Below are 63,683 nucleotides of genomic sequence, written 5' to 3'. Positions count from 1 at the left end.
GCAGGTTTGACTCAGATTGTCGCCATTGCTATACAATTACAGCACGCTACTCCTTGCAAATATTCTTCCCTTCCCTTTCTCCTGACAGTTTAGTTTGAAGTACTGAGTGAACCTAGCGTATTCAAGTGTTAATGACAAATTTTGTTGTCACCTTATTCAGGGGTGGGGAGTTAATTATAACAATAGAGGGCCAAGGATGACTGGATTTTCTGCCCTGATTCATGGGAGGGTTGTTTTGGGTCAGAAGGACCTAACCCAGTTCCATTCAAATTGGAGATTTTTTTTACATTCTGACAATGTATACAATTATGATTATAACATTTACTACTGTAGTGCTTGTCTTATAGGAGGCATTTAAAATATTCTTAAAATGTAAATTTAGTAAAAATAGTTATCTTTTAAAAAATTAAGAAGAGTGCTTAAATAAAGTAATAGGGTGGTGTGGCTTTTGGCATCAACTCACACAGGATTTCTTGAACGATGAAGTTTAGACACAAGCACCACTTACTGAAGGAGCAGCAGAAGACAAATCTAGGCACAGGGAATATTCTGAGCTAAAATTCAAATGCAGGATATGTGACCCATGTAACACAACCACTATATAATACCCAGGGCCAGCATTTTACAACTTCAAAGAAGATGTCATAAATATTGATGATTTGGCAGCAAGAGCAGCCTCACATGGACTCTTCAAGGTCTCTGTAACCTCAGATCTCCCTTATTTGTCACTTTCTGCCTCACACATCCAATTTATAGGCAACAATAAGTCATTCCTCACCCTTTCCCAACCCTAAGTAAGTAGCCTTATGACCTTCCTAGAGTGAAAATCTAAATCAGAGGGATGAATACCAAAAATATATATATCAGAATTAAATGCATTTTTAGTTAACTGTCAGGTTGATAGCTTTATGCTATTTAAATACATTTATAGTCTTGCAAATAGGTCATGGCAATTGCCCCCACATAAAAGATCTCATGAAAGACTCAAGAAATTCTATTCTTTAGCATAAAATAAAAACAAAATAGATTTTATGACTGTACATGCAATAAAAATACATGATTTGATCATTCTACAATTGGCATTGACATAAGACCTTCTTTAATATATGGATATGGAATTCAATGAAGAGAATCATAAAATGAAGACTAAAATCAGTGTGGAGTTCAATGCGAGATGTATGTCTTTGTCACTGGGAAATTCTGTAGTCACCTTTAGAACTGAAATTAGGAATTGGGGACATTTTTCGAACAAACAGAATTTCTTTTTCCTTTCTAAAGTTAGTACAACAAGCTCTTAGTGCCCAACTCAATGATGCAATCTGCTCTGCCTCTGAGATCAGCCTCTGTACAACCTGTGTCCTTCCTTCTGCCAGTGGCAGTGCTGTGGATAAAAAGACTTAGTCCACAAAAGGCAGCCAGGTTGTTTAAAATATTCCCTCTTTCAAAAAGGACACATACAAAGACTGTTTCATACTCTTTTATAAACAGCAGGATATTTAAGCCTGACCTATTTTTCTAATATAATGAATTTTTAGGAATAGCAATACTATTAGAGACAGTTAATTTTATTACTTGTTTAAGAAAAAATCAGCTGGCCACTGCCACCTCCAGGTCCAACTCAGTGATGGCTTCTCTCTAAAGTCTTTTTGGTGAGTCTTTTTGGTGACTTTTGTTCAAAATGAAGGTGTAGGTAAACACTCTATGACTCCTCATGCAACCACAGAAAGAATTACAGCTGGACCTCAAAACAAATACCAGAACTGCCAGAAAATTGAGCTGTATGTAAAACCAACAACCAAGGATTTAAAGAAGCTACTTTCATCCAGATGGGTAGGAGGGGCAGAGATTCAGAGACAGGTGGAGAGGTGTGGAGACTTGGTGTGGTGTAAAGGGGTGGTGGCAGCAGAATGGACTGTCCCGTACTCACATGGGGTAGGTAAAAATAGGGAGGGATATTTTGGGAGGGAGTGATCCCAGCCCCAGACCAGACCACACAACTCATGGTTGCAGAGCCAGGAAGATAAATTCCCATAACTTTTGGCTATAAAAACAGGAATACTATGCAACAGAAAGAAAGAAGGAGCTACTACCCTTCACAACAGCATGGATGGAACTGGAGAGCATTATGGTAAGTGAAATAAGCCAGGCAGTAACAGAGATCATACCATATGATCTCTCCTGTAAGTGGAACCTAATCAACAATACAAACAAGAAAGCAAAATATAAACAGAGACATTGAAATAAAGAACAAACTGACAGTAACCAGAGAAGATGGGGGAGAGGGATAATAGGGGATAATAAGGGAAGGGCCATCAAGGAACATGTATAAAGGACACATGGACAAAGCCAAAGGGGTAGGTTCAATGGTGAGAGTCAGGAAAGGGTGGGGTGGGGCTGTGGTGGGGTGAAATTGGAGACAACTGTACTTGAACAACAATAAAAAAAGTAGATTTTAGGGTAGTGGAAGAAACTGACAGATTTTCAGGTAACTCTGCTTAAAGGGCCTACATGGACTTAAAACATACACAGACCCAGGGCACCAATGGAAGAGTACTAGTCTCACAAGGTGAGAGCCAGACAAACCTCCAGAAGCCAGGCAGCAGCATTGACCCCTCTCTGAGTCCTCCCCCAACAAAGAGCCACGAAGCAGTGAAGCAGATTGCCCTGTCCTGGCGATTACCTAAGGCTCCACCCCACATAATTTACTGATGCCTTTTCTATAACTGGCCATGGTACTAAGACAAGGAATAAAAGCAGCTCTACCTAATACACAGAAACAAACACAAGGAGGTGGCCAAATTTAAGAGACAAAGAAATATGGCCCAAATGAAAGAACAGAACAAAACACCAGAAAGATAACTAAATGAAATGGACATAACCAATATATCAGATGCAGACTTCAGAACACTGGTGATCAGGATGCTCAAAAAACTCACTGAGTGTAGCAACAAAATAAAAAAGGCCCAGGAAGAAATGAAGATTACACTAAGTGAAATAATGAAAAACCTACAGGGAACCAATAGCAGAGGAGATTCAAATAATGATTTGGAACATAAAAGTAAAATAAGCACTCAATCAGAACAGTAAGCAGGAAAAAGAATTCAAAAAACATGAGGATAGGCTTAGGAACCTTTGGGGTATTTCCAAGCATATCAATATCCAAATCATAGGGATGCCAAAAGGAGAAGATGAAGAACGAGAAATTAAAAACTTATATAAAAAAATGATGCAGGAAAATTTCTCTAATTTGGTGAAGGAAATAGACATACAAGTCCAAGAAGCACAGAGAGTCCCATACAAGTTGAACCCAAAAAGGACTACACAAAGACACATCATAATTAAAATGCCAAAGGTTAAAGATAAAGAATCTTAAAATCTAAAAGAGAAAGGCAGAGAGTTACCTACAGAGGAGCTTCCATAAGACTGTCAGCTGATTTCTTAAAATAAACTTTGGGTGCAAGGAGGGACTAGCAAGAAGTATTCAAAGTGATGAAACACAAGGACATACAACCAAGATTACTCTATCCAGCAAGGTATCATTTAGAAGGGAAGGGCAGATAAAGTGCTTCCCAGACAAGATAAAGCTAAAGGAGTTTATCTTCACCAAGCTTTTATTGCATGAAATGTTAAAGGGTCTTATTTAAGGAAAATGAAAATCAAAACTATGAACATTAAAATGGCAACAAACTCACACTACCAATGAATGAATCTAAAAAAAACAAACTAAGCAAACAACCAGAACAGGGAATAGAATCACAGATATGGAGATCATTTGGAGGGTTATCAGCTGGCAGGTGGGAGGGAGAAAATGGAGGAAAAGGTGAAGGGATTAAAAAGTATGATTGGTAGGTAAAAAATAGACAGGGGGATATTAAGAATAGTATAGGGGGTGGAGAAGCCAGAGGCCGTATATACTTGACCGATGGACATGAACTAAGGGGAGTGGGGACTACTGAAGGGAATGGGGGTGTGAGGCAGATGGAGGCAAAGGGGAAAATATTGGGACAACCATAATAGTATAATCAATATATATTTTTAAATGTCTGTTTTAGATCAAAAAAGGAAAAAAACTAACGATTTGATTTTTTGCTTTCTGTTTGAATTTCAACAGCTCTAAGAGTCCACAGGTTGGCAGTGTATTATTCTGTTACACAAAATTGGACATATAAAATATATATGTACTGACCTGTTTTTGAAGTCAGATTTATATTGGCTCTGAAGTGCACAAGTTTTCTATATCCTTAAAGGAAAGAAGGGAGAACTGTGATTATAGCAAGAAGAGCATTCAATTCAGTTTCATAATACCTGAACTTAGAACCTTAGAATGGTGTTACCCAAACCCCATATTTTACAGGTAAAGAAACTGAAAATCCAGAGAGATTCAAGAAGAGAAATGGAAGTAAAGCACTGACTTAAGAGTCAGTGCTTCTATCCATGAAGAACTGTATTTCCAGGCCCATCTGTTACTTCTCTTTGACACCTAGCTATAAACAGAGGTGTAGGGAAACTAGATTCAGATAGTCGAAGGGGCAAAGACACAGCAGTTTGGATCTTATGCAATATACAAGGCTATATGAGAAAATGAGGAGAAATGTTCAATTTAAAGGAAACTGAATTAAAATTAAAGCAACACCAATATCAACAATACATCTATGTGTTGACATTCTTCCAAATTTGTCCCCTCTACCCAGTGAGCATCTGCAAGTCATACCTCCTCCTGGAGACACAGTGCCTCAGCTAGATTTCCCAAAGTGCCTTCCAGATCTACACATATGGCTGCATGAAAAATAGCCAATAATGAAAAATTTCCAGTTATGATAAATTCTAAGATGCTATCCTATAAAAACACCTCTTACTGGTTTACATTGTCCTGTATCATTCTTTTGTGCTTCCCATCTTTTTCTTTGGAAAGTAACAGATAAACAAAAGAGCAGAAAATTCATTATTACACTGTTAAAAGTGAAAACTAAATAAACCAAGCCTTTACTGACCTTTTATTCAATGCCAGATATTGTGTAAAACATGTTTTGCACATATGGTCTCAATAAATTCTCACAGCAGCTGTGTTAAATTGGCTCTTTATGTTGTTTAATAGATGAGAAACTAAATCTCAGAATGGTGGAGTAACTTCCTAAAATTCACCTACCTCAAAAATGAAAAGGTTCCGTTTCAAACCCAGGTCTTCCGGGTTGCGAGCGCGCGTGCGCGCGTGTGTGTGTGTGTGTGTGTGTGTGTGTGTGTGTGTGTTAGCTCAGTGCTTTCACACTAAACCATAATAAATTTTTCTACCAAGAGCAGATGAATAATACACCTACAGAAACTCATTCCATACAGTAAAGTGCATTGTCTACTTTTGTTGCTTCCACAATGCTGGACATAAGTCTAAAACTTCAATTGAGAGATCAAAAGTACCAGTATTTGTAAATTTTTCATTATGCCATGCTGAATAATACTGAATAATTCAGCATTATATTACCTGGTAAAAGTTTTCTGAACTTGTACATAATTGCTTTTGTAATATATTAAGAAATATTCTTTTATGAGTGATTTTTGTAATTCTGTTTCTTCCTAATTGTCAACATGAGGGATTTCGACTAGGGAATTTGGGAAGACTTCTCTCAGGGAGTGGAGTTTCCATTGGGATGTAAAGAAAACACAATTGTTTGTGTTATCCCATTGATTACACTAAGGTTTCTGACCCCTCCTGTAGGTAAAGCTCTGTAAATCAGAATTTTACACATGCACACACTGAAAAAGAAAAAAAGTACTTTTTCTGTTGTTGTTGTTGTTGTTATTCTAGTTTCTGAGGTCTAGAGTCAGATTGTTGACTTGAGTTGTTTTATTTTTTTTTCTTTTTTTTTTAAAGAGTTTTTTTTTAAGATTTTATTTATTTATTTTTAGGGAGGGTGGGGGGGGGGAGAGAGAGAGAGAGAGAGAGAGAGAGAGAGAGAAACATCAATGTGCGGTTGCTGGGGGTTATGGCCTGCAACCCAGGAATGTACCCTGGCTGGGAATCGAACCTGGGACACTTTGGTTCCCAGCCCGCGCTCAATCCACTGAGCTATGCCAGCCAGGGCTAAAAAGTACTTTTAGTGGAATCAAATACTATGTTGTTTGAAATATAAATGTTTTAAATATATATTTTTTTATTTGAAGTATTTTTTCTCATTTTCCATCCTGAAAATACGAATACTTGCATGTTTTTCTTAAGAAAGTGGGTCACATCTGTATTATTGGAGACTGTATAAGAAATGAGACAGAGTTATCAAAACTATACATCAACTTTGAAGGTAGCCTCCTTGTAATTAGTTGAATATTTATCTACTTCTTTTTTTAATTTTAATTGCTATTCAAGTACAGTTTTCTACCTTTTACCCTCATCCCAGTCCACCCCCTAGCCCTCCACACCTGCCTCTCATTTCCACCCCCCCCCTTGTTATTGTCCATGTGTCCTTTGTACTTGTTCCTGCAAACCCTTTTCCCCTGAAATTCCCTCCCCTCTCCCCATGGTAACTGTTCACCTGTTCTCAATTTCAGTGTCTTTGGTTATATTTTGCTCATTTGTTTGTTTTGTTGATTAGGTTCCTGTTAAAAATGAGATCATATGGTATTTGTCTTTCACCACCTGGCTTATTTCGTTTAGCATAATACTCTCCAGGTTCAACCATTGGTGGGATTGCAGACTGGTACAACCACTATGGAAAACAGTGTGGAATTTCCTCAAAAAAACTAAAAATGGAACTGCCTTTTGACTTGGCAATTCCACTGCTGAGATTATAGCCTAAGAACCCTAGAACATCAGTTCAGAAGAACCTATGCACCCCAGTGTCCATAGTAGCACAATTTATAATAGCCAAGTGCTGGAAGCAACCTAAGTGCCCATCAGTAAATGAGTGGATCGAAAAACTATGGTATATTTACACAAAGGAATTCTATGCAGCAGAAAGAAAGAAGGAGCTCCTACCCTTTGTGACAGCATGGATGGAACTGGAAAGCATTATTTATCTATTTCTTTGTTTATTTGTCCTCAAATCATAGCTTAATTGGATCCTAAATAAAAGCTGGTCTGGGCACATGGATTGTAGCCTGCAAAAAATAAAATGAAATAAAAAATAAATAAAATAAAATAAAATAATAAAATAAAATAAAATAATAAAGTAAAGTTAAATTAAATTAAATTAAATTGATAAAATAAAATAAAAAATAAAAAATAAAATAAAATAAAAGTTAAAGTGAACAGGGAAGACAATGTTAGATTCCACCAACTTTAAAGCCCTTAAGAAGTTCTTCCCTGTTGATCATCTGGTTCTCCTGTTCATCCTGTTTTAATAAGAGCTGAACCAATTTACACTTGGATCACAGGCTTATGTTAATTTTCTTTCTATCCTTTCACTCCCAGATCTATCTGTCTTGATGTCTCTGAACCCAGGATAGTAGTAACCTGATTCTGACTCCTGGTTACATCCATTACATGACAATTGGGTTTGAGGAATTTTAACCTTGACCTGTGCCTAGACTCATTAACTCAATTCCAGTGATTCATCAGAAAAGATTTTTCTCATTCCCTGATTGCTCCAATTCAGTTCATTATCATCATTCTAATCCTAGAAGCAGTTAAGCTTTTCACATTTTCTGTGCTGGCTGAAATGTATACTTATGCTCAGTAATGAATATTATCTAAAGCAGGATAGATATTCAATAGAACTGATTAGACATTCTTCTCAGAAAATTAGTGTTTGATTATTATGTAATAACCATTATGGTCAGCATGATTATTATTTTGAAATTCAATTAAATTATTACCTAAACATGTTTATTTAATAACACCTGGGGGGCATTTTTTAAGTTTTCCATTAAACATCAAAGAGAAGGGTAGATTGAGATATAAAGCAAATGGGACATGAACTCCTAACTTTACAAAGTTTAGAGTTTGATGAAGGTAATAGTTGTGAGAACAAATCAATTACAGTTTGAAATTAAATTAAAAAGGATAAAAGAAGTGGAATCAGAGTGTTATGTGTAGGGAGATGAAAAGCATAGTTAAACTTAAGGGTTTATGGAATTTTTGATTAAGGAAGTGGTATTTGAGTTCAAACTGATGGAATGAAAATCATTTAACTGCAAGGCATGAAGATGTTGAAATACACTGTGTATCAGATCTGGTCAGAAATCGCTGGGACTAGAGCAGAGGGCTTTGAGCACAGTAGCAAGAACTGTGTCAAAACTAAATGTCACCTCTGTACTGATTCTTGCAGACACAAAGCCACCAGGATGAATGTCTTGTTTTGTGGGGTGTATAGCACACCAGGGAGTATCCATTACATTGAACCAAGCTCCGTCCTTTTTCTGGCACATCATAAACTGCAAGCAGCTGTAGATTAGGGTTGTAACCCAGGACCTCCTTTGGGATCTCTTGCTTCTTTTCAAAAGCACAGGCTTTCCTAAATGACAAGGTAATCAGAAGTTTGTTCTCAGTTTTTGGGTTAGGATATCTCTGGAACATCTTTGTCAGAGTGGTAGGTTCCCCTGTGTGTGCTGTCTCCCTTGAGGTTACTCCCCAGCATGGTCTATCCACCCCTATCTTGAGCCATGGTGTGTTTCCTAACCAAATCCGCAGCCCACCCCTTGAACAGAAGAAATGCAGGAAGGAAGGATTCCTCTAATCACCATATCCATTTGTTCTTCATTAGATTACTACTCCAGCCTGCACAGTCATGTACAAGTATCTTTCCTTGTAGGGTAAAGGAATTTTAGAAAGAAATTTAACATAAGGACAGATAAGACAAAAGTTCTAGTTGCTGCACACTTTCCCTCAAATCTCACATTCTAGACAATTCTGAATAATGGCAAACAGTGAAAAGGCCACAAGAGAACTCTTTGGAAAGCCTGGAAAATGTGTTTACAAACTGAGAGAACTGTATCTTACTCCTTTGCTGAATGGCAGCCTCTAAACTTGATACCCAGAATGGCTCGTGTTTAACACCTCATCTCCTCAGTAATAATCAGCAATGAAACAATAATACTAAGCAGAAAATAAATGCAGATTTTGAAATTTTTATTGTGCTTCATATGCATAATCATGCCAGTAACAAATAAAATAAAAATAATACTATTATACAAAAAAGAAAAATATAATGAATTAACAATTTTGAATTATATTAACATATATTTTGAAAAAACATGTATGCATGTTGGTCTGTCATAGTAATGAATAACATTACTATTTCACACAATAAAATACAAAGAAAATTAATTGTAAAAAAGAATACATTTCAATTTTAAATGTATTATTAAAAGTCAGTAAAATATTTCATGTGTGAACTAAAATGTGTACTCACCAAACATAAATATTAATGTTTGCAGTTTGTAACTGCTTCATTCTTCTACATTTTAAACAAATAAAAGGACAGAGTGAAGGACAGAATGAAGTAACTTGCTCTGTTTCTTTGCCATTAGGCTCATTGTGCTATCATTATTTATTTTTGAATCTACTACTTAAATGCAGTAGTAGACATTTGCAGTAGTAGTAGAATGCAGTAGTAGTAGAATGCCACAAGGGCTGGAGACACAAACCACACTTGAAGTGAGGTCAGAGTTCTCCCAACTAGTATGAAGTTGCTCTCAAAATGAGACAATATAACTGAATCTGCATCTGACAGAGGACAATTGTACAAATGGGAATTCACCAAATTAATGTCCATGCAGAATATAATGTTTGCTAAAGGATAAGTAATAATGATGTGTTAATTTTTAGTCTACCTCTCTATTATTAATAGTCAAAATGAAAGGCAGCAATTATTTAAGAACTTAGACCAGCAAAATATTTTTTCCATGAGGAATATTTTATCACTGACACTGTTTAGAATTGTCAGAGCCTGCTGATAATTAAAAATAGACTGACTTTTGGTCAGTTATATTATTGTTTTAAAGTTTCCTACATGAAGTGCTCTTCCTTATCATCCACACAGGGCATTCAGCCCTAATAGCCACAATCTCAGCTGAATGGCCACTGCACTACAAAAATATGAATGTTCTGAGCCACTTAGAATGGGGTACAGGGGATATTGGGAGAACTTGAGACATGTACCCAGGAATAATAAGACCATACATAGATAGATGATAGATAGATAGATAGATAGATAGATAGATAGATAGATAGATAGATAGAAAGATAGACTGAGGCCTGCTTTTCATGTGGGGTACATGAGTTTTCTGGGGATCAAGTGGATACCACAGTGACTCCACCTAGGAAAATGTTTTGTGGGGAAGAGAGGACCACAGGAGAAAAAAATCAAGAAGTGCTGCTAGAGGCAAGAGATCAGGCAGTCTGTGATTACCCACACTGGAGGAGAATGCCATGTGGAGGTTCCCCAGAGGGGCTCCCTGGAGAGATGCCCTATGGAAGAGCCCATATTTATTTACTTGCCATGACTGGCCAGTACCCAAGGAAAAACCAGAACCTGCACTGGCTAAATTAAAAAACAAAACAAAACAAAACAAAACCCTCCAATCCTTTTTCTCATCTTTCCTGGACCTCTACCCTCAGACTTAAAGAAGTCAGAGGAGAAGCATAGTTCACCGGAGAGAAAGAAGTGAAGGGGGAAATTGTAACCCACCCCATGCCCCCTCCTTGTTACACTTCCCCAGCCCAAAGATCAAGCTTGGGTGCTAAGAAGGGAATAATCTTAAAACGAACTTACACTGGGCTGAATTTTACCAAAAACTGATCTGTTTTTCAGACCTGAAAGTGACCTGAAATGACAGCATCAGCCAAGTGCCCAGAAATCCAATAGGAGCTGTTTCAATGCAACAGTATAGAAAAATGAAGAGTGTGCTGTTGAGCTCAGCCTGTCAATAACTGGTTAAGGCTACACCTGTGTGTTGATGATACAGAAGGCTGAGAAGGATTTTTGCTACCCCAAGAACATTGTGCATCTTTGACCTTATTCATAACGATATCTACTTCTTTTTTGCTTCAAGCCCCTTGACCTCTGGTCCACCAACACAACCTCTTATCTCTGTATTTGAGGTTTAACTTCCAGCCTTCATACAGTGAGATTTGGGAGGCAGAAAGCACTGCAGTCTCCTAGCTCTGTGCTCCCTCCTCAACGGCTGTGAGAACCCCAGTCCCCTGCCTTCTTAGAGGGAAAGGGAGACACATTTCTTTTCCCTCTTCTCTCTCTTCCTGTTGTGTTCTCCTTTTCCAACCCACCCTACTCCTGTCTTCTTGTGGGGGAGACAGTCACTTCACGTTCCCTTTAAGACCAGTTCTCCCCAGGAGTCCACAGCTTCTTTAGGGTCTTTGGCTCTGTCCCAGGCTCAGCTTCATGAGGCATTGCTACTGCAGCTAAGCGGTCAGCCCTCTTTTCCCTCCTTGCTTACTCATGCTTTGCTGAAGCTCCTCTTACCAATTCCCTTTTCTATCTTTGTGACACCTGGAGCGTTTTCAATTATCTCAAGGAGTATCATGTAATTCTCAAAAAATTCTCTAGACCAAATCAAATTTTAAATCACTTTAATTTAAATAACAAATCTATGCTTTACAACATTTTAATGAGGGTAATATATTGCCAAAACAGTTTGAGGGGTATTATGACATACGTGTGGGTACTGATGTGTTTGGTTTATTCCTTCCAAATTAGAAGGGAAATAAACCTCAAATTATTTGATGAGGATGTTCAAGTGTTGCAAAAAGGGGTCTAGAGGATGTTCTCAGTGCTGCAGAGATGAGGGATCAGCATAATAAGGATAGATGCAGCCAAAAAGGAGAAGAGGGGGATTAACAGGACCATTGTGAAATCACAGGAACTGTGTTTCAAGTTTAGAGTAATTTTATTAAAGTTTAGTATGTCTTCACACTTGTGAAGCGTTGTTCTAAGGACTGTGTGTACATTATTTTATTTAATAGGTATGACAGCCTTGTAATGCTTCCTCAGTTGTCCTTACATTAAAGATGAGAAACAAATTCAGAATGCTCATCAGAAAACAGGTTTCAGGATGCAGACAACTCTGTATCCTCCTCCTCCACACCGAGAACTTGCCTGGAAATCTTTCTATAATATGCCATGCTCTTTTTTTTAACAAGGTAAAAATATTTCTTGTGAGCTTACCTTTCCTTATGGGGAGAGTGCATAGTGTATTGCCACTTTTTATTTAGTACTTTCTCTGTCAGCAAGTTGACCTATGTAATTTCCAAGCACCTAAGCTGCTGTGTGGTTAAGCACAATTGTCCTGGAGCCAGCTCGTATCAGCTCATGAGAATCGATTGTTAACTTTTCAGGACAACTTTTTGAGCCAGTTAATAAATATTATCATTATTAAAACAAAATATATAAACATTAAAATGAATTGTAATAAAAATAAAGGTAATATATACTTAAAACCCATGACTCCCTAATCACTTTAATACATTTTGCTATAAATTATACTCTTGAGGTCACTTACATGTCTTCTGTCTGTATAGTGGAAACACTCCAAAGATGTGCTACTGTGCTTCTCTCCCCAGCTCCACATTTAGTGACATCACATCAGGAACCTCAAACCAGCCATGGTGGCAGAACTGACACTATGAAAATCAGCCAACCCTCCAAATCAGGCTTGATGTACTATGTGTTGATTGTTTAGATCAAGGACAGTGATGACGTTAACGTAGATTAGATGCAAAAGTGTTCAAAGTACTGCTAGGTTATCCTTCATCTATTCTTCATAAAATAGGGTACAGCCAACCATTTCTTGCTTCTATATATATTTTGAAATTGACCTGGGCATTTTGGGCTCTTGTATTTTTAAGTCCACAGCTCTGTCTCCTTTCTGCTGCTATAGGCTCCCTTTAACCTAATTGTAACTGAAGCAAGCTCCCGCAGCCTATTCACTACAGCCACTGCTTAGCAGTGGCCAGCCTTTGATTGTTATTCCAAAGTCTCTATGTGACTTCCCTATTATTTCTTCACCCAGTGTTTCAAAAGGAAAAAAAATTGAAAAACATCACAGAATATGTTAACCTATTTTCAATCTGTGATAACTTTTAAAACATAAGGATTCTATACTTCAAGAATCTCATTAAAGTTGTATGTATGTAAAATATGGCAAGCATTAAAAAAGTATGAAAATTCTATATGTATAGTTTAAAAGAACAAACACCTATATCTACTGTTTTGGACTTTATATCTACGGTTTTCAGCCAAGATGGAGGAAAGAAACCAGATTTGTACCACAAAAGAGAAGGACAAAAAAGTTTTTTGGAAGTTACAAAGATCTAAGTTCTTCTTTTTTTTAAAGATTTTATTTATTTATTTTTAGAGAGGGAAGGGAGGGAGAAAAAGAGAAAAACATCAATGTGCGGTTGCTGGGGGCCGTGGCCTGCAACCCAGGCATGTGCCCTGACTGGGAATTGAACCTGCAATGCTTTGGTTCTCAGCCTGCACTCAATCCACTGAGCTACGCCAGCCAGGGCCTAGGACAAAATATTTTTAAAGACTGGACAAAAGCTAGACATAAAAAAAAATGAAGGATTGTGATCTCTAAGAGACAAAGGAATAAATAAGGTAAGCCTTAAACTTGTCCTAGTTTACTATGTTGAGAAAGGCAGAAGTCAAAATAACCTCCCAAAATTCTCTGGGGTGGGGGAATGGAGGCGAATGAATGTCTGGGGAGATGAAGGTGGCCGGGATTTGCAGAAAAGGGCACCAGAGCATACCACAAACAAATAAACAAATAGCTACAAGATTTTAAAAATGATTTCATTTATAATGGAATTAATAACATGAAATAACTATAAATAAATCTAAAGAAAATATGTACTTACTTTAAACAAATAAGTAGTATTGAGAAAATGTAAAGAATACCCAAATAAATGAACAGATACAACATATTAATCAATTGGCAGGCTCACTATTGTTAAGATGTCAAGACCACATCACTGTCACCAGAATGATTGAAAATTAAAAAAAAAACAACACTTTCAAATGCTGGTGAGACTGTGAAACAAGGAAAACTCATGCATCACTGGTGAGATATAAATTATTAGACAACTTTGGAAAAATGCTTGGCAATATCTACCAAAGCTGACCATGCAATGCCTATTACCCAGCAATTATACTCTTAGATATTTATTCAACTAAAATGCATACATATGTTCACCAGAGATGTGTGATGAAATGTTCTAAGAACTATTCATAAGAGCCCAAAACTCAAAACTACACAAAACTATCAATAGTAGAACATGCAAATAATTTGGAGTGTACTTCCACAATGAAATACTATACAGCAGCAAATGTGAATAATCTAAACCTACATGCAAAAATGTAGATGAAACATAAACATGTAAGAGTGAGAGACATCTGCATGACATAAGAGAAAATACAGTATATAATTTCACTTCTTTAAATATGTATAAATGAAATTAGTCTGTGCAGTTTCCTTGTGTGTAAGTGTCTAGGCGGGAACATAAAAGAAGTCTTCTGGGTGCTGAGGATGTTTGTTTCCTGATCTGAGTGAAAGTTACATGGGTGCTTTCAGTTTGTGAAAATTCAGGGAGCTGAACACTTTCAATTGTGTGCATTTCTGTGCATGTGCTATAGTTTAATAAAAAGTTTAAAAATATTTGGTACCCAAAGTATCAGCTTCATACCACTGTAGAAAACGCTACATCTCTTAAACTCTAAAATTAGAAAAACGTTTCATAACCAGAGAACAAAAATAAATGAAGCCTGCATACTCTTCAAATAGCATATTTTAAGTTATCTGCTATGATGGCTGATATATTGACAAATACAAATTCACAAACCTACTTTGGTTTTTTGACATCCTGTTTTCTCTTTTCAAAATTGTTTCTTTTCTAATTATAAACTAATAAAATACTTTAGATCATTCTAAAAAGTATAGAGAGGTAAAGGGAAGATTATATATATAGTATGTACTAAATACAATATTTCAGTATACACTGTTTAAATATCTCTATATAATTGCCTATGTTTATAAATATATATATAGTTCTGTTTTCTTCTCAAAATGTTAGATGCATGGCCTATATTCTATTTTATATGCTGCCTTTTCATGCACATGCCAATTGTGGTGTGAATAATTAAATGTAATTTTAAAACTTTTTAAAATACAGTTTTAATGGGCATATAATAATCTATATGAATACAGTGAATTTTAGTTACCCATTTTATTATTTAGGAGAGTTCATTCCTTCCAGATGTTTTGTTATTATAAAGAACATTGCAGTGAACATCTTTGCATATAAATCTTTAATACTGTTTACTTAGAATAAATCTATCAAAGACAAGTTACCATGTTAAAATATGTGATTTTTCTAAGATTCTTTACTAAATATATATTGTAAAATTATTTCCAAGGCTTTGGGTCAGTACAGATTCTCTGCAACTGTGCATAAGTAAGGCAGTTTCCCTGAACCCTTCCCAAAATTAGCAATTTTGCTTTTGATTCTTTTGATAGTTGCAAAATAACTATTTCATCAGTAAAACAGTAATTCATTGTTTGAATTTCTCTTTTTGATTAGTGAAAATGAATATATTTTACATGAGTATTGACCACCTGTGTTTCTTCTTCTAAGCATTGTGTACTAAGATGGGTGAAAATTGTATAGCAAGCTAAGTGGTTATCATGTAAAGACTAAAATAAACACAGGCTTACTTGGCACCCTTCCATCAGGTGGGAAGTTGGCAGGTAGACATCCCTCACACAGTGATTGAGAGACCCAGGCCCCTTTTCTCTCATGGCTCCACCACTCCCTAATGCCTCACTGTGGAGGCTGGGTCATGTGCACAGGTTCAGCAGGCACAGTGGGGAGGAGAGGGAGGAGTGGGGAGCAGGCACACTCACTCTCTGAAAAGCTCTGGCCTTGAAGCGGCACATCATTTCTGCTCCAATTCCATGGGCAGGAGCTTAGATATGTGGTCATAAGGGAGGCTGGAAATGAGTTTACCCATGTACCGGAATACAGTTCTGTCACCACTGAAGAGATGGTGAATTTTGTTAGATAGCTGGCAGTCTCTGTCATGATGTCCTTTGCTTACCTTAACTGGGTGATTGAGTTTTGCACATTAAACCTTTATATATGAACTATAAAAAATGTTGCTGTATGTGTTAAAACATGCCTTTGAATTTTAATAATGAACCTTTTATTTCTGATAATAAAAATATAAATTTATTTCCTTTGAGTGTTCTTGCATTGCTTTCATATGTAGAATTTAACTTCCCACCTCCATATTAGTAATCTTCCAAAATGTCTTACTTTTTTTCTAATAGTTTCATTTCTTCCATTTAGGTTTTTAATACCTCTGGAATTCTTTTTGATGAAGAAGCACTGGTGAGGTGGGATAATTTGACAATATACATATTTTCCCAGCATGGCTTATTGAATAATCCTCCCAAATCCTTCTTCATGATGCTGTGCCTATCATACACTGAACTCCTGTGTGTGCCTTGTCTGTTTACCAGCAACCTAGTCTGCTCTCTTTGAGATGCTAATTCCTCTCTCGGAAACATGTTTCTAATTCATGCAGCCTTTTATTTTTATATCTAATAGGACACTTCCCACTTGTAACAATTTTCCCTAAAGTTTCTTGCCTGTTTTTATCGGAATAAACTTGAATTCACCTTCTAAGTTTCCAAAACATATCGATACCTCTATCTGCCATCTGTTTTGTCATTGAGATTCTTACTAAATTGCATTCTTACTTAATTGCATCAAGAATAACATTAAAATATTCAAAATTGCCATATTCATAATATGCCAGAAACATATTATCGTAAGGTTTTTCCACCGAGGAAGAAAATCGAATCAGCCACAAAGGGGGTAAAACAGGATTTTATTGCGGTTGCGCTTCTGGGCGAGGTTCTCTGGTCCAGAGTAAGGGGGCCAGAGAAGTCGCGCCCCAGGAAGAGCAGCGGTATTTTTTATACATCGGGGTAGGGTAAGGCTTGTTGGGTTTTATTCTGATTGGGCGCTGTAGTTTCGTGGCAGACTGAGAATGGCTGACCACTTAGGCACTTGTTTCGGTAAGATTTGGCGGTAAGATTTGGCGGTTGCTTAGCTTGCAGTTTTCTTTGTTTGGCGCCTGCCGTGGGCGTTAACCCTTTCATATCCTGTCCAACCCAACAATTGTCTTTCATTTATTTAAGATTTTAGGATTTTTTCTTCTTTAATATCCCTTGGTAGAGAATTGCTGTTTTTTTCTTTAACTTTGTATGGAAGAGGGTCACTTGCTTGCACTAAGAGTTAATAGCCATAAATACCAGATTAAAACAATAAATATAAATTAAGTACCTGTGATGTTTCTGGCACTGAGCTAGTTACTGATATTGTGAAAACTCCCTTCCCCCTCTCTAAAATAAATAACTACGTGCATACATACATAAATGCATACATACATAAAATCCTAAGAAAGAAGGTGTATTTAGAAAAGTTTTTGCAGAGTGTTGCTATCAACCTTCCTTCCCACTTCTTCATGCACATGTAAACCAGCTCAGTCAGCAAGCACTTGCTGAGAGTTTACAGGACACTCAGGGCATGGCCCCATCCTTGGGTGTCAGGCAACCATCAAATGACCACAACTAAGACATCACAGCAACCTTAACTCTTTTGTAAATGGTACCAATATCTGAACTTTTAATAATTACAAATCTATCCATGACATTGGTAAATAATGAATAGTTCAAATGAAGAGAGAAGTTAAAGGTGGTAATTACGCTTCACATACACTATTTAGTCTATTTAGTTCTTAATCTCCACAGTTTTTGATTATTTTTTCTGTATCTGATAATTTTTCAAAGTTAATCATTTTTAAGTCTTCATCTTACCCAATCACCCAACCATTTCCTTATTTTTTATAAGCAAGCGCTGATTTCCCATTTTCTTAATCCTTGCCTGAGGATATGATTATCGATTTTAGAGAGAAAGAAAGAGAGATCGAAAACATCGACGTGAGAAACATCAATGGGTCACAGCCTTTTGGTGTCAGGACTGCGCTCCAGCCAACAGAGTCCCCCGAGGGCCGATTTTCACTTTCTTGAGAAACCTTGTAAACATGGTAGAGAAAATAAAAACTAGTATCTGAGGGTAGTGCGAAGCACTACTTTTTTAAAAAAGGAAAATTGGAAGCAGGAGAGTTCAGAGTCTCCCACTGCATTGCCAGCCCCCAGCTGCTGACAAAGCACTTCCTGTCATTCACCTGTGCTGAAACTTGCTCACTGGGAGAAAACTGGCGTTTCCTCTGCCGCTTGTACTGCTCCAGCTTCATATCTGAAACCACAACTGAAAAGATGGGATCAGGTAAAGTCTCAAGAAACTGAGTTGCCCCTTTTTTTGAAATGTTCTCATGATGACAGAGAATATATTGATTCTGAATCTGGAACCTACTGAGTGGGTGCTCAGTAAACATACAATCGCATTTAATTAAGCCCAGCTAGTCTCAATCTTCCAATCTATGGATTTCCCTTACGGTTTAAAGTTAACTCTAAATACCAGGAAATAAGGAAACATTTTAAACCTGGTTTCATGTAAGTACTCTAAAATTGTTAATGGTCACCCTAGAACACTAGTCTAAATTATCGTTTTTTAATTTAAAAATAATATACTATCAATCTAGTGATGCCTGTGTGATGACAAAAGGTCTGCAAATATTATATTCTCTAGAGCCTATGGCATTCACATAGTCTCTCTAACCTCTATCAGGTACATTTAGCATTTCCTCCCGGGAAAGGATGTAGATGTTTTCTGCTTCCTACTCTGCCTCCCTAAGAATGTGCCAGTGCATAATAATAATGATGTTAGTCTTTGTGATACAGCCATCAGCTCCAAAGGGATTAGTAACCAGGGAAAAGGAGTCTCTAAATAAGTTGTAATGAAGATCACAAACAATAAATTAAAATAAATGGAAGCAAACAAACAAATATTGTCTTAATAATACCCAGAGGTGGGAAAGTGTGATGAAGAAATTTTAATTAATTTTTCTCATTAAATGTTCAGACTTGGAAGAACATAATCTGAAGTGAAAAAATTATAAAGAAATGAGGGATAATGCAAGTTATATTTATACTATGCAAGCAGATCTCAGATCTCAGGCAGCTTCTTAAGATGTGAAGCAGCACGTGCCCTCAAAGCAGGTTTACAGGATGAGGGACAAGACAAAGTTCACCAGGTTTCAGTATCACAGCCTCTGCTCAGCCAGCCTTCAGCTGCTTCACCTTCATTTGCCATCACTCTTTCTCTTTTTTCTCTGAAACAAACCAAGAATACTTTACTTATTCATACTCCTCCCTGTCCAAAACATTGTTAAGGCAGCTTCCAAACCAAAATATAACATGATCAGAAATAAATTAAAACAAGAAAAATTAAGCAACATGAAAATAATGGTAGGAAAACAAGCTGGGACCAGGCATTAAATTAGCATGCAGTTTGCCTCCACCCCACCCCCACTGCCCCCTCAGCTATTCCTAGGCCTGCCCACAAGTCTGGCCTGTCACAGAGCACCCAGGAGAGGGTGGGGGGTCAACTGCCATGCTCACCAGTAAAACAGACCACGTGCCCATATCCAACTATTCCTGATGTTGATACCGGATCCTGTGGGTCCTCAAAGAAAACTACTACCTGATATAATTAACAACCCTCTGAAACCATCCTTACAGGACACATTGGCCTCAGTCGTTCTCAGCTCTGTCCTCTGCCTCTCACAACATGACATTTCCTCTTAGCTGCTCACATCAGATCCGAACTGCATCCCTTTCAACAAGACACTGCTTTTGTTATGGAATATGTATAACACTCGCCCACTCTTGGTTTCTCTTCATAGCCCTTGAATGTTTCTGGATTTGTCCTGACATGCCCCCTTGTCACTAGGGTGACACACAGATGACCCAAGCAGGATGAGGACAACATTTAAAGACTAAAGCATTTTGTATATAACCACATTGAACAAATAATCTGCTTTATTCCTTAATTTTAATTTTTTTCTTTTCTTTCTTCCTTGCTACCTTTCATTGTTGTTTAAGTACAGTTGTCTCCATGGGGGACAAGATTCACCTGCCATCCCCCCCTTGATTGCCCCCCATTCCCCCGCCCCACCCAACTCCACCTCCCACCCTCAATCCTACCCTCCTTTGGCTTTGTCCGTGTGTCCTTTAAACAAGTTTCTTGATGTGACCCTTCCCCTTCTTTCCTGTGTTATACCCTTCCCCCCACCCCTCTGGCTACTGTCTGTTCTTTGTTTCAATGTCTCTGGTTATACTTTGCTTGCTTGCTTGTATTGTTGATTAGGTTCCACTGATAGGTAAAATTACATGGTATTTGTTTTTTACCACCTGGCTTACTTCACTTAGCATAATGCTCTCCAGTTCTATCCATGCTGTCACAAAGGGTAGGGGCTCCTTCTTTCTTTCTGCTGCACAGTATTCCATTGTGTAAATGTACCATAGTTTTTTGATCCATTCATTTACTGGTGGGCACCTAGGTTGCTTCTAGCACTTGGCTATTATAAATTGTGCTACTGTGAACATCGGGATCCATAGGTTCTTCCGAATTGGTCTTCCAGGAATCTTAGGGTATAATCCCAGCAGTGGAATTGCCAAGTCAAAAGGCAATTCCATTTTTACTTTTTCAGGAAATTCCACACTGTTTTCCACAGTGTCTATACCAGTCTGCCTTCCCATCAAGGGTGCACTAGTGTTTGCTTTTCTCCACAACCTCTCCAGCACTTGTTGCTTGTTGATTTGTTTATGATGGCCATTCTGACTAGTATGAAGTGATACCTCATTATGTTTTTTTAATTTGCATCTCTCTGATGGCTAATGTATGTTGAGCATCCTTTCATATGTCTCTGGGCCCTCTATATATCTTCCTTGGAGAAGTGTCTGCTCAGGTTATTTGCCCATTTTTTTAATTGGATTGTTTGTCTTCCTGGAGTAGACTTGTGTGAGTTCTTTATATATTTTGGAGATCAAACCCTCATCCGAGGTATCATTGGCCAACATGTTATCCCATACAGTTGGTTCCCTTTCCATTTTGCTAATGTTTTCTTTAGCCACATAGAAGCTTTTTATTTTGATGAAGTCCCATTTGTTCATTCTTTCCTTTATGTCCCTTGCTCTAGGGCAGGGGTGTCCAACTCATTTTCACTGGGGGCCACATCAGCCTTTTGGTTGCTTTCAAAGGGCTGAAATAATTTTAGGGCTGTATAAATGTAACTACTCCTTAACTCTCAAGGAGTTGAAGTTATATTTGACCCTTTGAAAGCAACCATGAGGCTGATGTGGCCACCAGTGAAAATGAGTTTGATACTCTTGCTCTAGGGGACATATTGGTGAAAATATCACTGTGTGTTTCAAGATATGCTAAAGTGACTTCTTTAAGAAGATGAAGAAAAAGAATGAGAGAGAGGAACACAGGTACAAAGGGGGTAAAATGGCAATGAATAAGTACCTATCAATAATAACCTTAAATGTAAACAGAGTAAATGCTCCAATCAAAAAACATAGGGTAGCTGAATGGATAAGAAAACGACCCACACAAATGCTGCCTACAAGAGACCCACATCTGAACAAAAGACCTACACAGACTGAAAATGAAGGATTAGAAAAAATATTCCAAGCAAATGGACAGAGGAAAAAGTCGGGGTAGCAATACTCATATCAGACAAAACAGACTTCAAAACAAGGCCATAAAAAGAGACACAGAAGGACACTTCATAATACTCAAGGGAAGAATCCATCAAGAAGACACAAACATTGTAAACTTTTATGCACCCAACATAGGAGCACCCAAATATATGAGAAAAATCTTGGAGGACTTCAAGAAAGATATACACAGCAACACAATTATAGTAGGGGATTTTAACACCCCACTGTCAACAATGGATAGATCTCCCAGACAAAGTATCAACAAGGATATTGTGGAGCTGAACAACACATTAGATCAAAAGGACTTAACTTATATAGAGAGAATCTTTCATCTCAAGGAAGCAAAATATACATTATTTTCAAATGTGCATGGAACATTTTCAAAGACAGACCACATGACATGACACAAAACAAGCCTCAACAAATTCAAAAAAATTGAAATCATATCAAGCATTTTTTCTGACCACAAGGGCTTGAAAGTAGAAACCAACCTCAAGGTAAAAATTAAAAAACACTCAAGCTCATGGAAACTGAATAGAATGCTTAAACAGTGAATGAGTTAATAATGAGATCAAGGGAGAAAAGCAAAAAATCTCCGTATTTTTTTAATGTTACCTATTTTCTTTTGTATTTTAACAGGCTATCTACAAAATATCTGTAACTGAATCGTATTATAGACGAAGTAAGATTTTACCCTACATACAAGGTAACGAGGTAGCCTACCACCATTTCATGGATGCTAGCAAAAGATATGGCAGGCCTGGTCCAGAGACAGAGTACTTGATTACTCACACAGTGATAGCAGTAGCCAGAATATTAGTGCTTATGCCAGTTTCCTGAGCCCTAATTCACACAGTTTGATGTTAAAAAGACTAGGTGATGCTTGCCTGTGTAGTGGATTATGGTGCAGAGGAGAACCCAAAGCTTAGGGAAATTCAAATCTTTATAATTGAAAATAAGCCCTTTGCCCTGAAGAAAGAAAGTAATTTTATTATACTGCACAGTAAAGAAATCTGCCCATTGATCCGGAGGAAGACAATACCTGCATCCTTGTTTGTTCTCAGTGCAAACATTCTGGGGAAGATAGTCTACTGCACCTCACTTCCCAAAACAATCAGAAATATGAGACACCCATAAAAAATCGTCTAACAGTGGGGTGTCCAGAGCAAGACAGATGGGAGAGGTCTGCCTTGAAATCATTAAAGGTAGCCAGCAATTCTAAATAGTGTCAATGATAACATGTTCTTTTCTGAAATGAAACAAAATGAAATATTATTGCTCTAATTTTGCACTTGCTACAATTACAGTTGAATGTTGAGTTTAATAATATATTGTAATGTTCAAGTGAGCATATATTATTATTTATTTTTAAATAAAAATTATATATACATCAAAGTTAATTTGGGAAACTCTAGTTATATAATCAGTCTCCCAGCAGGCAGGGACTCAGTCACATGTGTTTATTTAAAGAGTAATTTTGCAACAGTTTAGAATGATTCAAGCTTATTTAGGGTGCAATTTGTATTTTCAACCTATTTCTGTTCATTTCTGTGTTTAAACAGTAAATAGCATAATGATGGTTAAAAATGAAGAAATAAAACTTGAATTACTTCAAGTCTGCCATTGTATGTAACTGTTTAGTGTTTTTAATTGTGTTTAAATTTTTTCCAGTGCTAGAATTAATCCAGGGGTAGGAGGGTGAATAGAGGATTTGAAATTTCTGGAATTTATTGTGAAATGAGATTTTAAAATCACTGTCAATGTATCCTTACATGTATGACTTTTCCTAGAGAGAGTATCTGATATACCTGAGAATTTTTTGAAATTAAAATTAATAAAAAGTATTTTTGATAAACTATAAGTGAAAATTGATTGATAGAAAATAAATATGCATTGAAAATTCTATTGTTTACAAGATCATTGACAAATTTGTAAAAGATAAGTCTTGAAACTGGAACTGATTTTATTATTTATTACTGTAACAGGCTATTATGTAGGTACAAGTTTTTCCCCATTTAAAAAATCATTATTGTAATTAAACAATATTAAAACAAACTTTTCTTTCTTGTAGTTTTACAGCTATCTTATTTTTAATAAAAATCTTATTGGCATGATTATATTCATGAAGTTAAATTAAAAAATGTTACCGCCTGCATTTCTTTTCTGGCTTTTAATATTTTCTGTGTCACTTTATAATTATTACTGGACAGTTTTACTACATAGAGGAAGAAGATTAAAGTATGTCCAGCTTCTCTGGATGTCAGATGATGTGTGGCTGTCAGCAATGAGCTAGAACGGATCATGACCAACCGCTTCTCAAAACAGACACTACTGAGTCTTAAGTCTTAAAAAACAGAATCAAAAGTGACTAAAATCATAGGATTGGGTGGGTCTGTTGTTAGGAGAGCCACTCTCAGAGGGAAAGTGGAATTTTCCAGAATGTAGATGATTTTGGAATGATAAAACTGTTTTTTACACTACTTCAACGACTCAAGGCTTTTCACTATGTAAGTTACATTCTGTTTCTCTACTCCAGCTGTCATTTAGGTATCCTAGAAATAATCTTTCTCCATAGCCTAATAATTATATCAACTACCAAGCCCATATGGTGTTGGATATATTTTATTAATACATGCCTTATTTCACTTGTCACAACAGTCTCGGGATGCAATTACTACGCCCATTTTACAGCCCAAATCATCTTATGTCACATCTTCCTCTTGAGAAGTTGAGCCAGGAGTGAAACTGTTCTAAAGAGTCTCAGGAAGATGTACCATTGCTTCTAATCACACATTTAAAAAGCCGAGGAAGGATTTGCTAAACTGTGACTAAATTTAGTAAAAATGAATAAATAAATAGTACATATACCTAGTGTGTTGTCTGCCTTCACTGGACCTACCTTTGTTGCTAGAAAAATATACATTGTAGAGGAAGTAAAATCGTACTTATTATACAGATAGGTAAGTTTTTCTTATTGTTATATTGTAGAGATTGAATTTAAAAAGCAGAAACAAGACCACACATGGACTAGATTTCTCCAGTTTTCCTAAGTATGATGTTGTTCTACAGAATCTTTAGCTTATACGTATTTTTATAATTTAGTCACATATAGATAAATGAAATATTACATATAAACAACTACATTTTTGTAAAAATGATGGATTTTAAATCCCAGTAAATAACTGTAGTAATTATTCTACCTAAAACTTACTTAAGCATTGTAATTGTCATGTCTTTATGGAAGCATGAAATTTAGTCCAACATGTTGGGGTTGAGAAGTGGGTTGATTTTTTTTGCCTCCTCATCCCTTTTTAGTTAAAATAAAGATGCAGGCCCTTACTGGTGTGGCTCAGTGGGTTGGGCATCAGGCCACAGAACAAAAGGTCACCCATTCAATTCCAAGTCAGGGTACATGACTGAATTGCAGACTGTATGTCTGGTTCAGGACATGCAAGGGACAACCAATCAGTGTTTCTCTCAAACATTGATGTTTCTCTCCCTCTTTTCCTCCCCATCTCCTCCTCTCTCTAAAAGTAAATAAATACAATATTTAAAAGAGAGAGAGAAACATATTTGTGGTCAGTCTTAGGCTAGGTATCTCCCAAAACACTTTGTAAGATTCTCAATTCTCAGGCAAAGATGTAGAAGCCAAGAGAACTAAACAGAAGAGGTGAAGTATAGCAAGTCTCTTACCCTTGTAATACTTTCCTTTTCTTTGAGGAACACACATACATATACAAACCCCAGAAAAGACTGACAATGAGGATTAAAAAGTTTGGTACTTCCACAAAAGTTCAGGCTGGAGAAAAAATGCAAGACTCAAGGCAATTTGTAGACAGTCCCAAAGCCATCTCTAAAGATCACTCAGAAAGACAATTACCTATAGAGTCTGTTATGGGTTGAATTGTGCCCCCACCCCCCGCATTCAAAAGTTGAAGTTCTCACCAACAGGTCCTCAGATGTGACTATATTTAAAAACAAGGTCTTTAAAGAGATGTTAAGTTAAAAATTAGGTCATTTGGGTGGGCCTCAATCCAACATGACTGGTGTTCTTATAAGAATAGGAGATTAAAACATAGATAGGCAGTGTAAAGTTACAGTGAGAAGACAATCTACAAGCCAAGGAGAAAGTGGTGGTAGAGATCAAAAGTTTCAACTTGACTTCTAAGATAATCCCTTCATCACAGATCAAGGAATGAGTATGGCTTTCTAGAAACTACAAAATATAGCCATTCCAATTACACATCAGGAAACCAAAGAAATGATAACTGGGTGGGTGAGTGAACAACAACCCACTGTAAGCTGGATCGGAACTGAGACTCCATTGATTCCATGATGTCCATGCACCTCCTACTCTAATAAAATTTAGGTTAGTCTCTGAGAGTAAGTGTCAACTCAGATCCAGTGTTCAAGAGTTCTCAAAATGTCTAACAGAATCTTCTAGTCAGGGTGTGGTAACTTGAATAAATGGTTGTATGTCTTTGGGCAGAAGGAAAGAAGGAATAATCACTGTATACAACCACCATGGTGTTGCAGGATCTTTTCTTCTAGAAAACTATCCTCTCCCACAGTTGTGCCTTGTAAGTCTGAGAACTGGCCCAAGTCTAGAAACTGTCAGAAAGACTGTAATATTTTATTGGAGTGACTGACTTGACCCCTTAAGTATCTACCCTTGTTTTTATTTGATTCTGTAAACTAGAGGGAAAACTCTCTGGGTTTACATCTATCTTTCTTCTGGGATTATTATATTTTTTATTAAATATCCACATAGCTTTCTGTAAGTCAGGCTTTCTTGGGTGCTACTCTGTTCTTGCTATTTATTACAATAATTGTGCTAATCTTGCTTTTGAAGAATAAGAGCCACCACCTGGACTCTAGCATTTAGGATCCTATCCTCTCCATTTCTATCCAGGAGCTCAGTTCTTCCACAGCATTTCCTATTGTCAGACCTGGTCTACCGGAAATAGCCACTCTGGAGTTGCCGATGATGCCTGTGCTTTCTCACTAATACATTCCTTAGCACTTCAGTGAACAGAGAATCATCTGATCCCTCCTGCTTTGTACAGTTAACATGAATGCTTTCAGTACATATAAGGTATTGTTCTTCTAGCATGACCACTTCGATGAGCTCTTTGATTCCCATTTCTGTCATGGCAATTCTGGTATTTCTACTTTCATTAACATATGTCCTTGCTTTCTCCAAGCTTCTAGGATTTCTATCCTGACAAACTGTTAGCATATTGAGGTTTTTCATGAGTGTTAAATCCTGTATAATAGGAGTTTGGCTTCACATCAGCAAATACTTTCTTATTTAACTTTCTGTCCTGTGTCTTTTAATATAGGTCGCTCAGATTCCAGGCACCTATATACACTTTGGATCCTTCCAGTATCTGTTGGCTAAGTCCCAGAGTTGCTTCAGGAGATCATTCCTTTTCTCTATTAGCAAACTCAGCACTTGCTCAGCTAAGTATGTGTTGGGACATAGCTATTGTTCTGGTAGCTAGTGGAGGAGGTGGGGGTGAATCTTGATAGGACACAGAGGTCCTGCAAGGCAGAGACCTTTGCATTGGGGGAATGCTATTTTTTCATAGGGAAGAGAGAACCATTCAGCAGTCCCAAACAATTCAGGAAAATTCCAAAGGTTTAGGGATTCAGTATTTTCAAGTACTTTGAGCCAAATATTTCTTTTAAAGTGTCAAATTCTCAGTTCATTCCAATCAGGGTCTTGACTTTGGTGTAATAGAGTTGTTGAAGTTGACAATTCAACATCTTTTCAATCACTAACTACACTTACAATTAAGTTCTGGACCTGATCTCTCTAAGCCTTTTTTTGCTTTCAGACTGCGTTTGATGAAAAGCTTTGCACAGATTGCCAAAGAGGCCCTTTGGCTTTCACACTTTGCATTAAGTCTGTGGTTAATCATAGTTAACTTTTTACTGTTTTTCTTCAATACATTTATTGACCACTAACAGTAGATACTTAATTCCATAGCACTTACAATTGCTCTTTTTCCTTTGTCTCTCAAACATTTGAGAGGCTACACCTGCCAATGCAGTTCTTTCCACTGGTATTTTGTCTCAGTTCAACACTGGAGAATTTGTAGCTGCCTGTGAGGGCCTATGTATATGTCATCACGAGTGATGAGATCTTCACTGTCAGTCAGGCTGCCAGTTATCCAACTCCAAAATCTGCTTCCTAGAATAACTCCTGACACCACTTGATGTTCTTCAAGTCCCAAGGGAGCTGACTCTGAGACTGAGATGTATTTATTCATGAGGAGCTTATTGTGGGTGTTCCGTGGAGCACTGTTTGGAGGGAGCAAGGGAAAAGGAATGGAGCAAGAAAAGAATTTCGGCTGTGATGAAGTTATAGTCAAGTCGATCCCACATGAATCTCTAAGATGGAACAACTATTCACAATTAACTGTCCCAGTTAAGACAAGGTAGGTGGGCTTTTTGTGCCTCCTTGTACCCCTGCACTTACCAGTCATTGGATGTGGGGTTTCTGTAGGGAGTAGATGCAACTTCAGGTGTAGCTGCTTCTGCTGAGGGAAATGTCTGAAGGAGTAGATAGCTGTGAGCCATCTGCAGCTAACATACCCAGCAGCTAGAGAAATGAGTTCCTGAGTTTAAGAAAAAAATCCAGGCAGTCAACACAACATTCACATTACTGAATTTCTCTTATTCACTATTGTATCTCTAATAAGAATAAAGGCCATTATGGTAGAAAATCCCAAGTGAAAGAAGAAATACCCCTCTCCACCAGTGAGTGTATTAAAACAAAAATATTTATATCTCTGGGTAAAGGACAGATTATTATTGCCATCATCAAAGAGCTGAACAATGCACAGGTGATGCCCACCACATTTTTATTTCAACTGCCCTGTTTTGCCCATGCAGGAGGTGGGCAGATTTTGGAGAGTGACTGTGGCTTATCATAAATGTTAATCAATTGATAACTCCAATTGCGGCTGGTGTCTCAGATGTATTTTTCTCAGAGCAAATCAACACGGGCTCTGGCATCTATTACACACATATGACCTAGAAAACATTTTCTTCCTCCAGACACATTTTAAAGAAAGACCAGAAGCTGTTCACTTTTACCTGACAAGGATAAAAGTAAGCCTTCACAGTCTTGCATCAGGACCACCCAGCTCACACACTGTGATGTAATATAGTCTGAAGAAATCCTGGCATTCCACTAGCCCCCTCCATGATGAAAACATGTCAGTTACATCCACATAGCTGATGTCACACATATTTTAAATGCCATTGAATGACATATTTGAACTAATCTGTTAGAAACAGACCACATAAAACTTTAGGCATGAATCACTTCAGTGAAGTGGTATAATATAAAAGACAAGTTACAATATCTTATACAACCTGTCTCAAAAAGGAAGCACCATGCTCAATGTGCTTTTTGGAATTTGTAAGGTAATGTATTCCATGTTCGAGTGTGCCAACTTGATACAGCTATCAAGTAAGCCATAACTCTCTCTATTTGAAGTGAAAAGCAGAGCATGAGAAACTTTGTAATGAGTCCAAAGTATGGTGCAAGCAGTGCACTTGGGCCTAATAACCCAGCAGATCCAATGATATTCAAAATATCTACAGCAAATGTGGGTGCTTTATGGGCCCTCTGGCAGGCAGCCAGAAAAGAATCAGATGTCCAGGGTTTTGGATCAAATCATAACCTTCTTCTGCAGTCGTTCTCTTTTTGCGAAACAGCTCCTAACTTACCATTTGGTTCTGGTAGAGATTGAATACCTCACGTGTCATCAGCTGACCATCATACATTGAATATTATCTGACCCATCAAGTCTAAATGTTGGCCATGTATAGCTGCAATAGATCAGCAAGTGGAAATGATATGTAAGGGATCAAGCTTGAGCGGGTCCAAAGATGTAAATATTTTACATAAACATGAGTCTCAGTATCTTTGGCACCATCTCCTGCTGCACTGAGTCCCCTTCCTCAACTCACATTTATGTCCACTTGGAGGAGTTTCTTATGACTATTTAATGGAGGAAGAAAAATAATGGGCCTGGTTTCCAGATGGTTCTGCTTGAAATGCTGGCACCACATAAGAATGGATGTCTATATTATTAAAACTCCACTTATAGATGGCCTGAGGGAGAACAGTGAAGGTAAATTTCTCAGTGGGAAGATCTTCAAGTAGTATATTTGGTTTTCCACTCTATCTGGAAATAAATGGTCAGAAATACATAGCCACATTGATTTATTGGTGGTAACTAATGATTTGGCCAGATGGTCAGGAATCTGGAAAGACTGGCATTGAGGCACAGTGATGAGGTAATCTGAGAAAGAGCCATGCAAATGGACTTCACAAGATACACACAGAATGTGAGGATTTTTATGTTCCATATGAATATTCACCACAGGGCATCTACAACAGAGAAAGCCTCCAACAATAAGATGGACAAATATCATGTTTTTTGTCAGTTTCCCCTAAACATGTAGACTTGCTCAGTGGACCCATGTATAAAGTTGACCATCACTAAGTCTGACCTGGCTACCATTGCTGCAGGGTGCTCTAGCAACCAAGAGCAGAAATGAACTCTGAGACCCTAATATGGCACCATGTCCCCAGGTACCAGGCAGCCACTGGATGGCAGGTTGATAACATTGGGAGGGAACATGGTCCTCCCTGAAATGGCTATCTATTCTAGACATGGCTCTGCCTTCCCTAGCCATCATGCAAATTTCAACACAACACTCTTAGGTTTACAGAATACCTTGCTAGCCTTGTGGCACCACACACAATATTGTGTCTAACTAAGAAGCCAGTATAACTGCCTGGTGCCTCACCGCACCCCCTATCAGAGGTCTGGGTCTCAGGTTCACAGGGTCAGTCCCTAAACTCAAAAAAGCCAGCATCAGGCAAGTGATCACTCTTGCTCAGAGGTACAAGTTAGCTTTTTGTGTCTTCCACACATTTCTAAGTTTTAATTATTCTAATTTTGCCCCTGTTCCTTTGGTCCTAGGTATGGTAGCTGCTTCCTGCAGCTGCTACTACTATGGTACTTAAAATTCTTCTTTTGTCCTTTTAAGTACCGAGTTAATGAATGGATACCTAATTAATAATTGTTGATATTAAATTCTTTCTGGTCACATAACTGAGGTGACTTTTGTCTTCTGAATGGGCTCTGGCTGATACACAAAGTAAATATTTGTTGAATAGGTCAGTAAAATGTATTCATACTGGGACTCTGCCATAAACTTTTCAGAAAAATTATGCACAGGACAGTTATGATCCGAATCCAAATTACATGTTTTGATACAGCTTAAGTGACCATAATTTCATAGTTCCACATGCTCATTGCTAGTTCTTTTTTATTGCCTCTATCTGGAAATAAAAGTATTATGTTGTCCCTTAACTATAGTTGTTCACCTCAACTAAATGGGAGTCTGTTCCATATGAAATCAGCATTCAGAGTCTAGATCCAGTAACAGAAATATACTTCTCATCCTCATGACACCATTGTTACATAGGTAAGCCACTTATAGTCTCAGAAACATTCTCTATGACAGTGTCCAAAAATATGGGATAAGTGTTATTATTTTGTGGTAATCAAATGGCCTGCTGATGAATAAATTAACTTAAAGAATTTAGTGCTTAAGATGTTCAGAATCCCCTATGCACATAAGCATTACTACTCCACCTTTGTAATCTTCCATCGAGTGTGATATTAAGAGTAATCCAAGACAAATTTTGAACATAAAAGTTAATATTATCCAACTGATTTCACTTGTGTTCAAGGAAAACAAAATGCTTCCTGACAATCTGGCAACACGTTGCTGAATTAAATGTGACATCTCCCTGGCGTATTTACCAGATTTTAAGTTACAAACCAGAACAAAACAATTTAAAGCAACACAATACAGATTAAGATAGAGCCCTACACCCTTCTGATTTTTAACCTGTAAAAAGAAATTAAATAGCTGTTGGCATTTATGTAAAGCTTAATTGAACTTTGATTTGCTTTTTAAACATCAAATGTAGCCTTGGATATGTAACACCTAATATCAGAGTTAATGCTTCCTAATCCAGTGCAAATTGTTCACAAACATACTGAGGTGACAAGTACTCTGCAGATAAAAACACGCACCTCCATCTTTGGAGGTACAGAATTTCTTCAAGATAAATGTACCTACCAGTCATCTTAAGACTTAAGACACCTTCTGTTTATCTTTTATGTGAAAGAATTTTCCTTCATCTTATAATATATTGGGCACTAATCTTGACTTAAGAATGAACTTCTCAATATCGTTGGCATTTCTTTGATCAGATCTAATGATCAATGTGAAATTGGAGATGAAGCAAATAATTAATAGGTGATTTTAAATTGGGAACCCAGCTCATAATAACATTGTTCCCTCTGAGTGCTCCACACTTGTACGATCTCCCATTTCCTAATCCCTGGTGATAATTTTGCTGCTTTTGTGAATGGTGCTCAAGTGACACAAAGAACTATTTAAAAGAGGGGGCTCACATCTAGAAACAGATGACAGGATGATGGAGAGAGAGCTCCATCATCCCACAACTTTGAGATTCATCTTATCAGACCTTTATTTTTCACATCTGTTGATTCTCTTCTTGCCCATGGATTTAATCGCCCCCTGTGGATGTGTACCACTGTTTCAGTGGCGGCACATTCATGTTTTCTGAACCGCAGCTCTGAGACTGAAGGACAATCTTGGCTCAGAGAGTAACCTCGGCCATTCACTCACAGCTGCAGTACTAATGCCATCCCACTGGTAGGTTCTAGTCTTCATATGTCTCATCCCAAGGAGAATTGCAACACTATTTCTCTTGGCTTTTCAAAATTTTCTGTAGAACGAGAGGCATGATATTGGTTAAACAGGTCACGTGAAACACATCCCTGATGAAAAAAAAATATTTTTGCAGCCCCATTTCAAAGTTAATGACACACAAAGCAAGAAATGTGTAAAAAATTACAGTGAAGTTTGGGTTCTGCTCAATAAAAACAAGTGAAATCCAAATTTAGGTTCTTGCCACGTCATTAGCCAAGCTCCAGTTGTTCCTAGGTATCGCAGCACATATGGTCTGTGAGATCACCCACTGTTTGCAGGCCCCCTATTAGATGACCAGATGGATGGACTGAAATCCTAGGGAGCAAGAAGGCTATGCAGACACTGCATTGCCCAACACTACAGAGCATCTTTGCTTCATGTATTCACCAATGTGCACCTTCCCTAATTATAGTTGTTTTTACCTATAATTGGGCATGCTATTTTAAAACATTTAATTTTCAGAACATATCTAAGCTCTTTCCCCTGACTATACCCATTGACATTTCACTGAATAGAAATAATAATAACAATATGCTATCAACTGACACTAAAATAAAGTTTTATAATTTTAATAATATTAATTTTAGATTTTTAGGCTGGATAAAATTGTAATCTTTCTCCTCATTTAAGTATTCAGTTAAATATTCTTTGGAATAATTTATTTTCAAATTATTTTGTATATATTAAAATATTCAATGAAAAAATTACTCAAATATTTTATTTTAGCCTCTATAGTTTTTAGTACCCATGAAATTACATATATTTTATAAATACCACTTGTATAAGGTATATCTATGGGAATATATATAGATATACCCATACAGATATATGTTGAACGTATAGGGGAAGAAATAAGTAAAATGATTTTAGAGTCACTATGCACCAGGCCTGTGTTTTGAACTTTTTAATATATTTTCTCATTTAATGCCTGCAAGATAGGTGAAATAAACATAAAATGAGGACTCGAAAGTTTAGCCTGTATTTCAATCTGTTAGATTTTTATTAGATCTTTCATCCTTCAATTAATATATGAGGTTACAAATAATTTATGAGGTTTTATAGTATATTAAGAATTTTGTAGTGGGTGAATTGATCTTCAAACAGACACAATTATGGGGAAAGATCCAAGAGTGAAAAGAACAGTGGCCTTTAAGTCAGATCAGACCTGACTTCTAATATTGTTGTGTAATCTTCAGCAAATTACTTAATCTTTCTCATCACTAAAATGACACACTAATATTCATTTGACAGGGTTGTCTTACAGATAGCTTCAGATCACTTCAAAATGCTTTTGACCCACAATACACACTTAACCATTGAATGTGGGCTCCTTCCTCTTATCAGCTATAATGTTTGGCAATTTTCATATACTCTTGGAGAGTCATTTTCCCTCAAGCATGGGATAATAATTTCTATCTTCAGAGTGATTGTAAAAATTAGAAGGGATTATATGAGTAAATTCATCTTAATATACAATAAATCGTTATTTCTGCTGCATTTAAGTCAGATCAGATGTAGGAAACAATATAAACAAATAAACAATATAACAGATAAACAATATAAAATGTATATAGAAAACAATAGAATGACCACTTCTAACCAAAATCCTATGTTATTGACTAAAAGTCATTATTATTGTGGACATTCTATAGTGAACTGAAAGTCATTACTTTCCTATCCTAACCCTCAAAATAAATGTTTTCAAGTCTGTTTATATTGCAACCTGGGATGGCAAATCTCAAAAGGTTTAAGCAGGGTGAGGCTTTCCTATCAGTAACATTTTTTGATGAAAGAATTCCAAGTGCATGGCTCCAAATGGCTGTTAAGAGAGACCTTGCCCTGTACTAGTACTGCCTGATCATAGACGAGTTGAAACAAAACCATTCTGCACCAGATTCTGGCAAACAACCTGTGGCTCTCATTATTGGGCTTGTGGAATTTAATTACAGTTTGGATGTGCACTCAAAGGGTAGCATTTTAATCCACATATGATTAGGTAGTTTTCAGATGTGCTCACCTATTTATTGGTTGTCAAGTTTAGTCATGCAGTCTCAGGGGGTCATGTGTCTTACTCAGCTGCTTGCTGCTCACGCTCCTTCAAGGCTGGCAGGATTCGTAACTGGTAGAATGGCTTGGTCAGGGTTGGGTGGAGCTGTCAGGCTGTTTGGATCCCTTCTCAACTTACTGCTTGAAGACTGTCGAGTCCATCCACTTTCTGAATTTAGTGTTGTGGCCTGGCCACTTACCTTTAGCCTGTTTCCACGCAGGACCTGACAGCTGGCCCTCCACAGCTGAATTCAGCATCCACGTTCCATAGGACCTCCAGGTAACCTGGAAAGGCTAAAATGATTCATGCTTTTAATTGCTCACTAAACCTTCAAGTTAATATTGCTAAGACTGAGGTTGTTTAAGGCAGGCTTTATAAAATATCGCTTTCCAGAGTCCAAAACTAAGAGCACAAGCAAGAGCCTCTTCCCACTCTACCACCTATCCTGAGACTTACTTATGGGCTTGTAGTGACCTAAACCCATAGAAAGGAAAACCTGGACATATGCAACTGATGAGCTCTCTCATCCTTTTGCCTTTTCCATTTGTGCCATAGTCCCCAAGCACGGGAAAGAACCTGGGTTTCCTCGGACTTCCCTGTGTTCAATCTTTCTCCTCGTTCCAAAGACAACTTAAATCCTTGAAATGCTAAATGGGGGCAAAAGGAATTTGGAAAATCCTTTTCCAGAAACATAGCATGGCTTGAAATGATATTGTCTTACTTTGAGTGTCTAAAACTACATATTGCCTATATTTTCTCTTTATACTCATCTTGCCTTAGTTTCTCTCTCCCATCTCCTTCCTCCAAATGATGGTTCTGGGCTAATTAGGGTGATGCTCCTAGTCATGAAAGAACAGTAAAAGAGATATATTATTAATCTCTTTTAGATGCAATCCTCTGTAAACGTAGATCTTGGCTTAATGAAGACACAGCCTGGAAATCCTTTTTCTTTATTATCACTTTAATCTGCCAAGCCTAGCAAGCTACGGTTAATAACAGAAACTACACAAAAATGTATTAACATTAGATATTAGTAGTTTTCCTAACACAAAATAGTTTTTTTTTTTTTAATTTTCTCTCTAAACACTCTCAAGTGTCCACCGTGTTCCTGGCACTGTGCTATTGTTGGTAGCAGAGATTTGCAAGACCTTGCCCTCATATTGCAGGACGGTCAAATCTAGTAGGGAGGGGAGGCGAGGCGACCCAGCTATAATAAAGACAAGTGCTCCTGTAGAATTCTTACATCCACGCCCTGGGAGGCCTGCTCAGGAAGCATACAGTACATCGTCTTCCAAAACTTTGATGTCCTCTGCTGTACTTCCTAAAGTGCTTTCAATTCAATTCTGTTGAATTCATTTGAATGCTCCCAAGTGTGACCAAGCAGAGAAAGAAAATGTATTAAAGTTGAAAAACACTAGTACGAGTAACTTCTCTCAACATTTCCAAAAGTTTGAGGTTTTATCTCAGAAATAAAGATAATATCTCTTTAGGTTTTCTCTTCATTGAATCATATTAATGAAGTATCTCTTACTCTATTTAAAACTTTCAAATAAATCACTTTCAAAAAGTAGATGGTTCTTGAATAAGTTCACGTCCACCTTCTTTTGAAAACTTTGAGACCATGATATAGCTTGTCTGCTACTGAGCAAGCTTGAAGAAAAGGGAGGTTTCAAAAAATATTTACCTTGCATGAAACTTTAACAGAATCAAATGGGTCTCAGGAAACAGAGTCACAGCAAGAAGAATCTACTTTCCAACCACGGGTGGGGAGCCTGCCCTGTGATATTAATCACACATACCCATTATGGAAGCAAACAGAAACCTATTGCTCCCCAGTTATTTTGTATTAGAAAAAGTTTGACAAAACTAAGGCACGTTCTTGAAAACTTTCAGCCCCAGAGTCACAAGACTATTCCCAAATAAGAAATTTGCTTAGGAATTCATTTGTTTTCACACTTTCCTAATTAAAAACCTGTCTATGCACTGCAGCTAAATTTAGATGACAAACACTAATCAGGGGTATTTTAAAGTTGTAATTTTCAGCTTGAAGCTTTTAAGTTTTGGCCCTGATATAGGAGGAAGGGTTTTTTGGGGGGCTGGGTGCTTCACAACACACAATTTTAGAACTTTCTTTCTTATACCAGGAAATATAAAAACAATAGGCAGCAGCAGGTTTGTGTGCAGTAGCAAGTTATTGTTGCAAATCTTTTTACTCTAAAATCTTCTGGTACAGAGATTTCATAAGGAATAAAAATGAATCAAAATTGGCAGAACATAAAGTACATAATCATGGAACCTAGGCAGCTCCAGAGGCACATGGCACTTTATGAACAAATATAATGAGAGTTTTGGCATTTCACACAGTTGCTCCTCTGAAAAGAAAAATTAATGGGCTCAAAGGATTCAATTGAAGCTGAAACTAGGTGGCAAACCTTTACACCTGAAGATATGTAAGTGTAAACAAATATGCTCTTCCCTAAGCTATTAAGTAAAATTGGAACCCGGTAACTGCCAGTTTAAAGCAACAAAAAATAATTAACTTATTACTGGATGGGATTCACTTTCCTAGGTTTTTTTTTTATCTCTGCACCACAGACTCTGTAGTGAATTTTAATAATTCACTTTTTCAAACTTCTAGTCTACCTCTTATATGTAAATATAAGAGTTCATATTAAATGCCCTTTTAATATTTTATTGAATTCTTTTGATCATTAGGTGTGGTTAAGTATGGTTGAATATGTCCATAATTATTCTCACATAGAAATTTTTTTAAAGATTTCATTTTTTGTAATTTCCCAATATAGTCCTTTTAGAAGGGGCAAGATGGCAGCCAACTAAGTGGGAACTCAGCCCACTTGTTTGTGCCCCCAGAGCCGATTTTCAACTGATCTTCCAACAAGTGACCTGAACAATCAACAGAATCTTAGCTGATATGAATTTTTGAAGCCGAGGAGTGCAGGGGAGGCTGTGTACCATCCAGTATAAGATTTTACAAGTTGCAGGGGAAATACCCTGAATAAGGTGCCCGAAGCCAGAGAGAGCAGAGGAGAGAAAGCACAGCTTGGTGGCTCCTGCCCATCACAGAGTGGGCTGGTAGGAGGAGGGCTGTCCTACACACAGAGGCCCTAGTAGTCCCAATCAGAGAGACTGGGGAGGGTATACCGAGTCTGGGACATTTGGGCTCCACATACACAGCAAGCAGCACATCCATAGCTACAATGCCAACTAGGAGAGTCCAAGAGAGTAGCAATATTTACATCAGACAAAATATACTTTATAACAAAGGCCATAACAAGTGACAAAGAAGGTCACTATGTAATACTTAAGGAGCTTGTCCAATAAGAGGATATAATCCTTGTAAACATATATGTACCCACCCTAGAAGCACCTGATACATAAGGGAAATCTTGGAAGACCTTAAGAAGGAGAGTGACAGAAATACAGTCACAGTAGGGGTTTTTTACGCCCCACTGTCAAAAATGGATGAATCGTCCAAACAAAAAATCAGCGAGGATATTGTGGCATTGAATGACACTCTCAATCAAATAGACTTAATTGATATTCACAGAACATTTTACCCCAAAGAAGCAAAATATACATCCTTTTCAAATGCACATGGATCATTTTTTATGCTAAACCTCAGGCTAAAACACAAAACAAACCTCAACAAATTCAAGAAAATTGAAATCATATCAAGTATCTTCTCAGATCACAATGTCTTGGAACTAGACTCCAACCACATGGAAAAAACTCAAAAACATTCAACTACATGGAGGCTGAATAACATGTTATTAAATAATGAATGGGTTAACAATGAGATAAAAAAAATTACAAAGTACCTGGAAACAAATGAAAATGAACACACAACAACCCATTGCCTATGGGACACAGCAAAGGCAGTCCTAGAGGGAAATTTATAGCAATACAGCCCTACCTAAAGAAGACAGAAAAATCTCAAATAAATTACCTAACCCTAACATCTAAAAGAACTAGAGGAACAACAACAAACAAAGCCCAGAGCAAGTAGAAAGAAGGAAATAATAAAGGTTAGATCAGAATTAAATGACAAAGAGACTAAAAAGACAACGCAAAGGACCAATGAATGCAGGAGGTGGTTCACTGAAAAGATAAAATTGACAATCTTTAACCAGACTCCTCAAAAAAACAAGAGAGAGGACCCAAGTAAATAAAGTCAGAAACAAAAGAGAAGTAACAACCAATACCACAGAAATACAAAGGATTGTAAGTAATTACTATGAACTACTACGAAGTCTGTCCAGAAGCATCCACTCATGTACTATAAAAAATAGAGACATTCATTGAAGAATGTACAAGATAAAAGAAACAATGTACAGAAGACAATGATGCCTCTGTCCGTTTCAAAGTAGGCACCTTGGGACCGCACACACTTCTCCTAATCTCCATAAGCTGTCCCATCCTATTTTCTGGAATCTCATCAATGATCTGAAATTTCTTCAATTTCAAAGGTGATTTTAGTTTTGGGAACAGCCAGAAGTCCTAGGGCACCAAATCTGGGCTATAGGGGCGCTGAGTCGCCTGGGTGATTTGATGTTTCACCAAAAAGTCTACATGAGATGTAATTCATGAGAAGAGACATTGTTGTGATGAAGCTGCCAATCACCAGTTGCCCATAGCTGCAGCCTTCTGAATCATCTGAATAGTTTCTGTGGAGGAATGTTCAAGCTTAATGCAAAATTTGATGCAGATTTGTTGCTCTATTTGTTCAGTCATTTTGAATGCAATGGCCACACAGTACATTTGCTCAGTCAATGGCATCTACTGCCCCCACTGATTAGTACACTCCAGTCCACTTTCCTTGGCTGCCAGGTTACATCAATGTTGCACAAACAGTTCTCATATTAAAAATGGTGGGACTTTTTCCAGACTGACCTCATATATGCCAAGAAATTGGACAACCTGGATGAAATGGATAAATTTCTAGAACATGCAATCCTCCAAAACTGAATCAAGAAGAAGCAAAAAGCTTGAATAGATGGATAACAATTAGTGAAATCAAAGCAGTAATCAAAAAACTCCCAGCACACAAAAGCCCTAGACCAGATGGCTTCACAGGGGAATTTTACCAAACATTCAAAGAAGAAGTAACTGTTATTCTTCTCAAATGATTCCAAAAAAATTCAAGAAAAGGGAAGACTCCCAAACTCTTTCTATAAGGCCAGTATTATCCAAATCCTCAAACCAGGTAAAGACACATCAAAGAAAGAAAATTACAAGTCAATATCTCTGATGAGCACAGATGCTAAAATCCTCAACAAAATATTGGCAAACTGAATCCAGCAATACATTAAAAAGATCTCACACCATGATCAAGTGGGATTCATCTCAGGTATGCAAGGATGGTACAATATTCACACAAAAAAATAATATAATACATCATATAAATAACATGAAGGGCAAAAACCACATAATCATATCAATAGATGCTGAAAAAACATTTGATAAAATCCAGCACCCATTTATGGTAAAAACACTCAGCAAAGTGGGAGTAGAGGGAGCATTTCTGAACATAGTAAAGGCCATATATGAGAAACCTACAGCCAACATCATACACAATAGGCAAAAACTAAAATCTTTTCCCTTAAGATCAGGAACCAGACAAGGTGTCTGCTCTCAGTACTCTTAGTCAACATATGGAAGTTCTAGCCATAGCAATCAGACAAAAAAAGAAATAAAAGGCATCTAAATTGGGAAGGAGCAAGTGAAACTGTCATTATTTGCAAATGACATGATAGTATACATAGAAAACCCTATAGCTACACCAAAAATCTACTCAACCTAATAAAAGAATTTGGCAAATGCAAAATCAATATTCAGAACTCAATAGCATTTCTGTATGCCAACAATGAAGTATTAGAAAGAGAAACTAGGAAAAAAATCCCATTTATTATAGCAACAAGAAAAATAAAGTACGTAGGAATAAATTTTAACCATGGAGATACAATACATACACTTGAAAATCTATAAAACACTGAAGGAAGAAAGCAAAGAAGATACAAATAAATGGAAGCATATGTCCTGTTCATAGATTGGAAGAATTAACATTATTAAAATGTCCATATCACCCAAAGCGATCTATAGATTCAACACAATTCCTATTAAAATACAAGTGGCACATTTTGCCAATCTGGAACAAACTCCAAAATTTTATATGGAACCAAAGAAGGTGTCAAATAGCCTCAGCAATTTTGAGAAAGAAGAATAAAGCTGGTGGGATCACAATACCCAATATAAAACTATACTACAAGGCCACTGTAATCAAAGCAACCTGGTACTGGCATAATAACAGACACATAGATCAGTGGAAGAGAATAGAGAGCCCAGAAATAAACCCAAATGTCTATGGTCAATTAATATTTAACAAAGGAAGCATGAGCATAAAATGGAGTAAAAATAGTCTCTTCAATAAGTGGTGTTGGGAGAACCGGACTGGTACAAGCAAAAAATTAAACTAGACCACCAACTCATACCACACACCAGAATAACCTCTAAATGGATAAAAGATTTAAATATAAGTTGTGATACCATAAGAGTCCTAGCAGAAAACATAGGCAGTGAAATTTCAGATATCCCATGTAGTGGTATTTTTGCCGATATATCTCCTAGAGCAAGGGAAAAAATAAACAAATGGGACTACATCAAACTAAAAAGCTTCTGCATGGCTAAAGGAAACATCAGCAAAATAAAAAGGGAACCAACCATATGGGAGAACATATTTGCAGAAATACATAAAGAATTCATACAACTTAACACCAGAAAGACAAACATTTCAATTAAAATATGGGCAAAAGATCTGAATAGACACTTCTCCAAGGAGGACATACAGATTGCCCATAAACATATGAAAAGATGTTCAACATCACTAGTCATCAGAAACATGCAAATTAAAACCACAATGAGCCCTGGCTGGCGTAGCTCAGTGGACTGAGCATGGGCTGTGAACCAAAGGGTTGCAGGTTTGATTTCCAGTCAGGGCACATGCCTGGGTTGCAGGCCAGGTCCCCAGTGGGGGCCACATGAGAGGCAACCACACATTGATGTTTCTGTGTTTCTCTTTCTCCCTCCCTTCCCCTCTCTAAAAAATAAATAAATAAAATCTTAAAAAAAAAAACAACAACCCACAATGAGATACCACCTAATACTGGTCAGAATGGCCATCTATTTACACATCAACAAACAACCAGTGCTGGTGTGCTGGTGAAGATGTGGAGATAAGAGAAACCCAGCACATTATTGGTGGGAATGCAGACTGGTGCAGCCACTGTGGAAACACTATGGAATTTCCTCAAAAAATTAAAAATAGAACTGCCTTTTGACCCAGCAATTCTGCAGTTGGGAATATACCCTATGAGTCTCAAAACACCAATTCCAAAGAACTTATGCACCCCAGTGTTCACAGTAGTGCTATTTACAATTGCGAAGTGCTGGAAACAGCATAAGTGCCCATTATCAGATGTGTGGATCAAAAAACTATGGTACATTTACACAATGTAATACTAGCAGCAGAAAGAAAGAAGGAACTCCTACCTTTTGCGACAGCATGGATGGAACTGCAAAGCATTAAGCTAAGTGGAATAAGCCAGTCGGTAGAAGACAAACACCATATGATCTCACTTATTAGAGGAATCTAATGAACAAAATAAACTAATCAGCAAAATAGACTCAAATGCATGGAAACATGCAGACTGACAGTGGCCAGAGGGGAGTGGGTAGGGGGATAATGATGGAAAGAAGGGAAGGGACTAATCAAAGAACAAGTATGACCCATGGACATGGACAACAGTGTGCGGATTGACTGTGGGAGCTGGGGGTGAGGGCCTCGGTGGAGGTGGGCAAAGGGGGAAAATTGGGACAACTGTAATAGAATAACAATAAAAAATAAAGAAACAAATAACAACAACTTAAGCTTAAATGTATATATATATAAGTATATATATCTAAAATTCTTTTAGCAACAAGTAAATATAGGACATTAAAAATAAGAAAGAGAGCTATGCTCTAAGAAGAGTTACATGTATGTAATTTTCTTTAAGGAATCAGATCAGTTAACTACTAACAAGCCAACAAAGAAGGCAGAAAATGTTATTTCTACATCTGGTTGATTAAACATGGTGAGTCTATGAAATATGGTTGAATCTCAAAATGATTTGATAAATCTAAGTTATCATGACACATTTATTTGTTAGCTCAATATCTATAAGTGACCTCAATATCTATAAATTATTTCTTTTCACAAGTCATTTTGCATCCTCACTCTGGAATTACAAACAACAGTATCAAGGCAGACAGATGCAGGAATCTGTCCAGTCATCTAAAAATCAAGAAGGACATGGCATGTTTAGAATTCAAAATATCTGCCACCTCAGGCCATTCTAGCATTCACCTCCGTAACTGTCACTTCCTTTCATGGCTATGTACCTGGAAGAATGTCTCCTGCTCATAGCTTGTCTCTGGAGATGCCACCGTTTTCCTCCCCTCATCTCTGACATCATCCCCAGTGCCTCCAAGGTGTGAGAGAGGAGTTTGAGTCACCCAGCCTGGCTCCTGAATGGAACCCAAAGTCACAAAACCACAAGGAATGGGAGGCAGCAGAACAGGGAGGAGTACAGGTAGAGAAAAGTGTCAGAAAGGAACATTCACCATCTTTGTCCATAGAGCTCATTCCTCACCTCCTGATCTGCATGTTATTAACTCTGCTTGGGTGCTAGGACCAAGGAAAGAGTTAACCAACTTGCTCTTGAGTCTCAGCTCTGGCACATACCAACCGACTTGACTTTGGCAAACCAATTGATCTTTCTAATTTTCCTTTTCTTTTTCCATATAATGTATTGATAAAATCACTGCCTGCTTGACCTCACCTGGTTTGTGTCCAGATGCAATGAACTTACATGGAAGGTCAAGTATTTTACAGTGGCAAGTCCGGGTAGAGGTCCTTAACTTGAAAACCAAAGCCCATTGCCGTGCTGGCAAGGCCAGTGGAAGGAAGCCAAGATCAGAGGGGCACTAAATAAAATGGTGAAGAGGATAATCAGTCACAAAGTGCCAAGAAATGATCCATGTTACTAGGAAGGGATGTTTTTAACTCAAGACTGAGTAATGGATTTCTGGAATCAGAACATTCTTTTTCTAACCATGGCTGAATAAGAATTACCAAATTCTTATCCTTCGGCTTTCTTTTTTTGTACACTCTACACAGATCACTAACTTCCTTGTAGCAAATTACCAGCCAGATCTTCTGTTAATGACCCAGTACTACTGATGACTGCCGGTACTGCTTGTCAGATACCTGATACGCTAGTCATGTAGTCCAGTACAGTTGTAGATAACAAGTTTATCACATTTGTTCAGGTGAAACCCCTCTACCTGAAGATATATTCTATTTTGTTAAATGGAGACATGAACAAGGTCACTACCATTTAGTAGAATGAGTTTCTTCTGCAAAAGGGTAACCTCATTCATTATTACTACCTCCAATTTCAGAGTCACCTTTTCCTGCCCTTTTCCCTACCTTATTGTACCCACATGTACTGATTACTAACTACAGGTCAATTGAAATGTTAGAATGCTGAGAGTTGCATGATCTTGCCACTGCATAGGACAAAGAAATATAAGACAGATGCTATTAATAAAGCCTACGTGAGTGAGACAAACCCCATATCTTTGGCTGCAAGGAATGTAAAAGCAGGAGGTGCACATTAATTAGAAAGCTTCTGAAGGTACTGGTGGTTAAGTCCTCTTGTAGACCAGAGGCCTGCGTGGCCATCTCAACAGCAGCACTCTACTCACTGCCATGCAATTGGCAAATGATCTCACAGTCCCCCTCCCCTCCAAGTCTCATCTTCCTGGGAAACTTCCTGGGATGTGGGAAAGGGCAGAAAATGAAAGGGAGGCACTCAGTCCAAGTAAAACTCCTTGAGGCTGCGCAATCCTCTATAGATTCACCTGGAGCTAAAAACATGAGGTGGTTTTGCTGCACTTTTGAGCCCTTCTTTCCAGTTTTGATGGGCTTTTTCCACCTCCAGCAATGACTCATCTCAGATCCTGTGATTGTAGGAGCACAGCTGAAGCCATACCTTAACTCTGAACTTTCCCCTACCTCCTCCATGTTACTCTGCTTAGGCCCTTCCCTCCAACCCTGCAGGATATATGACTATATCCTAATTTAGGCCATAATTTCACTATCTTTACTAGGCCATAGTTTCACAAAGCTTTCACAAATTATTTATATGCATTTCCACCTAGAATAAAATGAATAAATGCAACATCATCTAACCCGGAGTCTCTCAACTGTGGTACCATTGATATTGTGTGCTGAATAATTTTGTTGTGGGGCTGTCCTGTGCACTGTAAGGTGTCTAGCAGCATTCTTGACCTCTACCCATTAGATGCCAGTAGCATCCCCCCAGTTGTGATATTCACAAATGTCTCCAGACATTGCTAAATATCCTGTGAAGGATGGGGAGATTGCCTTTGGTCAAGAATCACTGATCTCCCCTGATGTTGGAATACCTTTTATACTTGTTATTAAGAAAACAAATTTAAATGTGACACCTGATTACATCAACTATATTTTCCATACTGAACTAGTAGAGGCTGGTCTTTTGCATGTATCTGCAGATAATTATTGCCTTTGGGGCACTAGATCTCTTAGGAGGACAGAGGGTTCTGTCTGGGAACAGACAGAATCTGTTCCCAGATTTCTGGGAAGTGTTCAGGTTCTTCCCTCAGAACATCTTCTTGTTAGAAGACTCTCATAGTGAGGAAGGCCATCCAGAGATGATAATTGCTTCCTGAAAATCCAGAATGGATGGCTGAGCAACTTGACTAAAGCTACTTTGGCTTGGAAGTCCGATGAAGCTTTTGGAACCATTGGTACTGCAAGCTTCCTTGGATGTTGCTACTACTGGCCCCAGAGAACTGTGCTCCATCAGTGCTCCTGCTGCTGTCTTGTAGCATGCCCTCCCTGCAGCCCTGCTTCAGAGCACAACTTCAGTCTTGGTCTCCAGTGATACTTAACCTACTGGGACCTGGAGCATAGGCCAAGGTAGCCATCAGTCAGTGCTGCTGGCTGCAGGGCTCAGGTGGCTGAGCCCTGCAGTTACACTCTCTAGAATTGAATCCCCGTAAACCTCAATACTGACTTAAATGTTGTATCATTTACTGATGAGTTGGTTAATGGCTGAGCCCAGGAAATTTGTTAGATCTTTTGTGATGACCATATGTCCCTGGTTGATCATTAAGGTCAGAGTCAGCAGGCTATTTGCTTTATCTACTCAGGAGCTGTGGGCTCTTGGAGTCCCAGAATTTCCTTCCAGATTCTATTCATAGTACCCTTCTGTCTGGACATTTAAAACTAAAGACATATCTGTTCATTCCTATTCCTGAACACCCTAAAAAAAGTAGGTCGACTTGCTGTGTTTTAATTGGAAGACATCTTGCGAGTCTTTGGAAAAGAAGCCAAGTAAATGCTTGTTGTTGTTAGGGTAATTGTTTCCTAAAGAATGCACACAGTTTGGCTTTGCCAACCAAATCACTCCATGAGACACATAATTTTAACCTCCATTTTATCTTATTTGTTGAAATTAAGTAACAGAAGGAGAACTTATTTTTACTGCTCCTTTAAAACTATCTGGAAAAGGAAGTCCAGAGCTTTTACGTATAGTCCCCACAGATAAAAATTTTCTTTACAGTTATTTTTCTTTCAAATTATTGTTGTCATAGTAAATTAGATGCCTCCATGAATGTATAACACTGAGTGAAAATGTAAAGAGCATATATACACTTTTTAAATGCATTTTGCTCATTTATGTACTTTTGAGTCATGTATTGTCTTCTCATAATAGAAAAAAGAGATATCAAAACTAGACCCAAGGAAGAAAATGCTTCCCCACCTCTAAGTTAATCATATAATTTCACTGGTCATTTCTATCTGGTCATACATGGCCAAGTCAGGAATCACATAGAGTTTCTTTAGAATGACTGATTGCTTTTCCATGTGGCCTGTTTTAAGTGGATTCTTTCCTGGAGACAGTGAACCAGGTGGTATATTTCATGACATTAGGAGTCTGCAATAAGGAGCCATGCAGGAATGCAAAGGAAAAAGAAAAGGAAGAATGTATTGATTCACTCAACACAAATTATCTGGAGAAAGTTTTTGCCTGGACAGCAATCCACCAAGTAATTATAACCAGCAGTTAACAGCTTTTAATTTAATAGAAATCTTTGATCTTGAAGACACATGTGGTAAGAAAAGAACTTTTAAAGTTACTCATCAAGATTTTCTTTCTTTTTTTTCCTGCTACAAGTCTCTTAGGGTTTTGCATAGCCTGTACTCTAACTGCTTCCTGGTGCTAAGCCTCACTTACTTTTCTGGCATTCAGCCACCCCAGTATCATCTGCTTCTTGCCAACAAAGTTTAAAGCGGTTTTTGTCGATTGCCCCATCCATTCTGCTCCCATTGTGCTGGTAGAGAGTGATCGGATGTCTTGCGGCTGGGTTGAAAAGAAGCACTTTTAAAACCCTGGGACTCTCAGGTTAATGCCTACCATATGTCTCTCCCAGCCAGCATTAAGAAATCCCAAATAGAGGAGTTCACGTATTCTAAAAATCATCCAGGCTTAGCAGGGAAGCAAAAAATGGAGTCATTTCATAAATACCCTCTTATTTGAACATTTCACAGGCAAAATAAAAGCAATTTGATCTTGTTTAACCAGAAAGATTAAAAGCTGATGTTTGCAGTTTTCATTTATTAGAGTAAAAAGACAAAGATTTGTGGTTTTTCTGTTTAGTGAACAGATATCAACAAATGTGATTACTTTTCATGTAATATCACCTTTCTTACAAAAAAAACCCAAAAACAAAACAAAACTAGAATGTTCTATCATTTGTAGTATTTACATGCCAGAGTCTGTGCTGGGGATTTCAGTGAGTACATGAACACTAAGAGCTGCATTGAAAGAGGTCTCTCCACACTTGCCAGCTGACATAGAGAGTGGCGAGATAAATCTGTGTTTCAGGTGAACAAGGGATACTTTTTATATAAGTATATACTGAATATTACATGATACATATTTATACTAAAAATATTTGTTGTTCATCTGAAATTTGAATTTGACTGGGCTTTCTATATATTTATTTGCTGAATCTGGCAATGCTAAATAATTGGACCTCACAGGTTAAATTCAGAGTGTGATGGAATGCAGTCAACCTTTCTGAGATAGACACCAGATTTTCTAAGTACACAGATATTGGATCCATAAGTTAATCACATTAACCAAGTTCATAAAGTTTATTTATTCACAGTAAAAAAGCAAATAACAGGTCACTGAACACCTCCAAACACACCAACAGTACAGGCGGTGAGGTCAGAGTGGTTTTCAGGCACGAGATGCTCGTTGGAGTGTGTGGTTGTTGATGGTGTGCACCTCACCTGAGCTGAAGAATTCAATGCCCAGTTGGGAACTTGGCAACGGATCTTAGTGTTTTTATAAAATTGACTGGCTTACATTCTCTGTTTCCTGAAAGTACCCAGATGGGTTCTGCTAGTGTTTGTTTCTGTGGCTCCTTCTTCTAAGCGCCCCTGGGTGGTCTGACCCCTGCCCCAGGTTGACACATCCTTCCGTGAGCGGTATTAATAGCACCAGTCATATTACATCAACTCCTGCTGCTCGAAGAGACTGTTTTTATCCACTACCTGATGATTGTGACATTTCACTCTCAAAAGGCAATCGTATTCCTTTTACTTCCAAATTCTTAAAGAATTTCTCATTGTACCCCTCACATATTTACTGAACATACTAGACAGGTAGAATTGCTATTGTATAATACTATTCTATCTAAATACAGAATAGGCTAATATTCTGTTTCAAGTGAAGTTTCTATTGGTATAATCGCATTTAGTGTTCCTGCAATCTTGGGAGTGAGGTAGCATGGTTACACAGAGAAGAACAAGTATCTAAATGTAAGTGTGTCTGATTGGAATCTATTATGCCTCTGTAACACTAACCCTCACTTTGAAGTAAAATGTCCCATGCATATTAACACATTGAAAAATTTTATGAATTCAGCTTCTCTTGTGGCTGAACTATCCTAAGAGACAAATAAATCTTGGCTAATGACCACACTGACACTATAAAGGAATGAAGATAGGCTTTGGAGTAATAAAGACCTAGATTAGAACCACACTGCCGTCACTGGAGCAGGGGTAAGGAGCAGGAGACCAATTTAGACATTTTATGGGCTAAATTATGTCTCCCCAAATCTTTATGTTGAGACCCTAACATTCACTCCCTTAGAATGTGGCTATATTTGGAGATAAGGTTTTTAAAGTGGTAACTAAGTTAAAATGAGGCCATTTGGTGGTCCTGATCCAAGGTGACTGATGCTCTTGTAAGAGGAGGAAAGTAGAACACAGATGCACATAAGAGTAAGACCATGTGAAGGCACAGGGAGAAGACAGCCCCCTGTGAGCCAATGAGAGAGGCCTCGAAAGAAACCAACCCTGCTGACACCTTGATCTCAGACTGGTCGCTGCCCCCCACCCCTGCCAACCCATGGGAAAATGGATTTCTGTTGTTCAAGCTGCCCAGTCTGCCCTTTTCTGATGACAGCCCTAGACAATGCACTACAGACATGTTTCTCAACAGTGTAGATCTTGATTTTTCAATTTTAAAACAGGCCAAATTCCCATGAGTTTGATGTAATTGTTAAATAATTAAGTGCATAGCATTTTGCTTTGAAAAATAAAGAAGCTCAATAAACGTAAGAACTCTCTCTTTCACTTAGATTTGCAACATGAAATAGCATATTCATTAATTATCCTTGGCAAATTCATTAAGGGTCTGTTAGGTGCAAATACACAAATCAATAACACGTTCAAATAGTTTTTCTTCTGATTAAAAAGAAGAGGGCAATATCTGTTGTCACCAGTTGGTGCTTTAGACATTGTATTTTGTTTATTCTACAATGCACATCTTAAAATAAATTTTTACTTTATAACAGTTTTATATTTACATAAAAATTACAAAGGTAGTACAGAGAGTTCCTATATATCCCACACACAATTTTGCCTATTGTTAACATCGAAATGAATATGGTACATGTGTTACCATTAATGAACCACTGTCTATTCACTGTTATTAACCAAAGTCCATACCTGATTTAGCTCCACTTTTTACCATTTTTCTCTCCCAGGACTCCATGTAATCATGTTACATTTAGTCATCATGTCTGCTGAGGCTCTTCTTGGTTGTGATAATTTCTCACACTTCCCTTGTTTTTGATGACTCTGAGAGCTTGAGGAGCACATACCAGGTCTATTCAAAGGTGCCTTCTCCTGGGATTTGTGTGACATTTTCCCCTAGATTAGAATGGAGTTATGGGTTTGGGGAAGGAAGACCACAGAGGTAAAGTGCCATTTCATCACACTCGATTAAGGGTACATACTGTCAACATGACTTACACTGTTGATGTTGATATTGATCTCTGGGTGAGATAGTCCTAGTCAGATTTCTCTGCTGCAAAAATAATCCGTTTTTCCCCTTTCCACATAGTACCTGTTAGAAGGAAGTTACTATGTGCAACCAATACTTAAGGGATAGAAAGTTATGTTGCATTTCCTTGAGGGTGGTACATCTATAATAAACTACTTAGAATTTTCCTGAGTGGGAGGTGTGTCTATTCTCCCATTTATTTATTCAGTCATTTGTATCAGTATAAACTCATGGAATTTTATTTTATACTTCAGGCTACACAATATCCCTTTACTTATTTTGTTGCTCAAATTGTTCTAACTTTGCTTTTCAGGAGCTCTGCACATGGCTCCTGTATCCATTTGACAAATCACCATCGTTACGGGTTTCTTTTTTTTTTTTTTTCTGTACTTCATTTTGTTCATTCTATAATGCACATTCTTTTCAGCCTTGAAAGTGGTACAAATAATAACATCTTACAATTATAATTAGCAGTGTTTTTTTTTCTTTCTTAGTCATACACAAAATAACATGTGCCTTCCAATGACTGGCATCTTAGACTAAATGAAATTCAGAAATTGCTAAGCAGTAATAAACAATTTTCCAGAATATTGTTTTCAATTTTGAGCACCCTTGCTCAGTCAAGCTTTGAAGTTTTACAGAGATCATTTCCTTCAGAGATTGTCATTGTTTTAATATTTTCTGTTTGCTGAAGGTGTGTTCCCTTTGTCAGTCATCTGAATGCATGTGCATTGATCTGTTAAGACAAAGAATTTGTATTCAGATACATGAATGTCAGCAATAGTTGTTTCCTTACCCCTTCAGCTGTTTTTGTGATTTAAGTATTCAACTTCCTAATATCAATTCTAAGGCCATTCTTCAAGAGACAAAACTATATGTGATTAGAACAGTAATAAATAGGACATCCTTTATTATTCTGTTCCTTTCCATTTCAGTAATAATTTCAGTGCAAATAGAGGGATTTCAACTTGCTTATGTTAGAATTTTATTCTTTCATATCACTTGCAAACATGTGCACGCATGATTTTGCCTGGCTTGGTAGCTGAACTCGGTGATTTTACGTCCCTTTATTCATTTACTAATTCACATAGGAGCTTAGGTTTCTGTGCTTGGCTGTTAAGAAGCTAATGTAAACTCAACTAGGATTTAGAGACTGTCTAGGGAACATTTGCTGAATTATATTTCATAGTAAGTATGAAATATTTTTAATACAGTGCCTCTGAAAATTATAGCAAAGGACAGATTGGTGAAAATTTGAATAGTCTATTTTAGTCTTTCTTAAATAGTCTTCCAGAGGAAATTTCCACATGATCAGGAAAACTGAAGTTTGCAGTACCAATTAACCTTTCCAGTACCTGTATCCAGTAAAATATAAACTTTCACATTATACATAGGAAATTGAGGATTAGAAGCATTGAGTATAGTTTAGTGGCAGATCAACAATCAACACGTCCAGTTCTGATACACAGGTAACATTCTCATAAGCCAGGCCACATGTTAATCCTGGATATTCACCCACAGTGTAAGGGTAACTTAGCACATGAGCAAATAAATCATCCAGAATATCTGATGCTTTAAAAATTACAAAAATGACTTTTTTGTACTGTTAATGTGTCATCAAACATGTTTAAACCCTTCTGATGAAACTTGGTAGTTACTGAAGTGTTATCCTTCAAAGATTTATGATAAAATGTACTAAAATTATGATCCTTATGACAAAGGCTCCATCAATATTCAGTTATGTAGCACCTTTGCAAAAATACAATCCAATAAAAGAAAACAAAATTTTAATCTAGTGCAAAAATTAGATTTTTTTGTTGAGCACCAAAGGACTTTTTTAAAGAAGTTAATAGCATATGAAATTTCCAAAGCACTTTATATTAATTAATTATTCCTCCAAAACAAAACAAGAGAGGTGCTTTGAGCAATTTTCAATAATGTTAGTTTATTCCCAATTTAAGGCTAAGAAGCAAGGATACAGGTAATTTAACTAATATAAAATACACACCTGAGAAGAGAACAACAGACTGTTACTGTTACTAAACTTTTTGCCACATCAGAGTCATTTGGCACATGCCAGAATTAGTTTCTATTAGAAATTCATTTTCATGTTACATTTTTCAATTACCACACTATATATGGAATTTCAGTTAACTCCATACCCCCAAATAATTAAGTAATTATATTGCAGAAAATATATGGTACCAAATAGATTCCAGTAATGGATGTAGAAATCAATGTTACCCAAATAGCATACACAAGGCTTTAAGTTATTTTCTTTTAATGATTTTCACTGGCCCAATTGCATTTTTGTATGTGATATTGATTGAGATCAGTGATGTCCTGGTACTATGTATAGGGCATGAGATGTTTGTTGTGCTCTTACCCAGCCAATTGACTGCCTGTGTGCCGTGATGACTGACAACTCCCCACAAAACAAAAAGACAAATTTCAATGTGCAAGAGATTTTTTTAAATTGAATTTGTTGGAGTGACATTGGTTCCCATAATCATGCAAGTTTCAAGTGTACACCTCAATAAAAATCATCTGCACACTGCATCGTGTGCCCACCGCCCAGTCAAGTCTCTTTCCAGGTCCATGTTCCCTTCCTTCCTTCATCAGGGATTCATATGAGTTTAGATTGTTACTGGGGTAGGTTTCAATCATTTTTTTTGTTTGCTTATGGAAATCTTCAAAATTAAAAAACATACCTGAGATAGTTTTTATAAATAATATATACTTCCAAAGAGAAATCTGCATTAACTATTTAACACAACTATTTATGTATAATCTCCTCTCTCTGTATATATTTAAAATAATGCATTTAAAAATTATTCTAATAAGCATTTTGGTAATAAACAACAAGTTATTATTAGATGTGAAGACATATTTCTGTGAATATTTTTATATCTGTCTTTGGAGAAACATTTTAAATTGGAGAAAAGTATAGATAACAGAATTCTGATATGGATTACAACTTACTTGATATAGACAGTGAATGTTACCTTAGAGGAAAAAAGCCCCATTTACTACATGTCTTAACATTACGAATAGCTTTGCACTCTGTATGAACCACTGGAGGCATTAGGCAGAAGTTTTAAACTATCCTGCATTAAAGAATAACCCAGGATGCTTGTTAAAACATTAGATTTAAGGGCAAAATAGTACAGCCACTCTGGAAAACAATTTGGCAGTTTCTTACAAAGTTAGCTGTACAATTTCCGTATGACCCAGCAATCCCACTCTTAAATATTTACCTGTCATAATGAAAACTTATGTTCTCACAAAAACCTGGATACAAATGTATGCAGCAGCTATACATATTCATAATTATCAAAACCTGGCAACAATCCAAATATCATGTAATGGGTGAATGAATAAACCAATCCTGATACATCCATGTGGTGGAATGCTGCTCAGAAATAAGAAGGGAACAACCATGGATACATGCAATGACTTGTGTGAATCTCAAAGGCATGAGGAGATAAAGGAGATGATGCCAAAATGTGGCATACTATATATGTACTTACAGTCTTAAAAAACATAACTGCAGTAATGGAGAACAGACCAGTGATTGCAGGCATTAGGGATGGGATTATGAACACAAAGGGACACCATGGGGGAACTTTGGGAGGAGTAAAGAACTGTTCTGTATTCTGATTGTACTTATGGTTACATGAGTCTATACAAGTATTAAAATTTATAGCACTATACAACAAACAAATTAATGCTATTGATTGTATTAAAAAAAATAGAAATCCAGTCTCTCATCTTCAAAGTATCTGACTCAGGAGGTCCGAGGTGGGGCCTCGGAATCTGAATTGAACATACACATGCATCTGCACACTCATGTGGTTCTGACAAAGGTAGCCCATACTTTAGGAAATATCACTTTAGCAGAAAATGCAATGGATAATGTCAGAAGATCAGAATACAGAACCCTCCCAATTGATAGCTGTGTGATGTTGGGTGCTGTTATAGGTTTAGTAGTGTCACCACCCAAATCCCCCTTAAAATTTTTGTGACCTTATTAGGAGAATGAGTCTTTATAAAGATAAGAAATTTCAATAAGGTAATTAGGTCTGGCCCTAACCCAAAATGACTGGTGTCTTTTATTAAAGACTTTATGTGTTTAAAGAAATTTTAGGTTTCCAAAAACCTGAGAGAGACAGAGATGTCTCATAGATCCTCTGGCCCTCACACATGCACAGCCTCCTCCACTAACATCATCACTCATCAGAATGGTACACTTTATTACCAAGGATGCAACTACACTGACACATCATAATTACCCAAGTCCACAGTTTATGAGGTCTTGGGGTTCACACCAGGTGTGCATATTCTGTGGATTTGGACAAATGCATAATGATGTATATCCATAATTATAATAACATACAGACCCTAAGAGAGTCTCAGGGATCCCCAGATCACACTTTGAGAATGATTACTTAAAACAAATCAGCGATATTCATTTTGAAGGTTGGGTTGCTATCATTCTATAACTAAAAGAACTTTAGACATGAAAAAAACTAAGTAATGACATCTTTTCATTTTATAGTTAAGGATACAGGCAAGGAGAGGCTTTATCTGATTACATTGGGAGTTCATTCTAGTATTTATAGAACACCAATATGTGCAAAGCTAGGAATAAGGAATTCTTCACCCAGTGCCCTTTCGACATACTGCATGTGTTCTGCTGCCTGCTAATGGGACCTCCTGTCTGATTTTGCATTCATTAGAACTTTCTTGCTTCACTTCCTAGTGAGGTTTTTATAAAATGACTGATATTCAATCATTTATAAAGCCAACTGAACTGGTAACATATGACAAACAAATACAATTTCTAGTGTTGTTGGTTTAATTTCTTTTTTGCCCTTAAACTGACAGTAGAAATTTTTCCTGTCATAAGAGCTTCTTTGTGAAATGGGATAACAGGACCTGTGGGCCTGTGGCAGAGACATTTACTTCTATTGAATATTCATGTAATCCTTCTCATTTTCCAGTTCCCTTGAAGTTAGGGGGACCATGTGACAGCTATATAAGTAGACATGACATGTGTCACTTTTAAACCAAGGCATCTTGGAAGCTGATGCGCTGGAATAAGCCAGCCCAGCCTGCCCTCAAGTAGGCACACATGGAAACCTCAAAAGAAGGTGCCAGGCCGTAGTTCGGAACAAAGCTGTATCTTTGTCTTGGTACACACAGGAACTTGATTAAGGAAAGGTGCAGACACTGAATGAAAAATAAACTTTTGTTATGTTTAGCCTCTGTGGATTTATTTGTTACTGGGGACAGCCTAGCCTAGACTTTCCTGACTAATAATAAGGGTAAAACTAAGAAGATTAATTCAGTATGTTTAGAAGTAACCAAATGCATTGTTCAATTAAATGTTTTGAACCTGATAACAGCTCTAATTCCTCGTATAACTTCTTTCTCTTTTCTTCTGGGAAAAGGAAGGGAATGAGATCAATCACAGACCAAAATATTGTACCTTCTATAATGAATGAAGTAAGGCAAAAATCCCCACATAGTCTCAAAAATAAAAAAAGAAACTAAACACAAACAAGCTCATAAAGACACAGACTGTTTAAAACTCTCGGTTCACCTTTTAATAATATTAGAATTCTAAATTTTCGCTAAGTGTCCCAAATTCATGATAAGGATGACATATTAGCTAATCACATTGGGAACAACACAAAACAAATAATATGCAAAACCTGCTGACTAGTGTCAGGGCTATAATTCATCGTCATCTGAAAAAGGGTAAGAAAACTTATGTTCTTTTGTGAAAGAGGTGTTAATGTTGTTTAACCAAATTACTAATTAGTTCCTGAAAGAAGCAGGGAGGCCACCATTGCTCATTGAATGAATATGTTTTTGTGTTTATTCATAAAGGAATCTTTAAGGTAGAAGTCCTCCAAACCCTCCTGCCTGGTTGCTTGGTGTGTGCTGAGGGACACAGGGCCCACAAGATGTTGGGACCCTGACTAAGCTCTGAAGATATGACTCTAAAGGCAAAAAGGAAACATTAAATCAGAGTATTCAAAGATAACATACTTTTACATACATGTTTTACAAGATGATAGCTGCAAGGGAATGTATTTGGGTCTAGAAGGTAAGAGAATGTGGGTTGGCAAGAGTGGAATCAGAGACTGAGATTATTTCAGCATTCCTCAGGTAAGATTAGGAAGATTAAACATAGAATGAGAAGAGTGGCTAATAGATGAAAAATACACAGTAGTCATGGAATAATAGGACTTTCATTATATTAAGGAGATAAAGTAAAATTTCCCCTCAAAAGATAACTTTCAAGGGTACTTCCTAAACTTTTTGCTCCAGTTTATACATGGGTGGTGGTAGTGCTTACTCCATCAGATAAGAAGGAATAAAGAGAAAAGTGTTTTGGAGGGTGGTGGGAAAACAGATTCCATCTGGACACATCTTCAAGCTGCCGAAGAGAACTGATATCATCATGGACCAAGTTTACCTTTGTACCTCATGGCAAGACTGAATGTGTAACCTGAAGTAGAAGCCCAAAATGTGCTCTTTCAATAAATGAATGTATTGATGTTTTATATTTTAGCTCACCATTTCTATGTCTAATGACTCCATTCTCTAGTAGGAAAGTGTCTTCACTGAAAATAACCAGGGTTTTCTGCAATGTTGCAATAACTTATTGTTGATTGCTACAGGCAAGCAATCCCAAGCATGGTTGGTGACCACGAGCAGCTAGAAGCAGCTGGAACAGAATGTCCCAGTGCACCCAGAGGGAACATAGTCCTGCTGACCCCTTGATCTTGGCCTTTCAGCCCATGGTGTTGTGAAAGAATAAGCTTGGGCTGTTTTAAGCCATGAAGGTTGTGGTAATTTCTTCAGCAGCACCAGGAAACTGATGCAGTTACCTCTGGAGGTGGGTTGGAGGAATAAGGTGGAAAGAATGGAAAAATGGAAATGTTGTGGAAGGGATGAGGGGAAGTATGAGCATGTGTTTTTCTGTAACTCTGACTTTTTGAAACATGTTAAGGTTCCACAGACTCATAAAACAAATGTGTAATTAAAATCAAGCAGGATGCAGAAGGAACCCCCAGTGGAAAACAGACATTTGCAGATGGAATCAAACTATATTACAGATGAATAAACAAACACAGTACAGGGGCCAGAAGAAAAAGCTAACCTAAATAACTTCCCGAAAGAGTATTTTGACAACATATTTGGAGTCTAAAGATAAAAGCACTATGTACAAATATTGTGCTCTAGTTAGTAAACTTGTTTTTCACAGAGGTATGAGTTAGCAATTCCGAGACTAACTGATGTGTATGTAAGGTTGACTAATAAGTAAAAACGTAGATAATGAGAGCCAGATTTCTTACTGTTTGAGAAAGGAGTTTACAAACAAGAAAAGAGGCTGCCTAAAATGAATTCTGAGGTGGGATTGAAATCAGTATCAGTATGAGTTCATTAGTTTTCATATACATTTAAATATACATCTACAAATGGGTGCATATGTGTTTATAAATAAATGCATGTGTTATATAATTATTCTTTACTATACATGAATAGTTATATTTCCTAGCTCAGTGCATTGATGGGGCTCTAAAAGCAATAATACCTCAATGGCAATTAGCACATCTAGCATCCAGATCTTCATTTTTAAGCCTCAGTTTCCAATTAAAACAACCAGAGCTCCTTGAAGAAACAGCTGATTCTGGGGCTGGGATGGGGTAACTACAAGATGAGCCTGGAACATCTTTTTAGTCCAAAAGACAAGTGCTCAAGAATCATGGAGACATTTCAAAATGACACAGGAGCCAGCCCAAAGTGCCTCCAAATGGCCAAAGCTAAGAAAATTTGAACAATGAAAAAATAATGAGAGTAATGAATTCTAACACACAGAGTAAAACAAATATTCACAAAATCATGATGATATAAATGAGTAATTGAATAAATGAGGGGGAGAAAGGAAAGCTCTTTCTCATGGGAGAATTTAAATTATTAAATATAGAAAGAAATATGGATATAAAAGATCACCATTGTTACAAATGTCATCGTAAGTATTTTTGCACTTAAGCATTATCAATAGTTACTGGGAACTATTATAGTGGGAAGAGGAATTATGGGAAACAGTATATACATAGTCACAAAGAATCTCTCCACAAGACATCTGTTTGTTTACACAAAGGGGAACACAGTAGTATCTTCCCAATGGAAAGATCTAGCAGAGCCTACCTTAACCAGTGGACTAACGAGAACATCCCCATTAAGGAGCCACATGAATGTCACATGCTCCTGATAGGATGTTCAGACACGGCATGTCACTTCCATGCTACTCTTACCAAAAATGTAGAAGTTGAATCTTATCATTGGGAGTCATAAAATGAACATAAACTAAGGAGCATGCTACAAACTAACTAGCCAGGACTCTTCAAAAGTATCAGTCATGGAAGCCCCCCCAAAAATAAAAAATTGCCTAAGATTAAAAGAGACTAAGGAAACATGACAAAATAATGCATGACCTTGAATTGATTTCTGGTTTCAGAAAAAGTAAATTAGTGGAACAATTGATGAAATTTGAATAAACTTTATAGATTAGTTAACTGTTTTTATATTGATGTTAATTTCTGGGTTTTGATAGCTGTGTTCTCATTATGGATTGGTTTGTTGTCTTGTTTGGAATTTTTGTATCTGTATTCATGAGTGAGATTGTCATTTTTCTTTCTCATACTGTTCCTGCTTGTTTTGCAGCTCCAATTTTGTAGTACCTTCGTAACTGTGGGTTTAAGTAAACACTGGAATTTACCACACGTAGTTTATTGTTTTATTGTTCACAAATAGTTCTCCTCCCAAACTCTCTACTTTCTGAAAGCAGTACACTGTCTGAGCCCATCGATGCTGGGCTTGTCCATGTGACCCGATCTGGCTAATGTTATGCGAGTGGGTGTGATACACACCACATCCAAGCAAAGGTCACAGTGCAGTTGGGTAGTTTTGTGGACTCTTTCTGGTTCCTAGCTCTCCTGTGTAAGAAAGGCATATCCAGGAAAGGGGAAGCTACTTAAGTCTGAGTCCTGGAAGTAGAAGATGGAAGTAGAAAACACACATAGAAGACATGATTTCAGTGCACAGCTAGGGAAAAACTACTGAAAAGTGACAGTAAGGAAGAGAACATAACATAATGTGAGCAAGAAATACATATACACTGTATGTATGACATTGCTATTTTAAGATTGCCATATATAGCATAACCTTTCTAAAACTAACATTCTATACCTTAAATGTTTTGTAGAACACTCCGATAAAACCAAGTATTTTCTTTGTGATAAGATTTTAAACTAATTAAATTTCCTTAATAGTTATGATTCTTTAAATTTTCTATCATTTCTTAAGTCATTTTGGTAAGTGATAAAATTCTTAGAATTTCATCTATATTTTCAAATGTGTTGGCATAACTTTTTTCATACTATTCTTTTTTGTTACATAAATTAATCTATTTATTATAGGCTAACAATGTTTCAAATTGTGGAGTGTCTACTGGTCTTTCAGTTCCTTCAGTCTTCCCATGGCGGACTTTATTTACTGTGACAGCAGAAGGTATCATAGGTCCAGGCACCACCAGCGACAGTTTTCATGCAGGAACCGCACTGCCCCATTCCCACATTTCACCTCCTCATCTTAGTTTTGCCACAGAAGGAGCAAGTGTACTTGGTGTGCTGGCTGATCTCAATTTTCTTCATCATTTTCCTGAGGGAGGAGCCATAATGGTGCCATATTTACCCATGATTTTGACCTTCTTGGTGCGTTTAGCCATTTCACCTCAAAGTAGATCAGTACCCAAGAAGCTCTTTTTATCTTCTTAATGTCTGTAGAGCTTACATGCCTTTTCTATTTTTTCATATTAGACTCAAGCCTTTTTTCTTTCTTTTAAACTTTTTTTTCCATTTTAGGGGGAGTGAGGGGCGAGTCTACCTAGAGATTTGCAAATATTATTTTTTTAGCCTCTTCAGAGGATATGTTTATTGATTTTAGAGAGCCACCCAGCCAGGGCAATATTATTATTTTTTTAAGAGCCATTTTTTTATTTTACTTGGTAGGATTAGTTTTAGGTGTCAGTAACAGGAAAACTCCAAATAACCATGGCTTAATGAATATAGAATTTTATCTCTACCTCCCATAAAAGTTCAGAGAGGGCTCTCTCCAGGGCCAGCATAGTGGCTTTATTCATTAAAATGTTCAAAATCAAGATCTTTCCAGTACACCATTTCATTTGTGTCCCCATGGTCCAAAACAGAGGAAGAAATAGCTTTATAAATAGCAAAACAGAGGAAGAAATAATTTTATGTTCATTTGTCTGCTCTTTTGAGTTTTGCAACTTTCTACAATAAAAACCTGTTACATTTCAATTAAGAAAGTTTAAACAGAGATAATGAGAACCAGAGATCATGAAAAGGACAAAACCAGAACAAAAAAAGACAAAATGAGCAAGCCAACCAAATATGAGAAATACATTGGAAAAGCAAAGTAAAAATTGATAAATACTAGAAATTTTTCATAATTAGCTCCAAATAAAAAATATATTCAATTTAAAACTAATTAGTGAAGAAAATTGAAGTAATAATGGTATTGCTGATTGTACATGACATCAGATCATGTAGAGTTGTCTAATATGCCCCTATTGCTTCCTAATGACCCTGTATTATGCCAAATACATCCTATGACAAGAGACCAGTCATGGGCCATACTATATATATTAGAAGTCTACCGTCACAGCCAGATCAATATGTCCAGTCACATTGCTAACAGAAATAGTGATTAATAGTGCCCTAAGTAAGTCTCCTCATTAGTGTAGTTACACAGAGAATTATCAAGTTCCATGTACCCAAGTCATTAATACACACTCATCCAACACTTAATCAATGAGTAGCTTCTTCTCTTTCTGTATGAGGTACTATAACCCTTATGTTAGAATTCCATTCCCTAAAGTACTCTACAACCTTTGTCATTAGTGACCAACTTAAGTATCTGGTATTATAACTTTCAGAACACTCTGGGAACTGTACACACAAAAAGGTCTGAAAATTGAGAAACAGGTGATATGTTTTCTAGGGAATACAAATCAAATAGCAGCTGCTCTGGCCAGTGTGGCTCAGTTAGTTGGAGCATTGTCCCATAACAAAACGGTTGTGGGTTTGATTTCCCATTAAGGCACATACCTAGGTAGCTGGTTCAATCTTTGATCTCTGGTCTGAGTACATATGAAAAGCAACCAATCAATTCTTCTCTTGTATGTTGATGTTTCTCTCTCTCCCTTCCTCTCTCTAAAAGCAATTAAAAATAAGAAATAGTAATAATTAAAAATATAAATAATCAAATAGCAACTAATTGTTACAAAAGTAAAGAGAGCCAAACCTAGAATTATTTTTTTAATGTGAGTTTGATTTTATATCATGGAAAATAATGAGGGAACATTATTTCGAGTAATTTGTGAAAGATGTATTATAAAAGTTAGCCTGATTTTATATAGACTATGCTTTAACACATAAGAGGAAAAATTCTTTCTCAGGACATTAGACCAGTTAGATCTGTATGCTATGGTGTTTTTATTTTTCAGGAAGAGATACAAACTAGAAAAATATTTTTTTTCCAACCCCCATTGCCTCATGGCTTCCACATCCTGCACATCCCTCTGTCTTTCTTTCCAGAACTGCTTCTACTGCCAAACTCCTCAGCCTTCTGTTTTCTCTCATTTAAGCTTCCTGAGATAATCCAGGGGTCACCTGGCCTCAAAGCTTCTTGTCCAGCCTATTACTGTACTTTTCTTATAATAATATGCATACCCAGTTCTATCACCTGCTAGTTATGCAGTACTAGTCAGGCAATTTAGGATTAAGGAAATGCCCAGGGATAGATAGTTTCCCCATCAGGAAATGTGCAGGTCTTGCAAAGGAACTGTGAGCATGGCAGCCATGTGGAGGCTGGTCCTGCCTGGTATGTGTGTGTGACCACCATGTTGGGCAAAACTGCTTAAAGGAGAAATCAGTATGTGAGGCAAAAGCTAATCAATATGAGAATATTTTTTTGTACAGAGATCCTCATAAATAAGTATGACTCACCTAAGATAAAGGGAAACCTATCTGGCCTATACCATTTTGGGCCTATGGACTAAGAAGAGGAGTTTTTAGGGAATTCTGCCAAAAGACAATATATGCTTTCTTTCTCTAAGATAGATAAATATTTTTTTCAAACTAAGAAATTGTTCATAAGTGTTATGGCGTAATATAACTGTTCCTAACATTCATGGTTCTTCCCCTTCTGCAGTGTTAGAATAACTGGCGGAGGAAACAACTAATATAGATTAAATAGGACAAAATTATCCTTTCAATTATCCTCTAGATCTAGATTGGCAAGTATATGTCATATCTTAGACAAGAACAATTGGTTGCTAGTGACTGTCTAAAGCCTTGAGTGGAGAATTCTGAGGTCTTACTAGGCTTAGTGCATAATAACCATGTAGCAAGGTGTGCCTTGGGAACCCGGGGGAGAGTGGCAGCACCCATGCTCGCCCAGACTCTCCTGGCCCAGATGCCTTTCAGTTGCTTTGAACAGAGCAGCAAGCCAACCAAAGATGACTGGATTTAGAATCAGATTTTGCCTGAATGTTGGTTCCCAAAATTTTATTTATTTTTCATATTTTATTTTTTAAATAAAATATTTTACTATGATAAGCTATTAGATTTAATTTTTTTCTGATATTTAACACGCAGCTGGTACACATCTGTCACTGTTTTAGGTTATTATTAAAAAACATTAAGCAGGAGAAGATGTGGAGCCTCTCTTATAACACAAGTGAAACATTCATCAGCTAATCATAAAATAAGTTTATATTGAAACCGAGGACAAGCATTAAGAATTTGAGGTGACTGATGTCATAAAAGTTTATGTTGAAGAGATATAGCCACTTGCTAATCATGTGACCTTGGTCAGATGAGTTAATTAACTTCTCTCTGAGCTGGTATAAAATCAGGGCTAACAATATGTCAGAGGAATTTGTAAAAATTAACTGACAGTGTATATAGTATGTATAATGTGTGGAGATATGTATATCAATTATACATATTGTTAACCATTTATATATGTATAATCAATTGTTATACATAATCAATTGTATAACCAATTGTTATACATATTGTTAACAATTTATATTGTTATACCAATAAACACATGATTTATAAATATGCACATTGTGTATGTCCACTGAAATATCCTATTTAGTAATTATACATGAAGTGGTAATTATACATTAGTTTCTGTGAATGTATGTAAACACTCTATTTGGGGGGCTAATATACATATTCTATATATTCATTAGTTTATGTTAGCAGTGTAGGTGAACAAAGAGAATTGTTATAGTTCCAGGAAACACAGAACTTTTACCAAAAAAAGAGAAGAATAATTAGCACTGATCATCACACAAAATAACTAGGTGGAAAGAAGGTCCTAGAATGTTGCAAGATTGTGGACTAGCCAAAAATATCAAGAGCTTCCCCTTAAAGGCTTTCTTTGTTGAACACTCACTACAATCAGAATTAGATGATTAACAAGGAACACAGCAAACTAAGAAGTGACATCTGGCA

At 37.1% G+C, this 63,683-nt stretch overlaps 1 long non-coding RNA gene and 1 pseudogene across 2 annotated transcripts; both read right to left on the bottom strand.

Moving 5' to 3' along the window:
* Nucleotides 1-19,029: 19,029 nt before the first annotated feature.
* LOC123822084 lies at nt 19,030-34,814 on the bottom strand. Of its 2 annotated transcripts, none has more exons than XR_006786213.1 (3): nt 34,725-34,814; nt 28,124-28,262; nt 19,030-19,244 (listed from the first exon to the last, which is right to left on the bottom strand). It is a non-coding gene; the product is annotated as an uncharacterized LOC123822084 (long non-coding RNA). The 2 variants fall into 2 exon arrangements; XR_006786212.1 differs by lacking the exon at nt 34,725-34,814 and adding an exon at nt 32,395-32,499.
* A 24,766-nt stretch (nt 34,815-59,580) lies between these two features.
* LOC123822081 lies at nt 59,581-59,860 on the bottom strand (annotated as a pseudogene).
* Nucleotides 59,861-63,683: the final 3,823 nt, after the last annotated feature.

This window comes from Phyllostomus hastatus, unplaced genomic scaffold, assembly GCF_019186645.2.
Source record: "Phyllostomus hastatus isolate PE091 unplaced genomic scaffold, TTU_PhHast_1.1 phas_contig_40, whole genome shotgun sequence".
In the NCBI taxonomy this organism is placed as follows: domain Eukaryota; kingdom Metazoa; phylum Chordata; class Mammalia; order Chiroptera; family Phyllostomidae; genus Phyllostomus; species Phyllostomus hastatus.
Note: the sequence above shows the minus strand (reverse complement) of the source record. Positions and strands in the feature narration are given on the sequence as shown.